The sequence below is a fragment of the Coenobita brevimanus genome, chromosome 46 (genome assembly GCF_032717465.1).
Source record: "Coenobita brevimanus isolate Jiangsu-jjx chromosome 46, ASM3271746v2, whole genome shotgun sequence".
Taxonomy (NCBI): Eukaryota; Metazoa; Arthropoda; class Malacostraca; order Decapoda; family Coenobitidae; genus Coenobita; species Coenobita brevimanus.
This window is the reverse complement of record NC_136999.1, coordinates 10,172,070-10,242,853: the sequence shown is the minus strand read 5'-3', so window position 1 is coordinate 10,242,853 and position 70,784 is coordinate 10,172,070. Positions and strand designations below refer to the sequence as shown.

At 43.5% G+C, this 70,784-nt stretch overlaps 1 protein-coding gene across 1 annotated transcript; it reads left to right on the top strand.

The window, feature by feature from the left end:
* Positions 1-11,365: 11,365 nt before the first annotated feature.
* On the top strand, positions 11,366-64,314 carry p130CAS (Serine_rich_CAS and FAT-like_CAS_C domain-containing protein p130CAS). Its single transcript, XM_080271616.1, has 5 exons — positions 11,366-11,479; positions 41,710-41,853; positions 43,698-43,865; positions 58,951-59,077; positions 61,978-64,314. Exons 1-5 carry the CDS (start codon positions 11,366-11,368, stop codon positions 63,999-64,001), a joined length of 2,577 nt encoding a protein of 858 aa, XP_080127742.1. The 3' UTR covers positions 64,002-64,314.
* Positions 64,315-70,784: the final 6,470 nt, after the last annotated feature.

Sequence of the window (70,784 nt, the reverse complement as noted above, 5' to 3'; positions counted from 1 at the left end):
TTTTTTATTTTTTTTTTTTAATATAAGCCTTTCAACTCTTTGTTTTTTTTTATTTCTTGATTTACCTTTTTTTTTTACCTCAGACGATATCATTGATTATTTTTTTTCCCACTTTAAGCCCTTCAACTCACTGACTTTTTTCTTGACTGACTCTTCTTACCTCCAGACGATTTTCTTGAACTTACGACAGAAGTGTAGTACCGAAGGAGTTAATGAAAAGTATACCCAACGCATCTGTTTCTTAGGCTATTTAGGGAAGTGAACGTGTGTGTGTGTGTGTGTTTGCGTGGTAGCAGGTATATACGTCATCGGATTGAAGGGATTAATAGTTGAGTTATGGAACCGTTTTATAAGTCGTGGCTCCTTCTCGGCGATTTATTATGCTTATTGCCCCTCAGCATCACCACATTCTCACATCACAATATTCTCATCATCACCACATTCTCATCATCACAACATTTTCAACAGCACCACATTCTCAACAGTACAACATTCTCTGCATCACCACATTCTCAACATCACCACATTCTCAACATCACCACATTCTCAACATCACAACATTCTCAACATCACAACATTCTCAACATCTCAACATCACAACATTCTCAACATCGCCACATTCTCAGCATCACAACATTCTTAACATCACAACATTCTTAACATGTCAGCATTCTCAACATAACCATATTCTCAACATCACAACATTATCAGCATCACAGCATTCTCAACATCATCACATTGTCAGCATCACAACATTCTCAGCATCACCACATTCTCAATATCGCCACATTCTCAACATCACCACATTCTCAACATTACATTTTCAACATCACAACATTCTCAACATTGCATTCTCAGCAGCACCACATTCTCAGCATCATCACATTCTCAACATCACCACATTCTCAACATCATATTCTCAACATCACCACATTCTCAGCATCACAGCATACTCAGCATCACAGCATACTGAACATCACCACATTCTCAACATCACAACATACTCATCACCACATTCTCAACATCACAACATTCTCTTGCATGTTTTTTATATTGCTTTAATGTCGTAGGTTGGATCAGCAACATACAAGAGGATTCTGAGAAGTAATGTGCAGAATAAGTCGCTCAAGAAGAGGTGCTACGATATCTGCTTGGCACTTCGACTCATAGGCCATATTCTCGTCGGTTAAGGAAGCTCCCTGACACCTCTTTCGTAGCGATTTATTTTGCTTATAACATCATACTCTTCTGTGTCATTTAAGTCAATCAGGGGCCACCATACTCAGCATAAGTAACATGCAAGTTGATTTTAACCAACCGTATCCAAAAATAAATCGCCAAGGAAGAGGTGTTAGGGAGCTTCCTTAACCGACAAGAATACGAACCATGGAGATTAGTATACTGTAGAGTGGCTGTGGGAGCAAGGAAGTCTTTGTCAGTTAACCAGCCATATCCAAAAATAAATCACGAAGGAAAAGGTGTTAGGGAGCTTCCATAACCAACGAGAATACGAGCCATAGAGCTTGAGATGGAGTGGCTGTGGCTGTGGGGCAGGGAGGCTGTGTCGGGTTGCCACTTAGGCGGGGGAGGGGGTGGGCTAAGTGACACCCCTGTGGTCTGGGGAGGAGTGCTGTGTTTCAGGAACTAATTGAATTAAAACCTTGGCTACACGATGCCCTCCTCAGGCTGATTAAGGTCATGTGACTGTAACAAGAATGAAGTGAAAAAAGATGATGTTTGTAAAGTAGTTAGCTTCTTGAATATAATCGTCAACAGCAGAAAAAGAAGAAAGAAAAACAAAAGAAAGTGAAAGAATGAAAACACCGTCTTGGACTGAAGGGTTTGGGTAGATAATTTCAGAATGTAACAAACGGCAGATTAAGTATTATCATCATCATCATAAACATATAAAGGCATCACTAATATGAGGCGTGGACGCTCCAGAAACAGGAAAAGGAATGTACAAATTAGGAAAACTTACAGGTATCAAGAGAGTGCCTAGTTCAAAGTCCTCTCATTTCACACATTCATCATTCTAGCTTTGAAAGTTCATTCGGTTTTTTTGTAGAGTAAAAAAATATTAAATTTCAAATGGGCCATATATCCACTTCGTCACTGAAGCCTTTGATTTTTTTTTTCCTGTGTACGTAACTCTTCGCTGTGATAGCGTATTTCTTGCCACATTCCTCCCCCCCAAAAAAAAAAAAAAAAAAAAAAATCGTCTTTGGGGAACCTTTTCGGACTGGAGGAGTTTGGTGCAGCCTTCATTAACCCCTTCACTTCTGGAGGTCTGTTTAAAGTTCAGTAAAATTATCATGAGGTAGACAAGAATGAAATATAACACTGCGTCATCAATAAAGGTTAAATGGCGAAAGGAAAGTCAGCCTTTCTAATTTCTTACTGAGGTTTATGGAAGGCCTCTGGATATTAGACTGGATTAGCCTGCATCCCATATTGCAAAGTGCAGGCAGCTTTATTATAGATTGGTCAGACACGTTTCATTTTCGTCGGGTAATCGTGAATTATTGTAAAAAAAAAAAGGGGGGGGGATTTTCAGTGCTCATAATGATTTAAGGATTAAGCACACGGTCTTTTGTCCCATGAGAGAGAGAGAGAGAGAGAGAGAGAGAGTTGAGTATGATGACTTGGGGTGGTCACGAAGGTTGTCTAGCGAGGGAAAGCATAAATGTCAGGAATACAAATTATGGGCCTGGGGTCGATACCACAGTGACCCAGTGTGCACCAGAAGACCAGCACGCGAACAGGGGCGTAGCCAGGCTTAAAGCAAGGGGGGGTTCTACAATGCCCAGTATGCTGAGAGGGTGGGGAGGAGTGGGGGTAAAACAGAAACAGAGAAAGCAAGAACAGAAAAAAAAAAATGTGTGTTTTTGCAGAGACTTTCAAAAGAGATAAAGAAAAATTAATACCTGGATTAATTATTCAAGAAATACTTAATAATTCATTACATTTTTTCGTGTTGAGTGTGGAGGAGGAAAGGGCGGAAGGGGTTCAAGGCGTGGGGGGAACAAGAAAAAAAAAATGTTCCTGCTGAAGTGGAGGCAGTGGTGACGCGGTGGCTTGGTTGATTTGGTATTGACCGTATGTTTTGTTGAGGCAGTGGCTTGGGTTCGAGGATCACCCGTCACTTAGTTGCGTTCGAGGATCACCTGTCACATAGTTAGGTTCGAGGATCACCCGTCACTTAGTTGCGTTCGAGGATCACCCGTCACTTAGTTGCGTTCGAGGATCACCTGTCACATAGTTGGGTTCGAGGATCACCCGTCACTTAGTTGCGTTCGAGGATCACCCGTCACTTAGTTGCGTTCGAGGATCACCTGTCACATAGTTAGGTTCGAGGATCACCTGTCACTTAGTTGCGTTCGAGGATCACCTGTCACATAGTTAGGTTCGAGGATCACCCGTCACTTAGTTGGGTTCGAGGATCACCTGTCACTTAGGTGGGTTCGAGGATCACCTGTCACTTAGGTGGGTTCGAGGATCACCCGTCACTTTGTTGGGTTCGAGGATCACCCGTCACTTACTTGGGTTCGAGGATCAACTGTCACTTAGTTGGGTTCGAGGATCACCCGTCACTTACTTGGGTTCGAGGATCACCCGTCACTTAGTTGGGTTCGAGGATCACCTGTCACTTTGTTGGGTTCGAGGATCACCTGTCACTTAGCATTTTCCAGCAACAATCAAATGACCAAATCTACGAGTATGTTGCATCACTGCCTTACCTTCACCTTCTCTGCCTTGCTTTTAACTGTATCACTAGAGGTAGGATACAGGTAAGTTGGTGTGTGTGTGTGTGTGTGTGTGTGTGTGTGTGTGTGTGTGTGAGAGAGAGAGAGAGAGAGAGAGAGAGAGAGAACCTGGATATTACCGGTACCTCTTTCCTACCACATATTTTTACACAGGGCACGGTACTCCTTTCTTGTACATTGTTCGGGTGTAATATAGAAACAAACTGAGAAGAGAGGTTTTACAAGCCCCCTAAGCCCACGAGATTGTGAGTTAGAGGTAAGAGTCCCCAGGGAATGCAATTTGTAGCTCAAAATCACATAAGACGATCCCACGCTACAGAGGACTTATTCTTCTCTCTCTCTCTCTCTCTCTCTCTCTCTCTCTCTCTCTCACACACACACACACACACACACACACACACACACACACACACACACACACACACACACACACACACACACACACACACACACACAGCATCTTTTTCCCTCTTCCATTGTTTTTTTTTCTTTCAGTTTCATCCCTACTTTTCTTCTTCCCTTCGTCCTTCTCATACGTAGTCTTTTTGTTTCTTCCTTTCACCTTTCTCATTCCTCTTGTCTAAACTTTTTTTTTTAATTATTATTATTTTCCTATCACATTTTTCCTTTTTCCCTTTCTCCTCGTCTTGTCTCTTCGTTTTTCTTACTTTTTTTCTCTTTCATGTTTCTCATTCCCTTTCTCCTCGACTTGTCTTTTTTTTCACTTTTTTTCCTTCACGTTTCCCATCACTCCATGCCCTGTCAGTGAGTTTTTTTTTTTTTCCTTTGTTTCCTGCCTTTCACTTTCTCCCACTTTCTCCTTTCTTCCTTGTTCTGTCTCTTGTATGTAGTAGAAATATTCACTTTCTCCCCCTTCCTCAGTTTCCCCATTTCCCTTGTCCCATTTCTTACTTTTTATGTGTGTGTATGTGTGTGTGTGTGTGTGTGTGTGTGTGTGTGTGAGAGAGAGAGAGAGAGAGAGAGAGAGAGAGAGAGGACGACCTCGAATTCAGTGGAGCTTGACATTCCCAAATATGTTCGTGTTGGGAGTCTGTCTTTTTGCCTGTGATTGTGAACACATGGGAGTTAAGGTTACAGTGATGAGAGAGAGAGAGAGAATATGTTCATGTTGGGTCTCAGTGTTTTTGCTGGTGATTCTGAACATATAAAAAAAAAAATGTGATTTAACGTTACAGTGAAAGAGAGAGAGAGAGAGAGAGAGAGAGAGAGATACAGACCTGAGTTTTTGTAGAGGAGACGCGAGGTCAATAAAGCTTCATCTTGACATTATTGAATAGATTGTGAGACAGGCACTGATAAGATATACATTCGTCCTATTGAACACTCTCACCACGACGACCTGTAAGTTTAGTGTGTTCATGCTAACTCCAGAAGATTTTACTTAATTTAGACGAAGCCTTCCTTACTGATGGTGACAATTTAAGCCGTGTGTGTATTTAGTCTATGTATCAACCCCTGTGCTTCCAAATGTCTCTCCCAAGCTGAACAGAGAGGTCTTGAGATAAAAAAAAAAAATAGTGTTTACTCCAGTTGGGTTGTGGTGTGTTTGGTAGATTTATGTGTGGAAATAGACACGTAAACAAGCAGTCATAGTGTTTGATAGCTTTGTGAGCGGAAAAAAAATATATAAGCAAGCAGTCTTACTGTTTGGTAGCCTTGTCAGTGGGAATAAACATATAAACAAGCAGTCTTAGTGTTTGATAGCTTTGTGAGTGGAAAAAAATGTAAATAAACAGTCTTAGTGTTTGGTAGCTTTGTCAGTGGGAGTAAACATATAAACAAGCAGTCTTAGTGTTTGGCAGCTTTGTCAATGGAAATAAAAATATAAACATTCAGTCCTACATTTAACATAAGTTCAGTAAAGTCATCGCTTTAGTTTGTTTGTGAAGCATTTGGAAGCTGTGGGAGTGAGGATAAATGAAGCCAGTAAGAGAGTCCCTGAAGTCATACTATTTTTAAGTACTTTATTTCCTTTACAAACAGAATATTTTAGCCACTTTTTACACAGTCATACTCTTCGTTTTCTTATCGTTCATCTTCATTTCTTTTCTTTTGCTCCCCACCTCAAAGAAAATTTTTTAAGAGGATCCCCATAGAAGTGTATTGTTTTCCTTTTCTGCCAACCACTCCCGTAATGAAATTTTTGAGTCCATGCAGAATCATAAACAAGCAGTCCTACGCTCAAGGTAAACTCAAGAAAGTATTTGAACACTGCCGTCATTACGGGTGAATTGTAAGTGTTTTCAGAAAGGAGAGGCTTCCCCCCAAATTGGAAAGAGTCTTCTGATAAATAAGAGAATACGTCATTATAAGAATCTAAACAGACCTGAACTGGCGGTGGTAGGTTAACTTAGAGAGAGAGAGAGAGAGAGGGAGGGTAGACAGATTGACACCTGGAGATAGCCATTTAAGAAGGTGATGTGGGCGGGATCATTAATTTTCTCATAAGGGATAATAGCAAATTAATGAGGGTATTAAGGTGATAGGTTCAGTATGAAGACGGGAGACAGGTAAATTGAGAGAGATTAGACGGAAATGGACGGGTGGTGTCAGAGAGAGAGAGAGAGAGAGAGAGAGAGAGAGATTCATTAACTGGATCACTAGAGGTAGGATATAGGTAAGTGGAGAGAGAGAGAGAGAGAGAGAGAGAGAGAGATTCATTAACTGGATCACCGTAGGTAGGATATAGGTAAGTGGAGAAAAAGAGAGAGAGAGAAGGCGGGGGGTAGGAGGCTTAGCTGGTAGACAGATACCGGTAGATTATAAAGAAGATAATATGGGCGTGTCTCAAGTGTTCTCAAAAGGAATAATATTGAATTAATGAAGCAAAGCGACGTGAGACTGACAGAAGATCAGATTGAGGGACGAGATTAAACACAAGACTGGAGGTGTTTTTATCTTGTTCGTGCTCCTGTCAGACGATTTTGTAAACCCCTTCACTCCGATGTCGCAGTTTGTAGTTTGCTCTTGCTATCTCCAGACGATTTTATTCAGCCAAGGATAGACATGAGGAAATGGAGGGTTTAGGATTTTCTTTTTTGTCTTCATTATTACCCAGAGATCCTTCTTGAGTTTAAAGAAATCGTCTGGTGGTAGCAAGAATAGAATAAGAATCACCACGAGTCAAAATTATGAAAGCACCCGAGTCACGGGCTGTACTGGTATATATATTTTTCCTTCTACCTTCAGACGATTTTCATCAGCCGAAACTAGGAGGGACTCTTCAAAAAGCAGTGGTTAGATACAGCCTTCATTAACCCTTGCATCACGAAAAATATCCCCGGAGCTGAATAAAATCGACTAGAGGTAACAAGGCTAAAATTAATCACCTCAAGTACGTTTTATTCCAAAGGTGAATATAATCGTCTGGAGTGGCGGGAGTAAGCCAATAGAATACGTCGCCGGATTGAAGGGGTTTAAAAGACGTCATGGGTCTGAAGGGGGTTAATACATTTCAGGTGTGGGGAGTTGCATGCACCTGACTTCACTTCCAGACTTGCTAGGGGCGTTAGCAGAATAGAGGGAGGAGACCCCTTGTACCGCGCCCTTACGTCACCCTCCCCTCTCCCTTAAACCCTCCTCCCCCTCCCTTCAACCCCCTCCCCCTCCCTACCCCATCAACTCGTTCGTCTGCTATAGCTTGCCCACACCCTGCCCACATACCACTTGCGGGCCACAATTTTGACAAATATAATCCATCTCCTTTCGCCCTTATTCCCACCCTCCTTATCCCCAAAGTCTGTTGAATACTTGGCCTTATCACTCCATTAGACCTTGCTTATCCTCACCTGCACCCCACCTCATTCGTATCGAGTCGTCCATATGCTGGCTTGCTCGCACTCTACCCACATATGACTCATGCTTGGCCTTCGTTTTACACTTATTTCAGACCATCATCCGCCTCTTCCTTATCCCCACCCTTACCCCGGCTCACTCTTAATGACTCGTCCATCTGCTGGCTTGCCCACACCCTTCCCAGATATGACTCACACATGTCCCACACTTAACTAAACTCTACCCATCGTGTTTCCCTCTTGCTTCCGCTTTCCCACGTCTCCCCTTAACTCCATGTCATCCCACGCCCCTCCCACTTCACCCACACACCTGTATCTGCCATAACTTCCCCACACCGTTTCCACACGTCACTAATTGCATTCCCCACACTTTTGACGACTCTCCTTATTCTGTTACCTCCCCCTCTTTCCATCTCAACGCCACACTCCACCCCATCACCCCCACCCTCGTCCACATGCTGAAACTTTCCCGAATCCTCACCCAACATTACCCACACCTGTCCAACTCTTCAATCCAGACTCTGCCCACACTTTCGAACCTGTCTTGCCCCTTGTCTTTCTCCCTCAGCCCCACACTTGTCTTGCTATTGGTATATTCTGCCCACACTCTCGAACCCTTCTTTCCCTTGTCTTTCTCCTTCAGCCCCACACATGCCCTTTTGCTAGGTTTCCCCTCACCCTTGTAAACCCCTTATGCCCTTCCTCTGCCGTGTCTACACCTACACCCACGCTGCCTTGTCATGTATAGCCTACCTTCACCTTTTCCTTCTACACCTACACCCTACCGATGCCTTTCTCCTCCACCCCTTTCACTGCGTATTAATTTAGTGTATTCGTGCTATCTCCAGAGGGTATTAAACTTTTAGAAGGAACTTTCGTACCAGATTAATGAAAGCTGTATCTAATCCCTCTAGTCTGAAAAGTCTGTGGGATTTACCGTACTGATGGGGTGAATGAAAGCTGTTATGTATTATTACCCTTCCACTTCGAAAAAATGAGTTTCCTAATTCAGATATATGGAAGTGGTAACAATAAATCGGTAGAGTCCGCCATCTGATTCTTGATTTTAAATTCCTTCCATACCCAAAGGTTTACTATAGCGCGTTAGATGAGAGGATAAATATGACTCGTAACCAAGGACATTCTTTTGTATGTCGTAACTAAGGCTTGTAAAATTTCACGCAGCCACGACTGAAATATTCGGGTTGTGAGAGTAGTCCAGTTCCGTCGGATGAAAACAAACCAGCCCCTCTTGTAAATCCCTCATGCCTTCCTCTGCCGTGTCTACACTTACACCCGTGCTGCCTTGTCGTGTATACCTTCACCTTTTCCTTCAACACCTACATCTAGTTCTGCACCGTCTTGTACATATACGTCTAACTAGAGGGGCACTCAGTGGAGCACATCTCGCCGACAAGGGCAACTTAATTTCCAAACCACTCATCATAATGGGTTAGGTTTTCTCATCATTGATTAGGGCTTCACAGAAATTAGTTTGCGATCCAGAATCTGTAACACTATCTGGATTGTTCCCAAAAGTTAATCGATTGTTCCCTGGGACATGGTCTATCTACCCACCAAGTTTGGTCCAAATCTCTCTCTTAGTTTTTGAGTAATCCTGCAAACAGACAGGGGTGAAATTATACTGTCCTTTTCGAAGAGAACAAACGGGGTTGAAAACATACCCTCCTTGTCGGAGAGAATATTATATAACGCCTTCTACAGCCACACCGTCTACAACTACACCAACGTCTTCTACTCCTGCACCCACTGCTACACCTTAGCTACTTCTTCCCCGTCTTCAACACCTCTTTCTTCACCTACACCTAGAATACGGCCCTTAAATCCCCCCCCCCTCCCTTACCCATAACGTTTACCAGTCCACGCCCTTCCTGTAACCCTCCCCCCCGTGCCCTTCCCTGACCCTGCCTACACCTACTACACCTACACCCGCATCGTCTTCTACGAAAATTTCTCTCGCTAGTTACCTCGGCTACACCCTTCCGTTACCATGCCCACACCCTGCCTGCCTACACCTTGCCAACACCTGGAACCTTTCTGATAAGCCTTTATGGACTTGTGTGTATGATTGATCGACTGACAGGCTGATTGATTGATTGATTGATTGATTGATTGTGTGTGTGTGTGTGTGTGTGTGTGTGTGTGTGTGTGTGTTAATTTGATTGCCTTTTTTCATTTAGCTTCACTTGTTCACTTACCAGACACGTGACAGCCACGCTAGAGTGAATAATGACGCGAAAAATACGATAATAGTATTTTTATTCACGACAATAATTCACTTCTATGGAGACGAATACTATAAGAATTGGTTAGCATTCTATATCAATACGGCGTGTGAACAGCATCTTGATATCCTGCCGACATCATTCTGTCACTGTGCCCATGTTTCTTTTTTGTCTCTCTTTTTTTTCTTTCTTTCTTTTTACCCACGCTATAATGTTACCCAGCGGTGGTCAGGTGGTTAGGGAAGTTGTCTGCTGCCTGAAAGAACGAGTGCTCAAACCCAGGATGGAGCAGAATGCAATTTGTTCACATGAAATCATTAAAACAGACTATACAGAGCTTCCATAATGCTCACCAGTATGACATAAATACACCCCCTGCTAATACCATCGCGCCAGTTCTGAATGACACAGCCCAAGCATGTATTCAGTATGGACGGTGGGTATTGGCACGAAGGGGGTGACATTCTCTTTCTCTGCCCACATCCATACCTGCCAACCCACACCATTCTGTCATTGTGCCTAGGGTCAACACCTGCTTCCTTATTTGCCTACCAACACACCTGTCACTCACTTCCACGTAAATACCTACACGTTCTTGCAATCTCTGTCTCATACCCTTCCGTCTCTCTCTCTCTCTCTCTCTCCGTTCTTGCAATCTCTGTCTCACCCTTCCGCGTCTCTCTCTCTCTCTCTCTCTCTCTCTCTCTCTCTCTGACTAAAAACGAGTCTTCGGTCTGAAGGGGTAAGATAATAAGAGAAATGCTTTTCTTGAAATGTTTACAGTGGCGACTGAGAAGCGAGGAAGGCGTTAATTTTGTCTAGACGGTGATAATGAGAGAGAGAGAGAGAGAGAGAGAGAGAGAGAGAGAGAGAGAGAGAGAGATGGGAAGGGAAAATGAGTGCGTATGTGTAAAAAAAAAAAAGTAAGTGAATGTATGTGGGGGTTGTATATTTGTGTGTGTGTGTCTGTGTAATCGTGTGCGTGTGTTCTAATGTGTGTGCGTGAGAGAGTGCGTGAGTATGCGAGACGGTGTGGCGTGGGAACGACGTAATACTGCTGTGGTAGCGGAATGGCCTGTCAGTGCCTCCCTGTGCCAGATGTCTGCCTTGTGTCTCTGCTCCTGCTCTTGCTGTCTAACTCATTCACTCACCCACTCACTCACTTACTCACCCACTCACTCACTCACTCACTCACTCACTCACTTTACTTCATACCTTACCTAGCCCAACTTAACCTAACCTAACCTAACGTGTAATACTTCCGTGGTGGAGGGATGGCCGTGAGTGTGCCGCTTTGCCAGATGTCTGCCTTGTGTCTCTGCTCCTGCGCCTGCTGTCTCACGTATTCATCCAGCCTCCTTATGCTATGCCAAGGACGCACCTCTTAGCGATTTACTCTGCATATTACACTTCATTATCATCCTGCATGTTATTTATGAAAACTAGGTCGATATTAAAATGTTATAAATATCATACAAGAGAATATTGTAACATGCAAAATAAATCACTAAGGAAGAAATCTTATGCCATTTACACTATGGCCCCTGCACTCATCCTAGACGGGGAGGTGGTGGCTGAGTGGGTTAGAGAGCCGGGTAAGAGCGGCGGTAGAGGGAGCCGCGCTGTCAACATTGGTGGGTTTGAGTCTCTGGTATTTTCGTCGTGTAGGAGCTGTGGGTGACTCTACACTGAGTGACAAGCCAAATGGTTTCCTAAACACCAGGAAACCATTTACTACGCTGGGTGGTAACCATATAACCAAATTTTGGTGCCTGGTGGTTTACTGGGTAATTATTGCACTCCAATCGGATTGAGCCGGTGAAGGTTTATATCCAAGGGGTGGTTGGGATTGATTGCTCATGTAATGCCACTCAGGGATGAGTGAGGCTGGTCACTCTCATCTTAAATGTCTGGACCAACTGTCTAGCCCCGGGCTCCTACGCTCCTCATGGGGCAGTGTAGGATTGGATGATGGATGGATGGATGGAAGAAGCCTCCTTAGTATTTCCTCAACATCCTCCTAGTTACTTATTTTGCACGCTACATTTTACTATCCTCTTTTAGGTTTTTCATGTCTTACTACTTCATGCCATTTTAGTTTGGGCATACATTGCATAAACGACATAAGATAACGTTACCTATTTTTCTTGCTGTTGTGAAATGAGCCGCTCAGTCAATTCACACATCATTCAACCCCGAAATATTGCCTCCTTATCTCACGAATAACCATCAGGACATTTTTTTTTTTTTCTAGGTTTGCTTCAAATATGCCTGTCAAATAGGGTCGTACCTTTATCATGTGCTTCTCAGTACAAAATTCATCCAACCAGCTGGATCCTCTGTTAGTTCTTAGCCCCAGCAGCCTCCATACCTCGTTGTCAAACGCACTTATTTACGATCTCCATCCCACTTCTTGGTCTCATCCAACCTTCAGACTCACTCACATACCGTGTACCTTTTTCACCATTCTGTCTGCACCCATTCTTTACACTGATGTTTATATATGCCCTTAGTAATGGGTGATTATGAGTGTCCATAATTAATTGATGGACAGCTTTTTAGATGAGGAATGGCTGGTGTGGGAAATAAGTGTGTGATACCTTAATAGCAATTCATGGACCGTGTAAATTCTAATTTAAAAAAAAAGAAAAACACCTCTCCAAACGGCCCTACCTGCCACACTGCACACTGGCTCTCAAAAATTGCACCAAATGCTGTATATAGTGAAATGAAAGAGTGTGGGCAGTGAATGGTGTTGGAGTGAGCCCTTTGTGCGGGTGTGGCTTCAGATCCACCCCGGTATTGGTGTTATATGGAAGCCTCATTTATTTTTTATTTGATTTGATTGATTGAGTGATGGTTTTAAGGTTTGTTTAATTGACCGTGTGGAGAGGACAGAGAATGAGAGACTGACTAGAAGCGTGAATGTAAGTCAGGTGGAGGGGGAGAGCAGGAAGGGGAAGCCAAGGATGAAGGGATGGAGAGGAGATATTTGAGAGAGGGGTGTATGCGTTGGATGGAGGGCAGTCGAATGGCAGAAAACAGGACGTGCAGGCGATTTGTTTGTGACCACCTCATACGAGAGTAAGGTGTCTGGCAGTAGATGGACGAATAGAAAGATAGAATGAGTTTTATAGATAGCTAGATAGGTTGATAGATAGAGAGATAGATAGACAGATAGATAGATGGATATGGCTAGACAGATAGATAGATAGATTATGTAGATAGATAGATTAGATGGATAGATAGATAGAGATGGATAAATAGATAGAGATGGATAGATAGATAGATGTAGATATACTGAGAGTGAGACAGGAGCATTGGACTATTATGCTTTAAAAAAAATGAAGTCTTGCATAGTCAGAACAGTGTGTCAGAGCACGGTGTCAGACGTTTTAAGCTCATTTTAAGGGCGCGATCCTTCCGCCAGGTTAATGTAAAAATGTGTAGGTAACCACAATAAATAAAAATGAAGTGGCAATCGTCCATTACAAATTAGGGCCTAAGATTCTATTGCCATGATTAGAACTGTACCATACTTTCCACATCCCCTTTCCATTTATCACATCTTCCTTTCCTTGCGAGCTGCCATCTATGTTTCCTTCATCTCTTTCGCCACGTATTCCCTGCTTCCTTCATCTCTCACCACGTATTCTCTGCATCCTTCATCTCCTTCACCACGTATTCCCAGCTTTCCTCATCTTGTTCACCACGTATTCACAGCTTTCCTCATCTTTTTCACCACGTATTCCCTGCTTCCTCCATCTCTTTCACCATGTATTCTCTGCTTCCCTCATCTCTCACCACGTATTCCCTGCTTCCCTCATCTCTTTCACCACGTATTCCTTACTCTCCTCATCTCTTTCACCACTTATTCCCAGTTTCCTTCATCTTTTTCACCACGTATTCCCTGCTTCCCCCATCTCTTTCACCATGTATTCCCTGCTTCCCCCATCTCTTTCACCACGTATTCCCTGCTTCCTTCATCTCTTTCACCACATATTCCCTGCTTCCCCCATCTCTTTCACCACGTATTCCCTGCTTCCCTCATCTCTTTCACCACGTATTCCCAGCTTCCTTCATCTTTCACCACGTATTCCCTGCTTCCTTCATCTCTTTCACCATGTATTCTCTGCTTCCCTCATTTCTTTCACCACGTATTCTCTGCTTCCCTCATCTTTTTCACCACGTATTCCCTGCTTCCCTCATCTTTTTCACCACGTATTCTCTGCTTCCCTCATCATTTTCACCACGTATTCCTTGACTGTGTGCACCGTACGTAGAGTCACCAGCGCTCCAGGCTCCTCGATCGCTCTTATACAGCGTGTACACCTCGCCATTATTGATAACTAAACCCCCGCCCCACCCCGCCCCACCTCCCTGATCTCTCACCCTTACCTCCTTCCTCACCCTTACCCCTGTCACCACCTCCCCTATCCCTTCATCTACTCCCTCACCATTTCACCTCTCTCACCTTTACCTTTACCCCTCTCTCTCTCTCTCTCTCTCTCTCTCTCTCTCTCTCTCTCTCTCTCTCTCTCTCTCTCACACACACACACACACACACACACACACACACACACACACACACACACACACACACACACAGTACCATATAAGGGGTGCTGGACAGGCGTGTGTGTGTCGGTGCAGCTGGTCTGGTATGATGGTGGGGGCGGCAATGCTTTTACTTCTCACTGGTCAGACTGTCAAGCACAAGTAGTTTCCGTCTTGTCCCTGTTCACCCAACACTACAATTAGGGACCTGAGTGTAATATTGACTGTTCTTGGGGAAAATCGGGACATCAAAAGCTGAATGTCCGTCCTTATGACCCGTAAAAGGTGTGTGTGTGTGTGTGTGTGTGTGTGTGTGTGTGTGTGTGTGTGTGTGTGTGTGTGTTGTGATATGATGTCTCTCAGGGTCGCTTAGTCGGAGGTGCTGTGATAACACCTTGTACGGGGTGTTGGGAAAATAAACACCTAGAGTTTTTAATACAGAGCGTCGGGAAAAAAACACGTAACTTGGGAAGGACTAGTTCACCAGACATTAGAAATATATTTAGCTCCTCGACTCCACGCATATCCATGACCTTGATTGAATATATTGGTGTGTAAGAGTGAATATCCTGATGCTTGAGGTTGAGTGAGACTTACAGTGAGGTGAAAAGGGTTGAATATCTTGCTGAGTGAGGCTAAATATCTAGCTGAGTAAAACTTAAGATCTAGCTGAGTAAGGCTGAGTGAGAGTGAATATCTTGCTGAGTGAGGCTGAATATCTTGTTGAACGAGATTGAATATTTGCTGAGTGAGGCTGTATATCATCTTGAGTGAGGTTGACTGTTTAGCTGAGTGAGTTTGTCTTGCTGAGGGAGGTTTTGTAAGGTTGAAATATCCTACTGAGCAAGGAGACAGGTGGAGGTGGTAGTGATAGCGATGGTGGAGGTGGTGGTGGTGATGGTGGTGGTGATGGTGGTGGTAGTGATGGTGATACAGCGAGTAAAATACGACATGGTGTCACTCACATCAACCCGTGGGAATGAAAAAACACTTATTCTTCACGCTCATGCCGGGGTTCCACATAATGAGCGAAATTGCGGGTCCCGGCTGGAGAATGACCGCACAAGGCTGCCATCAAGCGAAAACCCGTCATAAACTTGACTCGTGAAATCGATAATGCCAACTTGCTAATATTGAAACTTGGGACGGCTTAGGTTTATCACAGGAACTTCATCAAAATGCTTTTCTGTTGGGCTGCACATCTTTACGTACTGGTGCCATGTATTTACGGTAGGTGGATTATAGGTGTTATGAATTATTTAATTTGTATGTATGCATGGCAGGATTGTATTATATCATATGTATGCATACAGTATATATACCTGTAGATATCACATACGTACATACCACACACGGTATATATATATAGCGTACATATCGGGGTCTCGGTACCATATAAGTGGTGTAAGTATTCTGTGTTCTCTCAGCTCGAGGTCATTTAGTAACTACACGCCTCTGTACTCTCGCCTTTGCCTTCAGCGGATGTCCTTCGTCGCTAAAAACATTATTTTCGTCACATCTAAACATTTGTCCTCATGCGCCACGGTCTCCCATACCGCCTCTCATACAACTTTGACAGCTTCACTCGTCTTATTTGTGAGAGAAGTTCTGAAAGTTGATTGAATGACAGTATGGGATGCGGAAGCAGATGTGGACAAAGTTTATAAGTGACAGAGATGAAGACAACTATGCGGAGTTGAATAGAGAGGTAGAGATTGACTGGGAAATTGTATGTGAGTGAGATGGTGGGGTAGGGGGAGACCGAGGAAGAGGTAGAGGGATAGGGTGGAGAGGTGTATGAATGAAAGTGATGCTGGTAGGAATGTTGCCTGATGGAGGAGGAGAGGGCGGCTTATAGGCTGTATGTTCATGGCCACCCCGTTCAGAAGGAAGGCGTCTTGCTATAGATAGATAGTCAGATAGATAGATAAACAAATAAACAGACAGACAGACAAACAGATAGATAAACGAAGGACAACCGCTTAACGCAGGAGTAGAGATATATACCGGGTATTACTCACAAACCTTGGCTTGCATTTACAAACAACCCTATGATCTTTTGTCTGTCGTAACTCCGGCTTGTTTACGTAGGAAGGACAAGGAGAGTGCAAAATCTTCCCTTGTCTCCTGTTCCCTTTGCCAAAACCTATATTAGTTACGAGAGGAAAATGCTCTAAAGTTATTCTGTCATCCAGGGAAGTCAAGGAAGACACAGAATCTAACTTTGTCTCATAGTCTTCTTGCCAAAACCGATCTTAGTTACGAGAGGAAAATGATTGTAAGGTATTATCCCCATGGCGGGCCAGTTAGTGCTTGATAGCCCGATTTCCTGAGCCTCCCGGACCCCCTATTGAGAAACGAGTACCGTATGTGTGGTGCAACAGGCGCCGGGAGGGGGGGAGGAAGTGGTTGAGATGCAGGCAGGTAGGCAGTGAGAGGGCAGGTAGACAGGTAGGTAGAATGAATGTTGGGTAGGCAGACAGGGTGATGGGAAGGAGGAAGGAAGACAAGGTGACGGGGAGGAGGATGGCAGACAGGGTGAGGGGAAGGAGGAAGGCAGACAGAGTGAAGAAAAGACAGGCAGGTAGAAGAGGGGAAGGAAGGGTAGGGGGAGGAGGAGGCAGGCAGGCAGATAGGCAGGACGAGGGAGAGGCAGGGTGATGGGTAGGAAGTCAAGCAGGTCGGGTGAAGGGTAGGCAGACATGGTGAGAAGGCAGACAGGTAGGTAGGTAGGTAGACCACCAGCCGAATACCGCACATACTTGATTCCCTCCCCCATACCTGCTTCTGCCCTCCTTAACGTCCCTCACCCTTCACCCCCTCTCTCCCTTACTTCTCTCTCTCTTGTACCCTTGCCTTCCCTATTCTATCCTTCACCCCATCCTCCTCTATCCCTTCTCTCTTCCTTATCCTCTACCTCACCCCATCATCCACTCTCTTCTGTACCCCTCCCTTCCGTCGTCTCTCCTTCACCACTTCACCTACCAGCTGCCCTCACCCTTCCCTCCGATCTCCCTTAGCTTCCTTCCCACATCAGTCTTCTTCATGTCTCTACCTTATCCCTCCCTCACTCCTTCGTTACCTTCCCTCCTTCCTCACTCCTTCACCTCCATCCTTCCCTCTCTCTCTGTCTCTCCCTCTCTCTTTCTTATTTCATGTTCACTGCTTTCTTGCTTCCTGCCATCACTTCTCTCTTACTTTTCTCATCCCGTTCTTTCCTTCTTCCTTTTCCTGTGCAGTCCTTTTCTAAAATTCCTGTAATTCTTCCACTTCTGTAACGCGATATTAAGTCCCTCTGTTGATATTAATGGTTGGCCATCTGGAAAGGCACGTAAGGTGTGTGTGGTCTGCAAGTTTATGTATCTCTGTGTAACTCCTCTGTATTTCTGTAACTCCTCCCATTGTTACCCCACCCTCCTCTCTCTCCTAGTGAGGTAGACTTCCCTTATATGGTATGTGTAGCCAAATTCACTATTCTCTCTCTCTCTCTCTCTCTCTCTCTCTCTCTCTCAACATCCTCTTTTGTTTTTCCTTCTCTTCCTCTCCACCACGACCCACTCTACCAATGGCATTTCCTTCACCCGCCCACACCCCTCCCCCCTCTCCCTCCCCCTCCCCCCATTCTCACCTCTACCTGCATCTAGGACCCCTCCCTCTCCCTCCCCCTCCTCTTTTCCCCCCAACCTCTCCCCCCCTTCTCCCCATTCCCCTTGTCTCCCTTCTTCTCCCCCCTCCCACTCACCTCTACCTGCGTCTAGGACCTAACCCCTCTTCTCCCCTCTTCAGTCTAAAGTCCTTCTGTCCCCATTAATGCTCGTGTGGCCAATAGGTGGTAATCTGGGGCTTCTTTCTCCTCTCCCCTCCCTCCCCTCACTCTTATCTCTGCCTGCAACAAGGACCTCCCCATCTCCTCCCCCTCTCCCCTTCCATCGTCTCCGTCTCAACTCCTTCCTGCCTCCCTCCTCCCCCCACCCTTTTTCATTCCTTCCTCTCAACCCCCATACACTTAAAGGCCGTATTCCTAGGGAGGGGGGAGGCAGGAGACTCAAGTACCTCTTCCTTAGCGATTTATTATTTCATGTTACAACTTTAATATATTTTGCACGTCACAAAAGTCTTATTAATATCGACTCAGGTTGCAGTATCACCATCATCATTGTCATCATCATCATCATCATCATCATCATCATCATTTTCCTCATCATCATCATCATTTTCCTCATCATCATCATTTTCCTCCTCCTCCTTCTCCTCCTCCTCCTTCTCATCATCATCATCATCATCATCATCATCATCTCGACCTTTATTCCCACCTACCCCAAATTTGAGAGTAGATTAAAAAAAATAAAAAGAACAAAAACTCTTCTATTCTCTCTCCCAGCCAGGATAGACCTCCCACCCTAGCGATTGGCAGTCCACTCCTCAGCTGTTGGGCTTCATACAGGAATATTTTAACGTGTCTGGTGCATTTATCAAGAAAATAAATAATGATGCTTTGGCCTTTGGAGTGGGACCAGGATTCCGGGAGCCAGAATGATATGTTAATGATTGTGTGACCCATTTAACTAATCATGGTGTTGATATTTCTCCATCTTTATCATTTTTTTTTCCTGGATCCTACCTCACTCCATCCTAAGGTGGGAAAATAGTTCACGATGATGATGATGATGTGTGGTGTGATGATGATGATGATGATGATGATGTGTGGTGTGATGATGATGATGATGATGATGATGTGTGATGATGATGATGATGATGATGATGTGTGGTGATGATGAAGATGTTGATGATGATGTGTGATGATGATTGTGATGATGATGATGATGTGTAATGATGATGATAATGATGATCATGATGTGCAGAGATAAACTGGTAAGGTCGAGGTGCTATAGGGAGTCTGCCAAGTCCACGGGGTCAAGTCCTTCACCGCCCACACCTCCAGACTCAGTCACTTGTTACTGACCTTCCCCCGCCGACCAACGCCCGCACTGGATGTCCTACTAAGAACTCTCGCACACTCACTCCCGCCCACACCACTTGTAGCCCTCCCCTTCCCCCTCCCCCTCCCCCTCCCCCCTCTTCCCCCTTCCCCCTTTCCCCATACACCCACCGCCGCTCATACTGCCTCTTACCTGCACCTGTTCACCGCCTGTCTCTCCACCTCACCTGGTTTCCACTACTCTTCGTATTCCCTTCTCCATAACGCTTACCTTAGTTCATGTATCTACTCTCTCTCTCTCTCTCTCTCTCTCTCTCTCTCTCTCTCTGTTCACTCACCCCCCCCCCATACTTGCTTCCACTCATATATCCACCTTTTCACATACCACCTGCTATCCACAAACATGCTACCCACACACCGCCCGTACTGTCTCTTATCTGCACCATTCTTTCGCCTTCATTTCCCTACCATCTGCTTGCCACAATACAACCCCCATCCACAGCACTTATTTCCACCCATATATCCACGTCGTCCCCAGTACCAACTGCTTTGCACAATTCTACCTATATCCATCTATGTACTCCCTTCGCTTCATACCACCCCTTCCACAACTTTGCCTGCTCCCACACCTCCCACACAACTGCCCCCACCCACACTTCCTCAGTATCCATCTCCCCTTTCGTACAACCTGTTTTCTACAACATTGCCTCCACCCACACTTTCGCCCACTCATATATCCCTCCCCTATTTATGCCACCTGCTTTCTAGAACACTTACATCCACCCATGTATCCACCTATATCCATGCCACTTGCTTTCCATAACACTGTCCCGACCTACAATTGCTTCCACTTATGTATCTATCTTTCGCCATGCCACCTGCTTTCCACGACACTTACTGCCACCCATGTATTCTCCTTCCTTTGTACCATCTGCTCTCCGCAACACTCACTTCCTCCCATGTATCCACCGTCCTCCAGGCCATCTGCTTCCTACAGCCTGTTTTATAGTGGTGATGCTGTGATGTATGGGAGAGCAGAACAGCAGGATATATCACGGAATCTGGCCAGAAATACCTCTCCACCTCCATATATCACACACGTACCTGTAATTACTATTATGCTACGAGGAGAGATCTTGTCGGCTAGAACGGGGATTAGGGGGATGGGGACGCAGATTTTCATTATACTGTACTTGCATTCCACAGTATTACACCTAATCATACATAATTCCACTCATTTATTTCCAGTACCAGCGACACTACCATATAAACACACTTGATCAGCTCACAGTGCACACTATCACCTAACCCCACCCCCACACGTTCTCTCTCTCTCTCTCTCTCTCTCTCTCTCTCTCTCTCTCTCCCACACCCAGAAACACACTTCCACCCACACACAACCAACCAATCCAGTTCCTAATAATGTCGCTTGCATTATTTTCCAGTCCAACAAGATTCGTAATTGGTCACTAGCCGGCCACCACGCTCTCCATCATCATCATCATCATCATCGTCGTCGTCGTCACCACCACCACCACCACCACCACACTAGCTTCCCACTACACCAAACAAACCCCACCGTCAGCCACCCACCACTCCGCCCACTCATTACCCGAACACCCTAATTATAGTGTTCACGCCCATGCTAGTTTGACCAATTGCAACCTACCGAGCAAGCAAGCGCAGTTATAACCCCGGTAATAACTAGGCTTCGGGTGGAGTAGTGTGGCATTATACCTTCTCGCTGAGTCGTTTTTATTAGGTTGGTTCCAAGCTTCTCTCTCGTCCTACTTTATTTTTTGGTCATTTCAGCAGTGTGCGCTGTTTTTTTTTTTTCTTTCCAGGATGATCATACTTGCTCTGTTTAAACCCTGCCCTAGTTTAACCAATGATAGACGCATTTAAACCCTGTCTAAGCCTGACCTAACACAGCCTCTAACATAAGCTCAGCCAATCCAGTCCAGACGTCTTAGCCTAACCAAACCCTAATAGCCGAATCTGACCTGACCTAACCTAACCTAACCTAGAAGCTCATAGAAAAGAAAAAAAAATGCCCAGCTCGATCCCGTCACAATCAGGTATAATGTGTGGACCAAATATAACTTGTTTCCTTGACAGGTTCAATATTCTCCCTTGTCGGCATTGTTCAGGAGTGTTGAAGAAATCCGATTGCAAAAAACAGGAAAAAAAATATAGCTGGGAAAGTTGCGTCCCCCTCCCCCAGCCCACACTGCTCCTCCTCCTCTTCCTTCTTCTCCTTCTCCTGGCCCACAAGATCTCTCCTCCTCCTCCTCCTCGTAGTCGTAGTAATTGCGTGTGTGAGTGATATATGGAGGGGGCGAGGTATTTTTAGCTACCTTCTGTGATGTACCTTGATGTTCTGCCTTCCCACACCGCAGCATAGCCACCAGCACATCATACACCTGTTCCTTCTGGTTTTTTGTTTTGTATTCATATTCATCATCAGTACACTACTATCTCTCTCTCTTTCTCTCTCTCTTTCTCTCTCTCTCTCTCTCTCTCTCTCTCTCTCACACACACACACACACACACACACACACACACACACACACACACACAGATCGTTCCACTTTTACTTCCTCTTAACATTATCACATCATTATCTCCACATCAACATTCTCCATTCCTTTACTTTCACCACCACAGCCAACGTGGGCATAATTATCACATTTCCCTCTTTTTTTTTTCCCCCTACTCGTTTACGCTACTCCCTTTGCTCATTTACTGTACATTAATTCCACAACAACATCTCTTCTCTCCATTCCCGCTTTCACCATTAACACCACCACAAACACCACCTTACCACCACAGCCTACGCACGGCACATGTTTCAGTCCCTGCATTTCCCCTCCTCATTTCTTCTGCTCCCTCTTTCACCACAGACATCATATCATATTCCCTTTCTACACCATTCATTATATTCCTTCTTTCATCTTCATCACCATCAACTACAACCACATCTCACCACCACAACCTCGTTTCAGCATAAATCATAGTCTCGCTTATTCTCCCCCCCCCCCTCTTAGTTCCGCTTCCACCTTTGTTCCTCCACCTTCATTGCTTCCAGCGTAGTACTCGTCTTCTCCTTTCTCGTTCACCATCAGTATCACCATCACCACCACACTTTGCATTTTAAATATTTCTACTTTCTCCCTCTCAGTTGTGTGTTTACCCCTTCCTCCACAGTTACTATATCACATACCTTCACTACCGGTATTTCATTCATCTCTTCCATCACAGTTTTCACTATCATCACCACCGCAACAACCTACATTTAGCGTTGGTAATGAAAATCTCGCTTCTTCCCCTCTCAGACCCACCCATGCTGTACCTCTGCTCCGTCGACCATCACCATCATCACATCTCACCACTGCATCACTCATCCTGTCCATCGTAACCATCACAGCCACAGCAGCCTACATAAATCAGTGTCATAACTTTTGCCTCCCCTCTCTTTTCTGCCTCTGTTTCCGATTGTTCTTTTATCACCATCACATCATCATAATCACGCAGTCCACAGCAGCGTTTAGTATTCTGAGTCTGGTATCGAAACACCTCTTCCTTACTGATTTGTTTTGCACGTTATACCTCTGTTTTCCCTAAGTATGCAGTTGATACAAACGCTGGGTGTATAAAAACGATGGAAGTAGCATAGAAGAGAAAGTTCGGATGTAATACTCAAAATAAACTACCAAGGAAGAGGTGGTTGGGAGACTCTTACTTCACATAATACCTTACGGGCCTTGTCGTAGATACCTCATTCATATTTTATCCCATAAGAAGCAACTTCGACAGGACAAGTAGCTTTTTTTTTTTTCCTTTCTATTCCTACCCCCTCCCACATACACAGCAACTTATCTTCATCGCGGGCTCATTACCGTTCTGCTTTCTCTCCCTTTCAGTCCTCTGTCCCGTTCACTTCTCTCTCCTCACAATTCTCTCTCCCTTTCACTTCTCTCTGCCTCGCAATTTTCTCTCCCTTTCACTTCTCTCTGCCTTTCAGTTCTCCCTCCCTTTTTAAATTCAGCCCCTTATGCTCTGGGCTTTCAAGAATAGTGTGGTTTATCTGAAAATAATAACTCAGGTCATTATACCGAAGCCTCAGAAGTGGATGAGAGCTATTGACCGGGACTGTACACGAAGCACACTGTACCGCAAAATTAAAGTCACCGGTTCGATTCTTTATTCTCGCTATTTTCAGACGCGTTTATTCAGGTAGGAGACATTTTCTGAGCTGGAGGAGTCTGATTTAACCTTCATTAACCCCGTCACTACTAGAGGTCTGTCCTGAGTTTGGCGAAATGTGCAAGGAATGTCGAAAATGAAAATACGTCGCCATATTGAAGAGGTTAAGTAACAGAGAGAGAGAGAGAGAGAGAGAGAGAGGGGTGGGGGAGGGGAGGCAGGGCTGGGTGAGAGGCACATCCTGTCTGTCCCGTGGCGTCTGTCCCGCGTGTTGTGTGCAGTACTGTGGGGAGTGACGGGAGCCAGACAGGGGACTGCGGCGGTACTTACGGTTGAGTAATGTCCGTGGCGCCGTGTGATGGCAGGGTGGCGGCAACACACATACACGTACACACGGATACACACACACACACACACACACACACACACACACACACACACACACACTTATTCTGTGTACTGTTACCCTCTTGTTTACGACACACTCAGACCCAGTCCATGTCATGCCCTTTGCACTGTTGTCCTCCCCATCTTCGTCATGTGGTCCACCTCATTTTCCCTCCTACTCCTCATGTTCCCTCCTACTCCTCATGTTCCCTCCTACTCCTCATTTTCCCTCCTACTCCTCATGTTCCCTCCTACTCCTCATGTTCCCTCCTACTCCTCATGTTCCCTCCTACTCCTCATTTTCCCTCCTACTCCTCATGTTCCCTCCTACTCCTCATTTTCCCTCCTACTCCTCATGTTCCCTCCTCCTGCTCCTCATGTTCCTTCCTGTTCCTCATGTTCCCTCCTACTCCTCATGTTCCCTCCTCCTGCTCCTCATGTTCCTTCCTGTTCCTCATGCTCCCTCCTACTCCTCATGTTCCCTCCTCCTACTCCTCATGTTCCTTCCTGTTCCTCATGTTCCCTCCTACTCCTCATGTTCCTACTCGTCATGTTCCCTCCTTCCTTCTCATGTCCCCCTGATTTCAAGGTTTAGTTTAATATGTTGTCTCTCTCTGCAAGCTTGAAAATTAATACAACTAGAAAAAAAAATTGCTATGTAAGCTAAAAAAAAAAAAAAAAATCTCTCTGCATCAGCTTAAAAAATCGTAATGACAAGTCTCCATCACAAGCCTGAAAAAAAAATCAAAATCAAAATAAGTCTCTCTTTTGGGTCTGCTTTAGATATTAACACAAAGTCTGTATGTGGAGTTAATTCATCCTTTTGAACAGTGTGTGGTGCAGTGAAACCAAGACGCAGGGCCCTCTCTCCACAAACCTGATAAAACCAAATCAAGTCCCTCTTTACAAGCATGACCCCCCCAAGAAAAATAAAATAAAATAAAAACCCTCACCAGTAAAAAAACAAAAGAAAGGCCAAGTAAGTTCCTCAGCACTAATAAAAAAAAAAAAAATATCCACCCAATTTCCCCTCTCTACACAACCTTGAAAAAACGCATGAAAACAAGTCACTCTGCGCGTCACAACACCTCTCACCGTCACTGGGCAGGAGACATTTACTAGTTGTCCCCTGTGCTGGCGGCCTAGCTCACAGGGAGGAGAGATGATGGTGCAGATGCAAAGGTGAAAAAGAAGGAAAAGGATGATGACGAAACAAGAGGAGGAAAAAGAAGATGGGGTGGAGCTGTTAGAAGAGAGAGAGAGAGAGAGAGAGAGAGATGGTGCGAATGCAAAGGAAGAAGGGAAGAGATGGTGAAAAAGAAGGGAAGATGATGACGAAACAAGAGGAGGAAAAGAAGGAGAAGGGGGTGGAGCTGTTAGGAGAGAGAGAGAGAGAGAGAAGGTGAAGGAAAGAGAAGATAGGATGATGAAGAAGAAAATGAAGAGAGATAGGAGGTGGGGTGAAACTGTTAAATGGCGAAGACGAAGAAGAATGAGAAGAAGAAGAAAAGATCCGATGCAACTGTCACAGAAGAAAAACGACTATAAGAAAAACGACCATTTCTCCAGGTCTCTCTCAGGGCGCCTCAGGATGAAAGAGACACTGGCTACTTGTTCCCTTTGGAGGCGGCCCAGCTCACAGGGAGAGAGAGAGATAAGGGGGCCGCTTTTGTCACTGATAACTCCAACCTCAAGGGCTGCTGTAGGGGTGAGGGGTGAAGAGGAGAGAGAGAGAGAAGAGGTAGGGTGAGGCTGGATGAGGGGTGAGGAGAGAGAAAGTAAGAGAGAAGAGGAGGGGTGAGGCAGGGTGAAGAGTGAGGAGAGAGAAGGTGAGAGGGAAGAGGATGGGTGAGGCTGGGTGAAGGGTGGGGAGAAAGAAAAAGAGAAGAGGAAGGATGAGATTGGGTGAGGGGTGAGGAGCGAGAAAGTGAGAGAAGAGGGGGGTGAAGGATGAGGAGAGAGAAGAGGGTAGGAGGGGAGAAGAGGGGAGGAAGGGCAAAAGTGAAGGGTGGCACTGGGGTGAGAGGGAAGAAGAGGGAAGATTGAATGAAGCGGTTAGAAACTTTGAGAAGAGGAAGATGAAGAGAAGAGGAGGGGGACTTAGAGTAGCTGAAAATACTTGAGTAGAGAAAGAAAAAGAGTGGAGAGGAAGGGAGACTAAGAGGAAAAGAGAGAAGAATGGGAGAGAGGAGATGAGTAGCAACTGTGAGAGGAGAAGAATAAAGAAAAATACATTAGAGGGGACAGGATAAGAATAAAGGAGAGATGGCAAGCAAACGTGAGAAATGAAGGAAGACAAGAGGTGAGGAGGAGATAGAGGAGGAGATGGGAGGAGAGGTGTGGAGAGAACGGAAAAGAGAGGAGAGAGAACTATGAAGAGAGATGACAGTGAAAAGGGAAAAAGGAGGAATGTGGCTGCATAAGTGAAAGGGAGGGGATGAAAGTTGATGGCAGGTGAAAGGAGTTAATGAATGGAAAGGCGCAGGATTACAGGCATGAATAAAAGAGGAAAAATGTAAAGGAATATATGTGTAATTATTTCTCTCTCTCTCTCTCTCTCTCTCTCAAGCAGCTGACTCATATCCCTAATAATATGTCTTGTGTTTTGACATGAGCATCGCAAAAATCTTTGAACTGAATCATTCCTTTGGCTGCCGAGAGAGAGAGAGAGAGAGGGAGAGAGAGAGAGAGAGAGAGAGTAACCCATGTTATGTGCATCTCTATACATACCGCTTTCTTTTATTTTGCCCCCATTTTTTTTTTTTTTTTTTTTTTTTTTTTTCCTACTTCTGATTTTCTCACACATTAATTTACCCTGTTCAGCCATTAAAAAAAAAAAAAATTACAAATCAGTTGGCCCACTGAAGTACTTTATTTCAATACCGCTGTACATGTACTCTTCTGGTCAGCTCTGAAACTGCTTTCTTTAATCTGTACTTCCTTCTTTCTTTGACCTCCAGTCTTTTAAATGCAGTGTGTTCAGGCGTCTCGAAAGGAACGAAGCGTGATGTATGCTCCTTTTTTTTTTTTTTTTTTTTTTTTTTTTTTGACAACTTTCTGTAAGCCTTCAGACTGTGGTTCTGTCATTTTGTATAAGAATTAATATTATTTAACTTACTACATACAAGAATAAATATTAACTTACAACATACATACATACAAGTTCAGGGATTGAGCCTGAGAGAGTTGGAGAAAGGAGAGGATATGAGTGGAGGGAGATAGTGTGGGAAGAGGGTGCTTGAGGACGAGTGCTGGAAGGAGAGGATAGGAGACCAACCACATTTCCAGGAATCATTAGCCTAAACACACACAGAGATAACCACGATAGTTTAGTGAGTATGGAGAGAGAAGCAGTGAGCGAGTTAGTGATCTAGTCGGGGAGAGGAAGTTGGGTGAAGGTGAGAGTGAGAGGGAAGGAGAAAAAAGAAGAGAGGAAAGAGGAAGGGCGGGGAAAGGACTGAGAGTGTTTTGGGAAAGAAAGGAAATGAATGGAAAGAGTGAGGGGAGAGGAAATGAGAGAGTGAGAGAAGAGAGTGCTTGAGGACGAGTGCTGGAAAGAGAGGAAAAGAGACAACCACACACTTCCAGGAACCATTAGCCAGAGAAGCACACAGAGAACCACAATAGGGAGAATATTTTTAAAAGGGTACGAAAAAAACAGTGTCCATGTATTCCTTTTGTGATACATAAGAGGGGCAAATTTTTCTTGAAACATCATTTGTCCTTCCAATCATGTCGTGAAAGTGATTATAGAACCAGCCTTAAGCTCTTTTCACATGATGTTGATAATGATGCTGGTGGTGATGGTGATGTTGGTGGTGATGATGATGGTGGTGGTGGTGTATTACTTTCATGCCAAGAAAATCAGCTAATAGGGAGAGGAGGAAAACGATAAATCACCCTCTCCTTTATGCTCGCCCCACTAAATTAGGAAATATAAACACGAGGGAGAGAGAGAGAGAGAGAGAGTTCAGAAGAATGGTGGGTTGTTGGGCGTGGTTAGGAACATCACACACTGGTTGTAAGACTGAGATCCCACGTAGGCAACACACCACCACCACCATCTCCACCACCACCATCTCCACCACCACCACTACGATCTCCACCACCACCACCATCTCCACCATCTCCACCACCACCTCCACCACCACCACCTCCACCACCACCACCACCACCATCACCACCACCACCACCTCTATCCCTGACCAGTTGATCTCTAAAGGACCTGAACACCTCAAACGGAAACCTGTAGAAGTTTACCAGAAGACGAAGCAAAAACAAAACAAAAACAAGAAATGGAGACGTAAAAAGGGAGCCATCACGGATCCTATGCCTGAGACCCAAGACCGGAACGTATTACCGAATATGGATGACGGGAGATCTTCAGATAAATACAAAAGGCGAAGAACAAGCATGTGGATGATGAGACTGTGTTTATATTGTGGCGTTTGTGTTGTTGGCTGTGTAAGTGGACGGTATCTGTGTGTGTGTGTGTGTGTGTGTGTGTGTGTGTGTGTGTGTGTGTGTGTGTGTGTGTGTGTGTGTGCGCGCGTGGGCGGTATCAGTGTCTGTGCATATACCAACTTGGAGGAGTCTTGGAGGTTTTATTACACTCATCCTTACTATTATGTTAGCTGAAGATAAACACTGACTGCAGCGTGATGGGAGGGCAAGTGTGTGTGTGTGTGTGTGTGTGTGTGTGTGTGTGTGTGTGTGTGTGTGTGTGTGTGTCTGTCTGTCTGTCTGTGTTTTAATTCTAGGGTAGTGTATATTCCATGCTTCCTAGGACAGTAAATGAATATATGGGCAGTGATCACAATATGTTTTCTCGTGTACAGTTCTTTTTGTCCCCAGGTTCAGCTAATTAACATCCCATATTAAATAATAGGTTAACTTTGTATAGTATTTATATCAGAGTATAGGGTGAGTGAGAGCACGGCCACACCAACCAGAAACAAAGTTATTAATCCCTCTTAACACGATGGCATATTTTGCATAGATTTTTATTTATTTATTTATTTATTTATTTTTTTTATCTGCCGATTTTATTCAGGAGAAGGACAGTGGCGGATCCAGCCCAGCCTAATTTGGTGGGTGGTGGGGGCAGATTATTTAAAACGGGGGCACCCATAAAACCTTTTTTCTTGTTTGTTTGTTTTTCACGGTACATTTTGTCTATAAAACGACTTAGGTGTACCTGACTACAAATGTGTAATAACATGAAAATAATTAGGAAATTTGAAAACTTTGCGTAATCACAAGATTATGTATTACATTGGAAATTAATTAGTTTTGTTGAATAATTTATAGTCCGGTATCAACCGAATAAGCAAATATACGCATGAAACCCAGTTCCCACCCCATACCAAGACACTTAGGAAAGATCGAAACTTAATGTACCGGTAAGTTAAGTAATACGATAGTTGAAGGAGTCAAAGGGATTATTTCTCATCATATGCAGCCATCGACTCAACGATTTTAGATAAAAATATGAGCTTTTTCTTAGCGAAACTAAATTTTATATTCATATTTTTAAAGTTGCCTGTTATGTATCGTATATTCACATTAACTGTTTTTTTTTTTTTTTCCTAGAGTCACAGACATAGTATCGAGGCCTCAAAACTGCTTCTTTCGAGGAAGTAAGAATGAAGTGTGGAGTGAGAAATAAAAGAATTGATTTAAGGAGTATGAGATGAAAGGAAACAGAGTAAGCGTGGAAAGAGTGTGAGAGAGAAAGTGAGCGAGGAGTGAGACGGGAGAGGGCCGAGGAGTGAGCTAGTGAGTGTGTGTGGCGCCATGGGACGTGAGGAACAAGGGGCATCACACACAAGACTCTGCTAACTACTCCACCATGAGACACCTCGGCGCCTCCCTTCCTGCCCTGCACCACCCCAACCCTGCCTTCTCACCACCTCCCTGCAGCCATCCCTCACCCTGCCTTCTCACCAACTCCCTGCTGCCATCCCTCACTCTGCCTCCCTCCTTCATGCCCTGCCTCACCCGTGTCTCCCACCTTGCTGCCATGTCTCACCCCTGCCTCCCTCCCTCCTGCCCTCTCACCCTTGTCTTCTTCCCTCTTCCCTTGCCACACTCAAGCCTCCCTTCTTGTTGCCCTGCCTCACTTCTGCTCCCTCCTTGCTACCTTGTGTCATCCCTGCTTTTGTGCCTGTTCCCTGCCTCCCTTCTTGCTGTTCTTCGTCTCCCTTGCCTTACTTCTGCCTTGCCTCACTTCTGCCTTGCCTCCCTCTCTCTCCCCCTCTCTTCTCCCTCCTTCCCTTTTGCTCTCTGCTGCCTTGTCATCCTCCCTGTTACTCTTTCTGATCTGCATCTCTCTCTCTATCCCTCTGTTCAGCCACCCTCCATCTCGCCCTGCCCTGCCATTCCCTCCCTGTCTTGTGCCCAGTCTCTCATACCTAGTTATACTGGTTCATTCACACCCAGCTCCCCTTCCCTGCTGCCGTGCCATCCCATAGGTACCCCTGTTTCTCTAGTACCCTGCATTCCTCTGCTTCTCCCATGCCCAGGCCACCCTGTCTCACTCATGCCTTGCCTCCCCTGGCTTAAACCCTGTCTCCTCTACGTATCCCATACACAGCTTTCCCTGCCTTAACTAACACTGCCTCCATTACCTATTCCATGCCCATTGCCCAGTCCTTTGTACTACACTCAGACTCTACCTGTTCCATTCCTAGCGCACTTTTTCATTCAGACTCTGCCTCTCCTTGCCAAACCCACAGTTAGCTTCCTTGTAATTTTCCTACCTCTACACCTATCCTGTGCCTAGCCTGCCCTTCCTGTATCACTTAATATGCTTTCTCTGCCCTTCCTATCCATTGCCTAGTCCCCCTCACCTCACTTATGTCCAGTCTACCCCTAGCCCTTTCCTGCCTCCCTGGATCATCCCTGCCTCTCTCATATCCTTCCTCCCTACTCCTCCCCTACGCTAGCCCACCCTAACCCTGCCTCACCCTTGCTAAGACACTCTTGCCTCAGTAATTCATATCCCTTCTCCCTGCCTCCCTTAACTCACTTCCGCTTAAGCTTACCCACACCCTGACTCACTATTATCCTACCTCACTCACACTGCCTCACTTCAACCCTAACTCACCATCACCCCTCCTGACTCTCATCTTAGTTCACTCACACCCTGCCTCACATCTATCCTAGCTTACCCTCACCCTGCCTCACCCTTGCCTAAACACTCCATCCTCAGTATCACCCTGAAGGCTAGTGTCAACAAGCAGCATCTTGTCTCTCGTCTCGTGTTAAACTTAAGTGTCGCCTCCAGAGATTTGTTAATTTGTCCTCTCTTACTTTTTATTAGTCCTTGCTTCTTTATTCTTATCTGTTAATTTGTTATCTGTGTTATGAGTCCCTGCTTCTTTACTCTTATCTGTTATCTGTATTAGTGTTATTAGTCCCTCTTTCTTCCTTCTTATTGGTTGGTTGGTTTTTACTGTTGTTACCTCCGCCAAGGAGGTTATGTTTTCACCCCTGTCCGTTCCGTTTGTTTGTTTGTTGGTTGGTTTGTGAGCAAGATTCCACAAAAACTACTGGACGGAGAATTTCTACGAAACTTGGTAGAAGAATGGGCCTTGGCCCAGAATAGACTTCATTAAATTTTGATATGGATCTGTATAAAGGCGCGGATCCAGGATTTTTTATTTTCACTTTCTTTAACATTGCGAGATGGGGTGTTTTTCGACATTTTCGTAAATTTTTCAGTGAGTATTGCATGGATCTTGATGGGAAAAAAAAAAAATCAGGCATATTTAGGATGTTGGTATCTGTGAATGTGTAGTTTGGCGCGGATCCATATAAAATTCCGGATCTAGCGGATTTAAATATTCTTTTATAGAGGGGTAGTCTTTTTCCAAATTGGATTAGACTTGATTGAATTAAAAGGAATTGCATGTTGGGCCTTGGCGGAGGTATGCGCTCTGCTGAGTGCCATTATAGTTAATTCTTCTTTCTTCCCTCTGATCTGTTCATATGTCCTCTTTACTACTTTTATTACTTCCTGCTCCCCCTCTCTTATGGTAATTTGTTCTCTTTACTGCCTTTATTATTCCCTGCTTGTCACTCTTACCTGTAAATTTATTCAATTATTGCTTTTGTTAGTCATTCCATCTTTCCTCTTACTCGCTTATTTCTCTTTACCACTTTTAATACCACTTGCTTCTTCCCACTTATTTGTTAATTTATTCTCTTTATTAATTTTATTTGTCTTTACCACTTTTATTCCTACTTGCCTCTTCGCTCTTGTCACTTCATTTGTCCGTACTACTTTTATTACTCCCTGCTTCTCCCTCTTATCGGTAAATTAGTTCTCTTTATTTTATTAGTCATTGCTTTCTTTCTCATAACTTCCTTATTCCGAGGACGTCCTTTATTATAATCTGGCTATCTTCAGACGATTTTATTCAGCTTTGGTGGGGCTTTTCAGACGGGAGGGGTTGAGTATATGTAGGCTTCGTTTACCTTTTCACAACAAGGTCTCGTATCAGCTGAATAAAATCGTGTGGTGACAGCGAGAGAGAGAGAGAGAGAGAGAGAGAGAGAGAGAGAGAGAGAGAGAGAGGTCATGAAGGAGTTAAAACATCTTATATCGTGTACAGAGAGAGAGAGAGAGAGAGAGAGAGAGAGAGAGAGTGAGAGGGAGGGAGGGAGGGAGGGAGGGGGAGGGTCATGAATGGAAGAGTTAAAACATCTTACGTCGTGTACAACTAAGTGTGGCCTCAGGAGATTCACAAATTTGTCCCCTACCTTCTGTCACTCCCTGCCTCCTCCCTCTTGCTTTGCTGCCTCAAAAAGGTAGTTGTAGTACCAGTGTTTTTTTGAGTTTGAATAATGGCGTACCGTTGTTGAATTCGTATTTGCTGTCTGGGTGTTGATAATATGATAATGCTGGTAACGCCTTTGGTAGTGTGATGTCTTTGTTATTTTATTCTCACTACTTCCTTGCTACCCTGCCTCACTCCTGCTCCCTCCCTGCTGCCGTGCCTCTCCCCTGCCTCCCTGCTTGCTGTTCTTTGTCTCCCTTGCCTCCCTCCTTGCTGTTCTTTGTCTCCCTTGCCTCCCTCCTTTTCCCCTGCCTCTGTCTCACTCCCTTTCTTCCTTCCTCCTTCCCTTTTGTTTTGCTGTCCTGACACCTGGCCATTCGATGCAGGAGACGTCGCTTAGTGAAGGGGATAGCAACGATCTCATTATAGTATTCCTTAAAGTACACCTGTTAGTAAATTTGTGCTCTAAGTGTGTCTCGTGGCTTTAATCCATTAGTGCCCAGGGTTAATATGTGGGGAGTTTTGCTGGAAGGTTACTTGGCGCACCGCTCTTCGCTTATCGGCTCAAAATTGTGATGCCCATTGGTCCGTATCCTGGGGTTCCCGCCTTAATTAATTTTTGAAAATACCTGATTCCACCATTTTTAAAGGACCCTGTACGCCAGTGGGTTAAGAAAGTGAATGCAGAGTAACCCTTCAGTACTGGGCGTCCTTTCCTAAGACTAATATAATCATTTTTGGTATCAAGAATAAATGAGAATGACGTCTTGGGCTGAAGTTGGCACAAAATAAGAATGTGTATAAAACTGACAGGAAGTATAAAAATGATATGCTGTATGGGATAAATAACTGTATGCAAAAAGATAGGTGTGTAGCCCAGGAAACCATTTACTACGTTAATTAGAAGCTGTATAGCCAAATGGACGCCTGGTGGTCCTGTGGGTTACTGCGCAACACCCTAATGTGGCCCATAGGGGTTTATATCCAAGGGATGGTTGGGGTTTATTGCTGCTATAATACCACTAAGGTACTCTTGCCTTAAATGTCTAGCCCCGGGCCCCTACGCTCCTGATGGGACAGTGGAGGATTGGATGATAGATAGGTAGGTTGATAGAGAGATAGATTGGTAGATAGACAGATAAATAGATAGATGGTTAGATAGAGTGTTAAGTCATTCAGCTGCACGTCCCTCCCTCCCCCTGACCGCAACACCCCCACCTCGTCCATCTTCTCGTAGCGGTGTGTCCTGCCCAGAGACCCGGCGCCTTAGTGGCTTTCACGCTTCATCACGGTTTTTACGCGGATCCATCAGCCCTGGGGGGGACGGGGGAGGGTGGGTGGGTTGGGGAGAGAGAGAGAGAAGGGGGAAGGGGGAGGGCAAGGAGATGAAAGGTAGGGAGGAAGAGGGGGGAGAGGGAGGGAGGGAGGAAGATAGGAGAGGAATTGTCGTTAGAGAGAGGAGGGGAGGAAGAGGGGTAGAAGTAGAAATAATGTGGAAGGGGGGAGCAAGCAAGGGGAGAAGGAGGAGGGGAAGGGGGAAATAGGGGCAGGTATGAAGTGGAGGGGCAAAGAGCTCGGGAGGAAGAATGGCGAAGATAGAGAGAGGATGAAGAGGGAGAGGGAGGAGGGGAAAGGAAGCGAGAGGGAGGGAGGAAGGGAAGCGAGAGGGAGGGAGGAAGGGAAGAGAAAGGGAGGGAGGAAGGGGAGAGGGACGGAGAAATGGGGTAACAATAACACTTAACTCCATAAAAATCAGGATCATACTTAAATAAACTGTTTTCCGTTTTATCCACTTCTTGACCAAACATCACTTCTCGGCATTAACTAGCCTATTAGAGAGAGAGAGAGAGAGAGAGAGAGAGAGAGAGAGAGAGAGATGGTAGGAGAGAGATGGCGTGTGGCAGGCTTAGATAGATGGGTGATAAGGCAGTGTTGGCAGATGTAGGTGCTGGTGAGGGGTGGAGACTGGTGATGATAAGTTGGCAGAATATACTAGATGATAAGTTGGCAATATGGAAAATGAAATAAATAATGGTCTTTGAGTAGAGGGCGTCATTGGAAAAAAGAATATGAGAAAGTAGAAGATTGAGTAGATGAGCATTACAATATGGTAGGTAAAATCAGTGCTGTTGTTAAGTTGACGGTATCACTGGGAGAAATATGAGACATCTGAAGACCGAGCAGGTGGGCAAAACAGAAAATGAAAACTGGTAACCTAAGTGAAGGGTATGTTAATGATAGGTTTGGAGAAAATATGACAGATTTGAAGACTGAGTACATGGGCTTACTGAAATGAAGTAAATATTAGCGTTTTAGGAGAGGTTGTGCTGATGGAAGTTGGTAATGATACGTTGAGAGAAGTATTAGAGATTATGATGATTGAGTAACTGTCGGGGCAGTGGCATAAATGATGTAAATGTTAACCTTTTGGCAGTGGGTGTGTTGAATGAGGAAGTTGCAAGTTTAGGTGGGGGAAAGACGAAAGCTGTAGAGGGATGGAGGTTGATGATAAAGATGGAGAGGAATATTCTTTATAGTGGTGACCGGCTTTGTTCAGTGACAGTACGGTGGTAGTAGTTGTTGTAGCCTCACGTTTATCTGAAATGTGAACCCGGTCGAGAAGTTCCCCCCATCCTGCAGTCCATCCTCCTCTTTTCGGGGGATGGGGAAGCAAATGAGGGATGTTCATATAACCGGGCATTGTAGCCGCCCAGTTATATCAGAACCACCACAGGAAGGCGTCTCAGCAATACGGTAAATGGAATAAATGTTGGTCTTTAAGCAGAAGGTGAGTTGATAGAGGTAGTTGCAGGTTCAAGTGAGGGCGGGGTGAAGGATGGTGCCGTTTAACACTGGAGGGAAGAGGTAAGATAAGAATAATGAAGGCTTGTGTCAGGTATGGTTTATGATGTAAATACCCACCACCACCACAAGAGATACCCGTGGTGGTGGTGGGGAGAGATTGTAATATAGAGGGGTGGTGTAGAGACTGAGACTTAGGGTTGATGGAGGTGTTGATGTGGTGTTAGTTTGCTCGCCGTGATGACTATTTTCTCTTTTGTTCCCGTTACTTCTTGACGAATTAACCCAAGTTTGGAGATACTTCACGAGTCGTCATTAACCTAATGGCTGTGAGAAATCTGTGTCTTTAGGTGTGATGAAAAAGACGTCCACTCTTTGAAGGGGATACGGGATTGGTAGATATGAGGGCAGGTGTTGTGAACTCATGATTCTTGTCATGGAGATATAAAACATATTGATTTCCTTGTAGTGCTATGAACCAGCCAGCCAAGACTTGACGTGTAAGGGAGATAGTGATGATCTGGGTGAGGACAGTAAGTGAATAACCTACCACAGGCGCAAAGTCATAAGTTACTGAGATGAGCACCGCGGCTAATTACCACATGGCTTCAGTCCCCACCTTTACCCCCTGCCTTTACAGTAATTCAACAGACGGAGGAAGCACTGCAAGTTGCCCGGTATCGGCTTACTGTTGCATAATCTCCATTGGCATTCAGTAAAGAGTTTGGGGAGCAGGATGTGAGAGGATGTAGCAATGTCACTTAAGAAGGGTGTGGGAGGCTGGTGACTTCGTAGGGCATGGTGGGTAAGGGGAGAAGGGAAAAGTTGTGGTCACAGGCTCTACCAAGAAAACTGTGACGGTGGCGCCGACTCTACGGTTAATGTGTGGTTGTGTCTGTGCTCCATAGTGAAGGGTTCTCAGAAGTCGTGTACTGTTTAAAAAAAAAAAAAAAAGTGTTGTAGGTATTCTTTTGTGTTTTGCATTCTGGAACACATGATGAGAAGTTTTGGAAGCTTTATAATATGTTCTCTATATTTCAGAACCACATATTTTGTCACTCATTAAGTAAAATACTAACTGAATTTTTGTTTCATCGTCGTCGTCGTCGTCATCATCATCATCATCATCATCGTCATCGTCATCATCGTCATAATCCCTTTTTTTTTTTTTTTTCCATCAAAGAATAGGGTTAAGAATTTTTGGTTACTCCCAGATTTTAAACACGCCAACCTTGTGGAGCTCCTGTCTTATCAAGGCTATGATTAACAGTGTTCTTTGGCTGGACTATAATTCTGTCGGGTGAACAGGTAGGCGGGTGGGTGTATACAAGATGCCAGATTGGGTAGAGCACCAATTAATATATAATCGACGAAAAAATTGAACCACTGAGCGATTTGATGGGTGAGTGAAGGATAGGAACGAGCGGGTGTGTATGTGGTTGTGACGTATGTGGTTGAAGGATAATCGAACTGAACCACTGAGCGATTTGATTGAAGGATAGGAACGAGCGGGTGTGTATGTGGTTGTGGCGGATGTGGTAGAAGAATAAACTGACTCACTGAGCGATTTGGCGGGTGTGAGTGAAGGATATGAACGACTGAGCGGGTGGGTATGTAAACGATGCCAGGCTAGGTACCGGGTATGTGATCGAGGGATAATTTGATTCTCTGAGCGATTTGACGGGTGGGTGAAGGATATTAACAAATGGGCGGGTGGGTGTAGAATTAATGCAAGATTTGGGTGTACGTAAATATAGTCAACGGATAAATTGATTCACTGATCGATTTGACTGGTGAGTGAAGGATGGAGAACGTAGGAGGAGAGAATGGGGAAGCGTATTATTTAGTGATGGACGGATAAAGTTGAGGGACTGAATGGGTAGTCACTTGATTGACGGGTTGACGAGAACTAAATGGATAATAGGGCAGATGCAGAAGAGCCAAAACAGTAAAAGAACAGCATTATATGAGTGACTGGTGGGAGTGTGCGAGTGAATGGGAATCCAGAGAGCGAGAGAACGGCTGCATGGACGCCAAAATATTAAGTGAATATAGAGTGAGCATAGAGACAAAGGATCAAGTGAGCATAGAGACAAAACATTAGGTGAGCGTGTAGACAAAAGATCAGGTGAGCGTGGAGACAAAAGATCAGGTGAGCGTAGAGACAAGATCAAGTGAGCGTAAAGTGAGCATAGAGACAAAAGGTCAGGTGAGCGTAGGGATAATGACTCTGTGCTTGAACAAAGATATGAAGACCTTGAGTCGCAGTCGACGCTAATTGAAATGCTTAAAAGAAAAAATCCACATTTATGGGACATCTCGTTTGTGAGAGCAGTGGGTGTAAAAATTATTGGGAAAATGTCAAGTAGCCAGACGATGCTTCAGAATCGTTCTCAGATGCCGATAATATGTGTGATATATTATAATCCAATACTCGTGGCCTAATCGTCATCTCTCTATCTTGAATTCTAGGTTGTAACAATAGATTGAAACTAGAATATGAAGTTAGTTACGAAGAAGTGCTCTGGAAAGGTTGTAAAGCCTTAGCTGCTAATGGACGAAAATCTGGCCCGAAGTTAAGGTAAAAAGAGAATTTAAAACTACCCATCCCAACGTCAGGCTTACTGATATCATCCCATGCCACGGCTTAGACTTGAGGATAAATACTGAAATCCATTGGTGGAGCTCGCCGATCGAACAAATGTGAAATGCCGCAGAAAGTATATGACCGGGGGTAACGGTTGGCTGGAAAAAATACTAAGAAGCTGTCTCGTGGATGAATATGACCAGCTGTTGAAAGAGGGATGAAACGGATGAGTGGCGCCCAAGGTAGGTGGGTGGGTAGACGAGGCAAGAGTGGGTGGGGAAGGATGTAGGTGGGGAAGGATTGCGACGGGAGGGAATAGGTAGGTTGGGTAAAGGAAGGATAGGAGGTGGTGGGGAGGGTGTAGGTGAAGAGGTAAACGAAGGATTTGAGGATGCTGAGGGGTGGAGGGAGCAGATAGGTGGGGGTATTCAGGGATGTTAGGGTGAAGGAGTATGTAGGTGGAAGGAAAACGAGCAGATGACAGGGGGAGAGAGCAAGGGGGTAAACGAAGGATGACAAGGGGAAAGGGTAGGTAGATGGGGGATATATGAGGGATGGCAGGAATGGGGGAGAGAGAAGATAGGAAGAGGGAAGTAAATGAAATGTGGCAGAAGGGGGAGTAGGTAGGTAGGGGGTAGTAAACGAAATGTGACAGAGTGGGGGAGGGAGTAAGTAGCAAAGGGTGGCAGGGAGGGAGGGTAGGGGGGGTAAACGAAGGATAGGATGGAGGTGGGGGAAGGGAGTAGGTAGGTGGGGGGTGAACGAAGGATGTGAAGGAGAGGCAAGGGGGGGGATGGTGCAAGTGAGGGAGAGGGTAGGGAGAGGGTATAGGTGAGACCCAGGCGCCACCTCGTCCCCCAGCCACTTCATCTATGTCAGTAGCGGCGCCCACCACAGCGGCGCGCTCTCTGCCTCACTCCCCGTCCCCATCCACTCATTGTGTTGATCTTGTGCGCCCTGTCCTCCTCATCACATACAGCTCATCGCCTCTCTCGCCGCGCTAAATGGTGAGCCCCGTGGCGTTGAGAATAGTGATGAAGGTGAGATGATGATGGCCAGCACGTCCGTCTGACCTTGTAACCGTTCAGTGTCTGGAATACGTACACATGTGACTGTGAAGGAGTGACGTTTGTTGGGGCAGCTAACGGTGTGTGTGTGTGTGTGTGTGTGTGTGTGTGTGTGTGTGTGTGTGTGTGTGTGTGTGTGTGTGAACAGTTTGCCACATTGAAAAGGAAGGATTTATGTGCGTTTGCTATACCGTGTAACTACACTCTCACTTAACAGAGACTATTGTCATGGTGGTGTGTTACTTATGTGCCATCAGTGTTAATTCGGCGTCACTTTAGTGGGACTATAGTGTTACTTCGATGTTAAGCCAGTGTTATTTTAGTGCGACGAGTGTTGCATCGGCGTTCAAAGTGTGGCCTCAGTGATATTTGGTGTTACTCCAGTGGCACGAGTGTTACCGGACTTCAGAGGGATGTGTTATACTGTACAGTACTTCGGTGTTAATAGCGTTACTTTGGTGTTACTTGACGGCCGAGGAGTGTTACTTCTGCGTTAATAGTGTTACTTTGGTGATACTTCAATGGATTGAGTGTTACTTTGGTGTTAATGATGTTACTTTGACATTAATTTATTGGGACAAGTGTTATTTCGGAGTTAATGGTGTTACTGTGAGTTTTACTTCACTGAGACGAGTGTTACTTTGATGTTACAACAGTTTTATTTTTAGTATTACTTCAGTTGGATGAGTGACGAGTGTTACTTCAGTGTTAATGCGGTTCATTTGGTGTTACTTCAGTGGAACTAGCTTTGTTGTGTCTTCAGTGATACTTCGATGTTACTGTTATTCTGGAAATGTAACACTTAACATTCATATATGTACATATCCTGTATTTCCTCTTGCGTTACATAAAGAAAATTGCAAGTCAACGGTACAGATAGGTAAGAGACTACTGTACCTTTAGGCTGTTTGTTTTCCTCTCCCTAGGCCAATACTCTCTCTCTCTCTCTCTCTCTCTCTCTCTCTCTCTCTCTCTCTCTCTCTCATAATTCTTAAACTTCAGTAATTAGACAGTTAGTCTGTATTTAAAGCCAGGCCACCTGGCAAGGGCCATGAATTATGTGCAGTCAGTTAATTTGTGTAAGTTTATAAGTTTGTATGGATGATTCTCTCTCTCTCTCTCTCTCTCTCTATATATATATATATATATATATATATATATATATATATATATATATATATATATATATATATAGAAAGAGAGAAAGCTGTATACTATATATACATATGTAGCTTTATAGATATATATAACAAGGGATGAGGCTATGGCACACCTAATGTCTGACTTGGCTCGTATCTCTGGCTAGAGTAAAAATAATCTTGTCGTTTTTAATGCATCAGAGACTCAGGTTTTACACCTATCAACCCAACAAAATCTTCCACGGAAGTATCCAGTAATGTTTAATAATATCCAGCTCAAACCTGCATCATCCTTGAACCTGCCTGGGGTTTCATTCACTCGGGACTTAATTTGGAAAGATCATATTGCATCTCTTGTAAAATCTGCTTCCAAGAGATTAGGTGTGCTAAGCCGACTCCGTACCTTCTTTACCCCTGCCTAGTTGTTGACTTAATGCACGGGTTTTATTCGCCCCTGTGTAGAGTACAACTGTCATATGTGGGGAGGCTCCCCACATACAGCTCTTCTCAATAGGGTGGAGTCAAAAGCTTTTCGTCTCATTAACTCTCCTCCTCTTTCTGGCTCCCTTCAACCTCTGTCTCATTGCTGCACTGTTTCATCTTTATCTCGTCTTTCGCTGCTTCAGTGACCATTACTCCTTTGAAGTGTCTGTTTGCATCCCTCCTCTACGACGGGCGCGTAGCACCCGTCTAGCAACAAACTCTCATCCCTTTTTTGTCCAGCTCTCTAATGCAAGAGTTAACCGTTACTCCCAGTCCTTCATTTATGCAACAGGTCAACTCTGGAACTGTCTCCCTGTGTCTGTATTTCCTACTTCCTATGATCTCCAGTCTTTCAAACGCAGTATGTCCAGGCATCTCGAAATGAACGGATCTTGAACATGGCTCTCTTTTGTATTGATTGTTTGTTTGTTTTTCTTGGAAGGAACGGTTTTCAGGCTCCTGGCCTTTGGTTCCTTCTTCATTGCATAAAAAAATAGCTATTTACTGTATGTATATATATATATATATATATATATATATATATATATATATATATATATTGCCAGACGCCATAATCCCGTAAGGGATGGCCACTGACTCTGAGTTATTTGTTTTACGGGGAGGGGCACTGACCCTCCACCAACCCACTTGTTGACATGTAGGGAGCACGTATGGTTTGGTTATATGGTTACCACTCAGCACTGTAAATGGTTTCTTGGCTTACAGGAAACCATATATATATATATATATATATATATATATATATATATATATATATATATATATATATATATATATATATATATATATATAAAATGTTTGTATGTATGTATGTATGTAAAAATGCCTGTCTGTCCATCTGTCAATCTATCAATATTGTATCTGAGTATCTATCTACCACATCAAACTCACCAAGCCTCATTGTCCACAGAACTGCATTGCCCGGGCCATGTATGACAACGTGGCTGAGTCTCCTGATGAGCTAGCCTTCAAAAGGAACGATGTCCTCACAGTGCTGGAACAAAACACAGCCGGGCTGGAGGGCTGGTGGCTGTGTTCCCTTCGTGGTCGTCAGGTACAGTAACTTAATGCTGTGGTGCTGGAGAGGGTTGCATTCATGTGGTGTCACCAATAAAACTGGGAGGTGGAGCTGCCCACTTATACAGACTTCCCTTATCTCCCTTCCTATGAGGATGGTGGACTGCAGGAGAAGGGTAAGTTAAGCCTGCAGTCCACTGGGTTCACATTCAGATGAGCCTGAGGTTCCAACTTATCAGCTGTTGCTAATTAAATCCATTTGGCATCCAGTCTTTCTCTTCCCCATCAGGAGCATAGGGGCCTGGGGCAAGGCTACTCAGTCTTGATATTTAAGGCAAAGGTGACCAACTTCACTCACGTCCAACTATCTCAGTGGCACCATGAGGGCAGTAAACCCCAACTACCCCTCGATTATAACCTGTAATGGGCCTCAGTTGGAGTGCTGTGACCCACTAGACAACCAGGCGTCTTTTGGTTATAGAGTTACTGCTTAATGTAGTAGGCTATATGGTTTCCTGGATTATAAGAGACCATTTGGTTTGCCACAGTGGAGAGTCACCTTAATGTTGCATTACACTGAGTGAGAGATTTTGTGACAGAAGTCCTACTTGTTTTAGTAATTCTTCTGCCAGACAGTGTTATTTGGCTGTAGAGAGTAGCATCATGTCATTTAAAAGTTAACACCCTCAGGCTCTTACAACTCCCATTCAGCTGAATAGAACTTGAATCACATTAGCAGGAATAGAGTTCCGTACTAGAGTTGTCTCAGTTTTGAGTGGGATAATACTCTCATTGTCAAGAAAGAGAGAGAGAGAGAGAGAGAGAGAGAGAGAGAGAGAGAGAGAGAGAGAGGCTTTTGATTCCATTCTGAAAAGAGTTGTGCATGTAGAATTCCCACTGTACACCATACAGGGGCAGATAATGTCCCTCTGTGGAATTTACCCTTTCACATTAATGATTTTATTTATATATATATATATATATATATATTAGCAATCCTAAACATAAATGGATTGTGGAGTGTTGGAGGAGCAAAGGCTGGAATGGCAGAATGCTAAAATACTGAGTGACCAAAGTAATGGGGCCATGTTGTACTATTTTCCTTTGGTGGCATTGATTAAACTGGGTGATAAAGCTGTCTCCAGTTACACAACTGTCCCTCAACTACCTCCCTCAGTTCCCCTGAAAAGGGGATGGTGCACTGCAGGAGGAGGGCAGTTTCAGTTTGCAGTCCACAAGGTTCACATTTCAAGTGAACATTGGGCAACAATTACTACTACCAGTATTGCTGATTTTCCCATTTCCCCCAGTTTATATTAGTTGCAACCCAAAACTTCTCTGGGAGTGAACCCAGCAGACTGCAGGATGAAGTTGCCCTCCTGCAGCCGACCTTCATCCTTTAGAGGATAGGGAAGGGAATGAGGGATGTTTGTATAACTAGATAGTGGAACCACCTGGTTGTACAAGTGCCTCCACATAAAGGCATCCCTCTCCAGCACTGTCCCTCCCACTAGTTTACAACACCAGTTATGTGGAAGATGATGTATTTTAGCATTCATATTGAATACATGTTCGGGCTATCACAGTCAGAATTTGTGTAGTGTAGAGTATACTGTACTCATTTCACTTTAGCTTGGCCAGAAGTTGCCATCTTCCTATTGAATGTTGATTTGTAACAACAGACCATCACTAGAATATGATGCTAGTCTCTGAGAAGTGCTGTGGAGAGGATGTAGAGCTGAATGTATTGTCTTTTTCTTCAGCTACGCAGTGTGAAATACAGTGCAGAAGGATGATAATCGGAGTCAAGTTAGTGTTACAGAACTATATTGAGGATATGAATAAAAAGGGCACATAATATCTAACTCATTTGTCTTGCAGGGTATATGCCCCGGAAACCGTCTGCGGATCATGCCTGGCGTATATGACACCGGGTCTGGTATGACAACACTGTCCACACTCTCCTCCCCTGCCTCCAACCCCACCACACCATCACGCCCATCTGCCACAAGTCCTGCTGCCAGAACACAGGCACCTCGCTCAAACAAGGTATTCTGTGTTGGGATGATTATTAACCTCTTTACCATGATGACATTGTTTGTATTATATTTTTGCTGTCACTTCAGACTAACCAGCATTACTCAGCATAAGAGAGACTTTTCGAACCACAGTTGTTAGATATAGCCATGCATAACCCCTTCAGTACTTGGAGGCACTTCATGGGTTGAGTAACATCATCAGATAGCAGTAGTAATAAAATGGAAATATTGTAGCTTCCCAGTTTATCAAACCTTGATCAACCTGACATCAGATTTAGTGGACACTACAAGGGCCACCGGACTTCCCTCAGCTACAGTAAACTCTCAGTTATCAAGCGTAATTCAGCCAGGCCCTACACAGGATATTGCAAAACGCCAGATAATGCATAGTATCCCCCATCGGCTCAGTATTCAGCACTGAGCCAGATATTGCATTATTATCCGTCTCAACTTTCTATTCATAAAACTTTCCCATAAGTAAAAGATGAAAATTAAGCATGAAATATGTATAGTTGTGAGTAAAAGATGGAAGAAGAGCATAAGACAGTATGGATCATTTGGGTCAAGGATTGTGTGGGTAAAGTTGAAAGTTGGAATACAAATCGTTCGTTTTCGTTCGTTTTTAAAGGCTCCAACATGCTTGCATGTGTCGGCCTTGGTCACCTAATGGCGGCTCTCCATGCTGCACGATCCATTGCAGCCTCCCTGTTCAGTCCCTTAACCCTAAGGTCACACTTAATGACCTCGTCCCATGTCTTTCTCGGTCTACCCCTCATAACCCCACCCCCAATATTAACACTTCTCACCTTCCTCACCCAGCTATCATCCCCCATCCTCTCCACATGTCCAAACCACCTCAATCTACCTCTCCTCATCACAACACCAATACACTCCAGTCCCATCCTACCTCACAACTCTTCCATTGTAAACCCAGCCCCTCCAGGCCTTGGACGCAGGAACGCACTGCACATCCACCTAATCATTGTCATTTCTGTACGTCTGAGCCGGCGAATGTCTTCCTCCTTCACTGCCCAGGTCTCACTGCCATACAGCATTACACTCCTAACACACGCTGCATACAAAGACCCCTTAGCACGTAGGGAGAGCCCCCTCAATGTCAGGAGAGGCAAGAGCTCCCTGAACTTCTTCCAACCACTTCTCACCCTAGCCACAGAGCTAGCTCCAGCCCCACCTCCAGCACACAACATGTCTCCTAAATAACAAAACTCTTCCACACACTCAAGAGATTCACCAGCAAGTTCAATTCTTTCACGTCTGACGATCTCCACCTGCTCACCTCGGCACGCCGTACACATAAAATCAGCATTATCTCGCAGTCTACCTCTGATACCACTACATCTCTTATGCACCCATTTATCACACACACCGCACAAGATGGAATTACTTCTCACGCCCTTGTGGCAAACTGCACATGGCCACTCTCCCTCGTCTTTGACAGTACCGCCACCAACCCTAGATATCATCACTTTTGTTTTATCTGCATTTACCCTTAAACCCTTTTGCCCCATACCATCTCTCCACTTCCTAAACCTTTCCTCCGCCTCCCTTTCATTCTCTGCAATCAACACCAAATCATCAGCATACAACAACTCCCACGGAGTCCGTTTCTAAAGTCACGTGAAAGGGCTTCAAGTACCATGATAAACAACATGGGACTCAAGACTGACCCCTGATGCACACCAACATTCACGGAAAACTCATCACTCAAATCTCCATTCACTCTCACCTGGGTGTGAGTACCCACATACATGGCCATAACCACCCTAACCAGCCACTCCTCCAAGCCAAGCTTTCTCATTGCCCACTTCACCACCTCTCTAGGGACTCTGTCAAAGGCCTTTTCCAAATCAACAAAAACAAAATAAAGATCCCTTCTCCTACCAATATATTTTTCCTGAAGCTGTCGAACAATGAATATGGCATCAGTGGTCCCCCTACCTGGCATAAACCCAAACTGCATCTCATCAATATTCACTCTTTCTCTAATCATACCTTCTAAAACTCTCTCCATTACCTTCATTATCTGATCTAAAAGCTTTATACCTCTATAATTCCCTCTTTTCCAGGGCATCACCCTTCCCTTTATACACATTTACAATTACACTCTTCAGCCAATCATCTGGGACAACACACTCATAAATAATCCTATTTATCAGGTCAGTGACTAAACTCACCCCTATATCGCCTGAGGCCTTCAACATTTCGGCAGTCAACCCAGACACACCTGCTGCCTTCCCCACCCTCATCCTGCCTATTGCCTCACTCACAGTAGCAGTATCAATCAAAGGCCAAGGGCCAGACACTGGATCTGCTGGCTCCAAACCTTCCCCTGTCCCAGTCAAACTCCTCATTCAACAACCGGTTATAATGCTCTCTCCATGCATCTTTAATATCCTCACTGTTCACCACTACCCTTCCTTCATCATTCTTCACACACTGCTCACCTATGATATCCCGATTATCCTCTTCACCTGACCTGCCACCCTAAATATATTTTTCCTTTCCCCATGATTTAGGTTATCAAGTAATTGTCTCTGTGACTCAGACTTTGCCCTGTATACCTCTCTCCTAGCCCTACGCTTGGCAGCCAAATATTCCTCTTTTGCTACCACCCTTCTTCCATTCCCGGAAAAGCCTTCTTTCTCCTTAATTGCAGCTTCTACACCCTCATCCCACCACCAAGTTACTTTATGTCTTGGTGGTCCTCTTGTCCAGCCGCATGTTACATCAGTAACTCTCAAGAAATTGTTCTTGAGGGCTCTGTACTGTTCATTAACGCCTCTGTCTACAGCTCCCTGTTCAGCCACCACTCTCCTCAACTTGCTATAGAAGGCATCCCTTACTACTTGGTTTTTCAGCTTCCATATTTTCCTCCTAGGTACATAAGTCCTCTTTTTCATCATTTGTTCTTTAAGCACCATATCACAAATCAATAGTTTGTGCTGCTGCACACACTCCTCACTTCCTATAACTTTAACATCCCTCACTAACCTCCTATCGGCCCTCCTAACCAGAAAATAATCTATCTGACTGCTATTTCCCCCAGACTCATACGTAATTAACCTACTGTCTCTTTTCCTAAAATATGTGTTGCACACAATCATGTCCGTTGCCTCCCCAAACTCGAGTATCCTTTCCCCTTCTGCATTCCTTAGACCATATGCACATCCCCCATGCACTCCTTCATAACCTTGGGCTGCTTCACCTACATGACCATTTAAGTCCCCTCCCAAAATCACTATCTCATCATCCCGCATACCACCCACTACACGTATTAAATCATCCCAAAATCTATCTTTCTCTGATTCATCCAATCCTGCCTGTGGAGCATATGCCGATATAATCACAGCTATCTTTCTTCCCAACAGAATTTTCACAACCAAATGTGGGCGATTGTGTGTGTCTATGCGCCAACACAAGATCGTGCTAGAAGAGTGAGAGAAGAGTTCTGGACAAATGTGGAAGTGTGCATGGAAAAGTTTGGAAGGAATGAGAGAGTGTTTTTGATTGGTGATATGAATGGTAAAGTTGGTAATGTGAAGGTGGATGGAATAGTTGGTGAGTGGGGTGTGCCTGCAGAGATAGATGAGAATGGCAGTGCGTTAGTGGACATTTGTGCTGGGAGGGGGTTGGTGATAGCCAATACCCTCTTCAGGCATAAAATGATCCACAGGTATACATGGCGAGTGATGATAAGGGTGGGTGGTGAACTGAATGAAAGGAAGGCAATGATTGATTATGTGTGTGTGGATGAAAGGATGCGAAGATGTGTAAAGGATGCAAGAGTGTATAGAGGTTGGGGGAGTGGACTTTCTGACCACTACTTGGTGGTGGCCAGAATTAGGATGCAAGTGAGATGGAGGAATAGAAGAAGGGGAAGACGAGAGGAAGGAGTAGTTGCAAGGAGAGTGGAAAGGTTACAAGAGGATGAGAAAAAGGCAGAGTATAAGAGAGAAGTGGAGGAACGATTGGGCAAATATGAATTGGAGCAGATGGGAGACGTGGAAGGTGTGTGTAAGATATTTACAGAAGAAATATGTGCAGCATGTGATGTGGTGTGTGGAAGGAAGAGAAGACGGAGGTGGGTGCAAGGAACAGTGTGGTGGACTGAAGAGGTGAGACAGGCTGTGGCACAAAAGAAGAAAGCATACAATGAATGGATGAGCAATAGGGGCGTGGAAGAAGTTGAGTGGCGGAAGAGAGAGTTATATGTGGAAAGGAAGAGAGAGGTGAAAAGATTAGTAAGAGAGAGTAAGAAGAGAGTGATTGAGGAATTTGGAAGGAATTTGAGTGTAAAGTGGAGGGACTGTAAGAAGATGTTCTGGAGAGAAGTGAAAAGAGTAAGACAGGGTGAAAGTGAAGTTAGCAGGGGAGTGAAAGATAAAAATGGTAGATTACGAGTGGAGAAGGGAGAAAAAGTGAGCAGATGGAGAGAACACTTTAAGGAATTGTTGAACGTAGAGGATGGAAGTAATGTGAGTATAAGTGGCTGGGGAATGGCTGGGAGAAGGAGGGAGGTGAGAAGACAGGAAGAAATCAGTAGGATAGAAGTTGTGGAAGCAATGAAGAAAGTTAAATCGGGGAAAGCCCCAGGAATTGATGGAGTGTGTGGTGAAATGCTGAAGCATGGAGGAGAGATAGTAGTAGAATGGATGTGGAAGATGTGCAGATTGGCCTGGGAGGAAGGTAAAGTCCCTGAGGATTGGAAGTCAGGTATAATTATTCCCTTGTACAAAGGAAAAGGGGAAAAAGAAGTGTGTGGTAATCATAGGGGCATTTGTCTTCTTTGTATAATAGGAAAAGTGTATGGTAGGATACTTATAGACAGAGTTAGAGAAAGAACAGAGAAATTAGTTGGAGAAGAACAGGGAGGCTTTAGGAAGGGAAGAGGTTGTGTAGATCAGATATTCATTCTTAGATCTTTAGTGGAAAAGTTTCTAGAGAAGGGAAAGAAGTTGTATGTGGCTTTCATGGATTTGCAGAAAGCATATGACAGGGTGGATAGACAAGGATTGTGGAAAGTGTTAAGAATATATGGAGTAGATGGGAAGTTGTTGAATGCTGTGAAGAGTATGTACGATGGTGCGAAGGCTGCAGTGCGTGTGGATGGTGAACTAAGTGAATTTTTCTCTTTGAAAGTTGGTTTGAAACAGGGATGTGTCATGTCTCCATGGTTGTTCAATCTGTACATGGATGGGGTAATAAAAGAGGTACAAGGTAGAGTAGTGGATGTTGGAGTGGCCCTGGTGAGAGAGGATAGTGTTTGGAAACTCCCTGTACTGTTGTTTGCAGATGATACTGTGTTGTTGAGGGAAGACGAAGGGGAGCTGCAAGGCTTGGTGGATGAGTTTGAGAGAGTGTGTAAGAAACGGAACCTAAAGGTGAATGTAGGGAAGAGTAAAGTGATGGTCTTTGAGAGAGGTGAAGTTAATGAATGTACAGCGAGGTTAGATGGTGAGGAATTGGAAAATGTGAGTACGTTTAAGTATTTAGGTAGTGTGATGAGTAAGGATGGAGGTTTGGAGGGTGACGTGCTTGAAAGGGTACAGCAGGGAAGAAAGGTTGCTGGTTCTTTGAAAGCAGTGATAAGAAACAGGGAAGTGAGCATGGAAGTGAAAAAGTTACTACATGACAGTATTGTGATACCAACTCTAACGTACGGAAGTAAAGCTTGGACATTGTTGGAAGGACACAAGAGTGAGAGCAGTGGAAATGAATTATTTAAGAGGAGCCTGTGGAGTCACGTGGAGAGACAGGCTGACGAATGAGGATATAAAGGAGCATTGTGGTGTGGATGTGGATGTGATAGGAAGCGTTATGAGGAACACACTGAGGTGGTTTGGCCATGTGGAGAGGATGGAGGGTGAAAGACTGACGATGAGAGTGTATGTGAGTGAGGTGGAGGGGGGAAGAGGGAGGGGGAGGCCAAGGATGAGATGGAGGGATGGGGTGGAGAGGTATATGAGAGAGGGGGGTGTGAGTTGGGAGCAGGGCAGTGAAATGGCGGGGGACAGGGCGACGTGGAGGCGGTTTGTTTGTGGCCACCCCAAACAGGATTGAGGCGTCTGGCAATAGATAGATAGATAGACAATAATGATAAAATATAGTAATAGGCATTGGTTGGCTACTGTTTACAAGCCAGTTGATACACCTTGTTGCAGGATATTACATAGAACTGCCGGCTACGTCATGTTTCAGTGCCGGATATTCCACAATTTTGCCGGATGTTGCATTAATAGAGCCAAGCCAGCAGTGCTGGATATTGCAGTGACGGGTAATTGAGAGTTTGCTGTACAATGAACAATGTCCGTTAAATGGGGCGCAGTGGGTTGCAATTCACGTGTTTCATGCCCATTTTTTCCAGCTTGTCCTGAAATTGCCCTCTTTCCTGAAATTGCCCTCTCCCCATCATGATCGCTGAGTTGCAGTAACTGACTGTTGTAATACTGTACTAGTCATGAAGTGTTATGACAAGGATGTGAAATTGCAAAGAGGCAAAGTTTTGGACCAAGTTTGTGTAAAATTGGTATAGTTTTTTCACTTTTAGTATTAGAATATGCTTTTGTGCTAATTTATTTTCAAACATGTGCTTGAAATCCCACCTCAAGTGGGGGCTGTCAGATATAATGGATTATTGGCTTTATTGGATCAGGCTTCCCCCCAATTAGTCTGTTATAGCAAGGGTCTGCTGTAACTGACTCAGACTGAACAAATTAAAGGTTAAGTATGGAGATAAATTTGTTCATGAAGTCATATTGTACTGGCATCACTTCGGCATATATAACATTCCCAGTACCTTCATCTGCCTGAATATTGGGATATTTTTTGAGCTGTAGCATCAAAAACAGGAATAAAAAAATCAAAACAACACTTAGAGCTATCTTAACATCATGCATCTGAAAGAGATCCTATTATTGGCATCCAAAATAGAAGTTCTGTGAAAAAAATTTCCTTGATTAGATAATGGAGATTGTTCCTATCTGTGAAAAAAATTTCCTTGATTAGATAATGGAGATTGTTCCTAACCCTTTCAGTTCAAGTCTCACTCCTAAATTTAATAAAAGTATGTCACCAACCTAACATACCTAGACTGAGCTTCATAGTCACAAGCTCTCCATTGACTTTGCACAAATGACCTCAACACCCCATGTAAAAGTGATTTAATTATTTGAGGATTGTTTTGCATGAGAGACCAGGTAAATGGAAACTGTGTGCACAAACTCTCGGTAATAGGAAAGTTGACTGTACTTCATTTATGCTCATTATAACACTCTAAGCACTTGCAGATGTGTTGGGCTACTTTTATGACCTCTGATTCTACCCCCCCCCCCTGGGGATAGGGTTTTTTTTTCAAGAATACTCCCCCAGTATCCCTGCTTGTCGTAAAAGGCGACTAAAAGGGTTGGCGGAGGGTTAGTGCCCCTCCCCGGAAAACAACTAACTAAAAAAACAAACAAAAGAAGCCTCGGACAAGGACTGACCAAATGATGACGACCCAGGACCGGACAAAGAACTTGGTAATGGGTACATGGAATGTAAGAGGAGCGAATGATGAGGTGAAAGAGAGAGAGATTGTCCAGGTGCTTGAGGGTGCGAAAGTGGATGTATGTGGAATAACTGAAACCAAATGGAGAGGAGAAAGTGTGAGAGAATGGGAGTATGAATGGGGTATATGTGCAGGAGTAGGTGAGAATGAGAGGGCAAAGGAAGGAGTATGTATAGTTGTGAGTAAAAGATGGAAGAAGAGCATAAGACAGTATGGATCAGTTGGGTCAAGCATAAGACAGTATGGATCAGTTGGGTCAAGGATTGTGTGGGTAAAGTTGAAAGTTGGAATACAAATGTGGGCGATTGTGTGTGTGTATGCGCCAACGCAAGATCGTGCTAGAAGAGTGAGAGAAGAGTTCTGGACAAATGTAGAAGTGTTCATGGAAAAGTTTGGAAGGAATGAGAGTGTGTTTTTGATTGGTGATATGAATGGTAAAGTTGGGAATGTGAAGGTGGATGGAATAGTTGGTGAGTGGGGTGTGCCTGCTGAGATAGATGAGAATGGCAGTGCGTTAGTGGACATTTGTGCTGGGAGGGGGTTGGTGATAGCCAATACCGTCTTCAGGCATAAAATGATCCACAGGTATACATGGCAAGTGATGAGAAGGGTGGGTGGTGAACTGAATGAAAGGAAGGCAATGATTGATTATGTGTGTGTGGATGAAAGGATGCGAAGATGTGTAATGGATGCAAGAGCTTATAGAGGTTGGGGGAGTGGACTTTCTGACCACTACTTGGTGGTTGTCAGAATTAGGATTCAAGTAAGATGGAGGAACAGAAGAAGGGGAAGACGAGAGGAAGGAGTAGTTGCAAGGAGAATGGAAAGGTTACAAGAGGATGAGAAAAAGGCAGAGTATAAGAGAGAAGTGGAGGAACGATTGGGCAAATATGAATTGAAGCAGATGGGAGACGTGGAAGGTATGTGTAGGATATTTACAGAAGAAATATGTGCAGCATGTGATGTGGTGTGTGGAAGGAAGAGAAGACAGAGGGGGATGCAAGGAACAGCTTGGTGGACTGAAGAGGTGAGACAGGCTGTGGCACAAAAGAAGAAAGCATACAATGAATGGATGAGAAATAGGGGCGTGGAAGAAGTTGAGAGGCGGAAGAGAGAGTTATATGTAGAAAGAAAGAGAGAGGTGAAAAGATTAGTAAGGGAGAGTAAGAAGAGAGTGGATGAGGAATTTGGAAGGAATTTGAGTGTAAAGTGGAGGGACTGTAAGAAAATGTTCTGGAAAGAGGTGAAAAGAGTAAGACAGGGTGGAAGTGAAGTTAGCAGGGGAGTGAAAGATAAAAATGGTAGATTACTAGTGGAGAAGAGAGAAAAAGTGAGCAGATGGAGAGAACACTTTAAGGAATTGTTGAACATAGAGGATGGAAGTAATGCGAGTATAAGTGGCTGGGGAATGGCTGGGAGAAGGAGGGAGGTGAGAAAACAGGAAGAAATCAGTAGGATAGAAGTTGTGGAAGCAATGAAGAAAGTTAAATTGGGGAAGGCCCCAGGTATTGATGGAGTGTGTGGTGAAATGCTGAAGCATGGGGGAGAGATAGTAGTAGAATGGATGTGGAAGATGTGCAGATTGGCCTGGGAGGAAGGTAGAGTCCCGGAGGATTGGAAGTCAGGTATAAGTATTCCCTTGTACAAAGGAAAAGAGGAAAAAGAAGTGTGTGGTAATCATAGGGGCATTTGTCTTCTTAGTATAATAGGAAAAGTGTATGGTAGGATACTTATTGACAGAGTTAGAGAAAGAACAGAGAAATTAGTTGGGGAAGAACAGGGAGGCTTTAGGAAGGGAAGGGGTTGTGTAGATCAGATATTCATTCTTAGATCTTTAGTGGAAAAGTTTCTAGAGAAGGGAAAGAAGTTGTATGCGGCTTTCATGGATTTGGAGAAAGCATATGACAAGGTGGATAGACAAGGATTGTGGAAAGTGTTAAGAATATATGGAGTAGATGGGAAGTTGTTGAATGCTGTAAAGAGTATGAACGATGGTGTGAAGGCTGCAGTGCGTGTGGATGGTGAACTTAGTGAATTTTTCTCTTTGAAAGTTGGGTTGAAACAGGGATGTGTCATGTCTCCATGGTTGTTCAATCTGTACATGGATGGGGTAATAAAAGAGTTACAAGGTAAGGTAGTGGATGTTGGAGTGGCCCTGGTGAGAGAGGATAGTGTTTGGAAACTCCCTGTACTGTTGTTTGCAGATGATACTGTGTTGTTGAGTGAAGACAAAGGGGAGCTGCAAGGCTTGGTGGATGAGTTTGGGAGAGTGTGTAAGAAACGGAATCTAAAGGTGAATGTAGGGAAGAGTAAAGTGATGATCTTTGAGAGAGGTGAAGTCAGTGAATGTACAGCGAGGTTGGATGGTGAGGAATTGGAAAATGTGAGTACGTTTAAGTACTTGGGTAATGTGATGAGTAAGGATGGAGGTTTGGAGGGTGAAGTGCTTGAAAGGGTACAGCAGGGAAGAAAGGTTGCTGGTTCTTTGAAAGCAGTGAAAAGAAACAGGGAAGTGAGCATGGAAGTGAAAAAGTTACTACATGACAGTATTGTGATACCAATTCTAACGTATGGAAGTGAAGCATGGACGTTGTTGGAAGGACACAAGTCAAGAGTGAGAGCAGTGGAAATGATTTATTTAAGAGGAGCCTGTGGAGTCACATGGAGAGACAGGCTGACGAATGAGGATATAAAGGAGCGTTGTGGTGTGGATGTGGATGTGATAGGAAGCGTTATGAGGAACACACTGAGGTGGTTTGGCCAAGTGGAGAGGATGGAGGGTGAAAGACTGACAAAGAGAGTGTATGTGAGTGAGGTGGAGGGGGGAAGAGGGAGGGGGAGGCCGAGGATGAGATGGAGGGATGGGGTGGAGCGATATATGAGAGAGGGGTGTGTGAGTTGGGAGCAGGGCAGTGAAATGGCGAGGGACAGGGCGACTTGGAGGCGATTTGTTTGTGGCCACCCCAAACGGGATTGAGGCGTCTGGCAATAGATAGATAGATAGATTCTTGACTCTTAAGATCAATTTTGTTTTCATTATCCTAGTTCTGTTTATCAGTTTATAGCCAGATGTTTTAATACCAGAAGGGGAAGCCACAAAAAACTCACCTTCATGTCAGCTTGTCGTCTGTCATCAGACTACCCTTGCTTCAACTCTCACCCTCCCTTTCTATTAAACCTCCCCACCCCATTCCTCCAACTTATTCTTGATCTCCTCCTCCTCCTTGCCATCTCCACAGTCTTGTAGTCAGTCTCTCATGCCCCATTAACTGTATTACAATACATTATTACTGGTTACTATACATGTAGTAGGCGTAATGTGGCACACAAATCATGGAGAAAAGATAATGATAATTATGATGATAATATTGTGGTAGATGAGGGCATTAACCATCCACTCACTCGATGTAGTGCTGCTCTCAGATGTCTGCCCTTTCCTCTTCTCCATCCTTCTTTCCCTCCATGCTCTTCTCTGTTTTTTTCCTTCATTCTCTCCTTGTCCTTCTGCCTATCGGTAACTTTACACTCCCTCTTCAGTCTTTCTTTCCTTCATTCTTTCCTCTTCCTTCTGCCTGTGGGTGATTTTACACTGAATGACAAGCCAAATGGTTTCCTGTACACCAGGAAACCTTTTACTATGCTGGGTGGTAACCATATAACCAAATTTTGGCACCTGGTGGTTTAGTGGGCAATTACGGCGCCCCAATCTGATTGAGCCGGTGAAGATGTATATCCAAGGGATGGTTGGGGTTTATTGCTCACGTAATGCCATTCAGGGATGAGTGAGGCTGGTCACTCTCATCTTAAATGCCAGGACCAACTTGCTTAGCCACGGGCTCCTACGCTCCTCATGGGGCAACGTTGGATTAGATGATGACAATGATAAAAATGTAAGAACTCATGACAGTGACTCAAGAGTCATAGCACTGCTTTACATTGAGCAGTTTCTTATCCAAATATACAGTGACCCCAGCTTTTTTTTTTTTTCTTTCTTCTTCCATGAAACATGTTTACACAGTCGTAAAAGTCTCTACCTCAAGTCAATTCACACAATCCTGCCCACAATTTGCACATCTGTACATCTCGATGACATGTTATTCATGATTTTGCCATGTAAAAGGGTATTTTTTGAGCTTTAAAGTGACCAAGGAGTGAAATATGTGAAAAGTGTGTATCAGCTGATGCTTGGTAATCACCACCACACCAAAACAAAACATAAGTATCCTAAATATGGTCTGTACATTTCTGTAGTAAACAACAGTTAATAGTTTTTTAGCTCTATAATGCAGCAGTTGCATGAGATGTGTGAAAATTGAGTGAAATGTGGTGGGGACATTTTTCATGAGAGCCCAGAAGGGGACTGTGGGAAAATTTTTGCATTTTCTTAGATCCATTAGCTAAATAAACATTGGTTCTTATGGAATATTTCACATGATCCTCTCTGCATTTTTGAAAAATGATAACATAAGCTATGCAAAATGATGGTGTCAAATATATAGGAAAACATAGGCAGTGTCTTGCTGTTGCAACCTTCCATCTGACCAAGCACATACCCCCCAGCTCCCTGCACAGCTAACCAAGCACATAATGACCCCCCCCCCCCCCCGGTATAACACAGAGGCATTAAAACATTAAAATTTCAGTAATTTATCTACGGTAATAATGAAGTTATGAGCAGATTTGATGAAATTATGGCTCTTGCCTTTTTCATTTAGGCTGCCATTTTTCATGATTACGTAATAGATACAGTCATGAAACTTCATACATAATTAGTTATTCATAGAATCATGTATCATGTATGGTACAGTTTCTGCTTCCCAGGTGTAATAGTTGCAAAGTTTTGATAGAAAAATCTATCTGTCTATCTATCTATCTGTTGCCAGACGCCTCAATCCCGTTTGGGGTGGCCACAAACAAATCGCCTCCACGTCGCCCTGTCCCCCGCCATTTCATTGCCCTCACAACTCACACCCCCCTCTCGTATATACCTCTCCACCCCATCCCTCAATCTCATCCTCGGCCTCTCCCTCCCTCTTCCCCCCTCCACCTCACTCACATACACTTCCTTCGTCAGTCTCTCACCCTCCATCCTCTCCACATGGCCAAACCACCTCAGTATGTTCCTCATAACGCTTCCTATCACATCCACATCCACACCGCAACGCTCCTTTATATCCTCATTCGTCAGCCTGTCTCTCCATGTGACTCCACAGGCTCCTCTTAAATAACTCATTTCCACTGCTCTCACTCTTGACTTTGTCCTTCCAACAACGTCCAAGCTTCACTTCCATACGTTAGAGTTGGTATCACAATACTGTCATGTAGTAACTTTTTCACTTCCATGCTCACTTCCCTGTTTCTTATCACTGCTTTCAAAGAACCAGCAACCTTTCTTCCCTGCTGTACCCTTTCATGCACTTCACCCTCCAAACCTCCATCCTTACTCATCACATTACCCAAGTACTTAAACGTACTCACATTTTCCAATTCCTCACCATCCAACCTCGCTGTTCATTCACTGACTTCACCTCTCTCAAAGACCATCACTTTACTCTTCCCTACATTCACCTGTAGATTCCGTTTCTTACACACTCTCCCAAACTCATCCACCAAGCCTTGCAGCTCCCCTTCGTCTTCACTCAACAACACAGTATCATCTGCAAACAACAGTACAGGGAGTTTCCAAACACTATCCCCTCTCACCAGGGCCACTCCAACATAGAAAAATGCGTTTAAATAATCAGTTTTATGCATTTTGCAGCTTCATAACATTATATAATCTCCTTACATTCTAACTACCAAAAGGCACCAGGAAGCATATTAACACATATTCCTGGAGAGTTTGAAGCCTGTAGGCTACCTGTACTAGTTTCTGAGTCATAGCCTGGAAATGGAAAATTAGTTTTTAAACTTTTTCATTATTTTCAAAAAACTACTTAAGACACAGCATTCTGTCTATCAAAATGCACCAGTTGATTATAAGACTCATAACTATGTGAAATTTCATGACTGTGTTGTGAATACTTTCTAAGTTCTGCCTTCCGCTTCCTTGCATAGGGATGCATTGAAATCTCTGGGGGAAAAAGATTATATTTTTTTCTTACTAAAAAAAATTTAAAAAAAATCTTTGTAAGACACAGCTTTTAACCTATCAAAAGGCACTAGTTCATTATAAGACACAAAATTGTGTGAAAGTTCATAACTCTTTAGTTAATACTTTCTGAGATTTGCCCAGGAAATTAAATCTCAATGCCACCTTGAAGGGAGAAACCTGTACTGTACATTGGTTACCAGATTTTGACAACAAGGGATAACTTTTACCTGGTTGTGGTGTAGTGGAATGCTGCCTGGCTAACACCTGAGATTTCCGGCATATTGTCAATATGTTAGATGAAATTTGAAATGGCCACCTGTTCTTGTTGATCCCAGTGATAACAGTACCCTCCTGTGACTTTGTTAGGTGGAGGGTAAAAATGTATACAGGTATATCCTATGGTACAAAAATTCTGCATGAGTCTAAATGTGTTGTAAACTTAAGTTACAGTACAGGTATTTATACTGTATATTCTTTGTGATTCAGATATTTTTTATGAGTATTTTATTAGTTACAGTGGAAATTAACAATGAAGTGAATTGCATTATAGGTGTATCTGATGTTAGTACAGTGCACCCACACACTATGCGAGTTTATGGACGGCAGAAACCTTCACATTCTACGAGTTTGCATTGTGTGAACCAAAGAGCTTATGGGGAAAATGGTATATGATGGACAGCCCACCCAGGGCTTGGTCTTTGGGTCCCCTTCCAGCCTACTCTACTCTGCCAATACTTTGTCTGATAGTACTTCTAGTTGGACCAATATATAAAACAACAAATAGAACACCATGTATGTTTATTTAAGTGACTTCTGGGCTTATTAAGAAGGGAGGGGGGTGGGTATCCGAGGCTCAGGGCATCTACTCTTGCCCCTTGGGGCGAGGCACCCCGTTGTCACCCTCACTGTCACTGCTGAGGTCTCCTGGAGGTGCCATAAAGCCTTCAAAGTCAACAGCTGAGATCATGATGAACAGGTGGGTACTGTTGTGATGCTAAAATGGACCACAGGATGCGAGGTACAACATGTGTTCTTGTGGCAATATGGAAGAGAAGTGTCTGTTTACCCAGGAGAGACGATAGATGGTACAGTATGTAGATAGATGGCCAGCTGCCTGCAATTTTGAATCTGGCTCATTGCCAACCACCTGCCTTTGTGTGACTGACTTGCATTGTCCAACCCGACATTCGTAGTAATGGCAGGAAGTCCATTTTTGCCTTGGAATCATACTGCCAATTCACACATTGGGAAGTTTGATTCGCAGATTTCACATTCGATAAAAATAAGCATTTTCTGGGTTGACCTTGCATGGTAGATGATTGGCACTGTATGAGTTCGCATTGTGTGGGGGTACACTGTATGCAATTATTTGCAGTCCTGTTGAATACTGTACAGTACTATCAGAATTTTCTTAATGTAATTTTGTTGTTCCAGGTGGTGACACCACGACGAGTAGGAGATGTGTACACTTATGACACTCCCCGTACTCTCACGCACAACCAGCAGGCAGCACAGTTTGACTACGATATCCCTCCTACCAAGCATGCCCCTCATGACAGTGGTAGGATTCTGTTACTTGCCCAAATAATGAAGTACTCAAATGCTTGTAGATCGTTCAGTATTGTATACAGATTTGTACTGATTTCAGCATTAACTGCTAATGCTTCCTAGGCTACAGAAGTGTTTCATTTTTTAAGTCAAATTTTCTGATAACCCTTCGGAGTGTTGCGATAGTCAGTGAACACAGAAAAAAGATACTGTAAAAATACAGTTTTATATTAAAGACAGTATGGATCAGTTGGGTCAAAGATTGTGTGGGTAAAGTTGAAAGTTGGAATACAAATGTGGGCGATTGTGTGTGTGTATGCGCCAATGCAAGATCGTGCTAGAAGAGTGAGAGAAGAGTTCTGGACAAATGTGGAAGCGTGCATGGAAAAGTTTGGAAGGAATGAGAGAGTGTTTTTGATTGGTGATATGAATGGTAAAGTTGGGAATGTGAAGGTGGATGGAATAGTTGGTGAGTGGGGTGTGCCTGCTGCGATAGATGAGAATGGCAGTGCGTTAGTGGACATTTGTGCTGGGAGGGGGTTGGTGATAGCCAAAGAAGTTGTATGCGGCTTTCATGGATTTGGAGAAAGCATATGACAAGGTGGATAGACAAGGATTGTGGAAAGTATTAAGAATATATGGAGTAGATGGGAAGTTGTTGAATGCTGTGAAGAGTATGTACGATGGTGCGAAGGCTGCAGTGCGTGTGGATGGTGAACTAAGTGAATTTTTCTCTTTGAAAGTTGGGTTGAAACAGGGATGTGTCATGTCTCCATGGTTGTTCAATCTGTACATGGATGGGGTAATAAAAGAGGTACAAGGTAGGGTAGTGGATGTTGGAGTGGCCCTGGTGAGAGAGGATAGTGTTTGGAAACTCCCTGTACTGTTGTTTGCAGATGATACTGTGTTGTTGAGTGAAGACGAAGGGGAGCTGCAAGGCTTGGTGGATGAGTTTGGAAGAGTGTGTAAGAAACGGAATCTACAGGTGAATGTAGGGAAGAGTAAAGTGATGGTCTTTGAGAGAGGTGAAGTCAGTGAATGTACAGCGAGGTTGGATGGTGAGGAACAGTGAATGTACAGTGAGGTTGGATGGTGAGGAATTGGAAAATGTGAGTACATTTAAGTACTTGGGTAGTGTGATGAGTAAGGATGGAGGTTTGAAGGGTGAAGTGCATGAAATGGTACAGCAGGGAAGAAAGGTTGCTGGTTCTTTGAAAGCAGTGATAAGAAACAGGGAAGTGAGCATGGAAGTGAAAAAGTTACTACATGACAGTATTGTGATGCCAACTCTAACGTATGGAAGTGAAGCTTGGACGTTGTTGGAAGGACACACGTCAAGAGTGAGAGCAGTGGAAATGATTTATTTAAGAGGAGCCTGTGGAGTCACATGGAGAGACAGGCTGATGAATGAGGATATAAAGTAGCGTTGTGGTGTGGATGTAGATGTGATAGGAAGCGTTATGAGGAACACACTGAGGTGGTTTGACCATGTGGAGAGGATGGAGGGTGAAAGACTGACGAAGAGAGTGTATGTGAGTGAGGTGGAGGGGGGAAGAGGGAGGGGGAGGCCAAGGATGAGATGGAGGGATGGGTTGGAGAGGTATATGAGAGAGGAGGGTGTGAGTTGGGAGCAGGGCAGTGAAATGGCGGGGGACAGGACGACTTGGAGACGATCTGTTTGTGGCCACCCCAAACGGGATTGAGGCGTCTGGCAATAGATAGATAGAAAGGCTTTGCTTATGGGGTGTAGCCAAGAATTCTGAACACCATCAATTCACTTATGTAGTGCTGCTTTCAGGTGTCTGCCCTTTCCTCTCTTCCATCCTTCTTTCCTTCCATCCTCTTCTTTCTTTCCTTCATTCTTTCCTCATCCTTCTGCCTTTGTGTGACTTTACACTCCCTCTTCTGTCTTTCTTTCCTTCATTCTTTCCTTGTCCTTCTGCCTGTGAGTGACTCTACATTGAGGGACAAGCCAAATGGTTTCCTGTACACCAGGAAACCATTTACTATGCTGGGTGGTAACCATATAACCAAATTTTGGCCCCTGGTGGTTTGATGGGTAATTAAGGTGCTCCAATCAGATTGAGCTGGTGAAGGTTTTTATCCAGGGGTGGTTGAGGTTTATTGCTCACGTAATGCCACTCAAGGATGAGTGAAGCTGGTCGCATTCATCTTAAATGTCAGGACCAACTTGCCTAGCCCCGGGCTCCTATGCTCCTCATGTGGCAGTGTAGGACTGGATGATGGATGGATATATATATATATATATATATATATATATATATATATATATATATATATATATACATATATATATATATATATATATATATATATATATATATATATACATATATATATATGTATATATATACAGTATATATATATATATATACAGTATATATATATATATATATATATATATATATATATATGTATAGTCTGCTTGACTAGCAGTGGCTGAGTGGTCAGCGTCACTGGCTGTGAAGCAACCGACCTGTTAGCACCAGGGTTCAGATCCAGGTGCCAGCAGCTGGTAGCACTCATCTCAGGTGTCCATCCACCCTTTATGATTGGTGGGTTACATGAGTATTTAGGGTAACACCTTAGGGAAGTAACTGTGGTAACCTGGATGATGCATTGACCTTGAATCCCATGGTACAGTATTATGTGAAAAACCTGCCACAAGTTCAAGACCTAAGTTACAGAGATGAGCACCATGGCTAAGTGCCTGAGGTGTCTTTCTCCTTTACCCTACGTACCTTACTGTTCTTGGTACTATTGTTATTCCAGATTTTGCATTTGCTTTTTTTTTTTTTTTTTTTTTTTTTTTTTTTTTTTGAGAGAGAGAGAGAGAGAGAGAGATATGGGATTAGAAGGATGATGTATTCAGGTGGCTGTTTTACCTTCCAGGTGGAGCACGTTTATCCCGAAGCAGCAGCCTTCGCTATGACTCCCCACGACCCCATGTACGCTCCTCACTTGATCAGTATGACATTCCACGCTCCCAGTATGATTCACCAAAGGTACGGCCATTGTATGACTCTCCAAAGTCTCAGCAACATTATGACTCACCAAGGTCTCATCAGGACAGTCACCGTATGGGCTCTGGACCACGTAGCCTTATCAAAGGTGTTCGTGGAGGTGCCCCACCCACTATGCAACCTGCAAGTGACAGTAACCAAGAATATGATGTGCCAAGGCCTACCAATAGCAACCAGGAAGCTCACTTTGACCTGCACCCAAGCGATCGTTCTAGTGGTGTGTCTGTCATGTCTTGCGATTCTTCTCAACTATCCACCTCTTCCTCTGCCTCATCCCTGGCTGCCTCTGAATCACCTTCTCTGTCATCACTGGGTGGTTCTTCTAATCGCTCCAGCTTGGAGTCACATGATGTCTATGATATTCCACCTGAGCCACGCAAAGTAGGAGGATCTCAGCGGCCCAAGTTACCTCCACGGGAGTCAAAAGATTCTCGAGATGCATATGATGTCCCACGTTCTATCATGGCAGTTGGGGGTGAAACATATGATACGCCACCCTCAAGAACACCTCGTTCTCTCGCCATGCGTGTTGGAGGTGAGGGAGTGTATGATGTGCCACCACAGGTTTGCAGGGATGTTCGTCAGCCAGACTGCACTGATTCAGCACCAAATCGCCTCTCCTCAGGATCAGACTCATCTGGTGGGGAAGTAGAGCTTAATTTTGGGAAAGAGTTGCACTTGGAATATGATTCTGCTCTAGATACTCTAACAAAGCTCCAACAAGAAGTATATGGAGCAATAGAAAAGCTGACTATTGTGCATCAAAATGTCACTTGGAGAGGACGTGAAACTGTAGAAGAGCGTGAGGAGGATCTAAAGATTGTTGTGTTCAGGTTAAACAAGTCGGTACATGAGCTTCTTGATTTTGGCAGAGGCTCAGCTGCCACAGCTGCTCGACATGGTGAAAGAGGAGTTGCCAGACGATTGCAGCATCTAACAGAGCCTGTAGCCAAGTCATTGTCTGTCATTGAAGATTGCCTTTCTAGGTTGCAGGGTGGTGCATGGAGACAAGCATTAACTTGTGGCACTACTCCAGAAAATCTTAACTTTTTAGCTGTTACTACACGCTCATTGGTAGAAGATGTTCGCATTCTTGCTTCCACTATCCACGCAAAAGCTTCGTACATATTTAAAAAGTCTCCTGCTTTTGATGTAACGGCGAGCTCCAGACAGCAAACTACTGATGATGATGAGAAAACCCCTGTTCAAGAACGTCCTTTGCCAGATCTTCCTCAGAAATCTCTTGAAAATATGTATGAAAATGATGCAAGAACCTGGTTAGAAGATTATGATTATGTGAACCTGGAAACTCGTGAAAGCATGGAGCGAGAACATGAGGACATTAAGAAAGAGTTACCAGCAGAACTTAGAAAATCATTTGATAACTTGGTAAAACAGTCACAGCTGATTGTGGACAGCGATCATGAAAAGGCACTTCGTAAATTTGATTCCACCAGTACTGTAACAGAGAAAAGAAGTGGAAATGTTTTAGATCCAAATGATAGGCAGGTTATCAATTTTTATGGTAATCAAGCAGAGGTACATCTGCAACACCTGAATACAGCCATTGATGCTTTCCTGCTCACCATAGAAAACAATCAGCCTCCAAAAGTTTTCATTGCTCATTCTAAATTTGTAATTTTAAATGCTCATAAACTGGTGTACATTGGGGACACCGTTCACCGCAATGTCGTCAATGCAGATGTGCGGACACGGGTGTTGAATTGCTCTAATGCCCTGTGTGATGCCATGAAGAACACAGTCTCGGCAGCCAAAACAGCTGCACTTCAGTTTCCCTCTGTGGTAGCAGTTCAAGCAATGGTTGATGCATTTGTCTCTGTCTCCCACTTAGCCAATAACCTTAAGCAAGCAGTCTCAGTAAACAATGTGTGATGACAGCAGTGAGTCCAGTACTTTTGTAACAAAGCTCAGAATTGGCTACGCCAAGTCATATCCATAATTGTAGAGATCGTATAGCATTAGAAACCAGACAGTTTGGCCAGTTTGGTCGTAAATTCACCTGGTTTGCTTCATCTTGTGCTGTATACATGAGTTATTTAAGCTGGAGTAGAAACTGAAGAAATTATTGTAGCTTCTGCAAACAATAGCTGTCATATGAGCACTGTTAGATTGTGCAGGCTGGAATTTGACAATGTAGAACCAAAAATTATAATTTTCAGTCTGTTATACAGTACTGAGTGGTCTCACAAAGAAACATAAATATATATAAAAAGAAAAAAATGCTAGGCAATCCATCACATGAGTCATTGGAAATATGGATATGCCAGCCAGTCCTTTCATTGGTGCTATTCTTGATTATAAAAGAGGAGCTTCTATCAGCCAATGGCTATTTCTCACTTTTTTTAAAATAATATATTTTTTTTATCCTGAACATTTCATTATTATCTTTATCATCAGCTACAAGTACGTAGTAAAGACACTGATGTTAAATAGATCCTTATCATGGATACAATTAAAATTGTTTTAATTTAATTTAAGTTTAATTTTGTTAAAGTTTATTACACAAGACATTCTGGTAACTGTATATATATCATATCCAGGTTTTATTTATTTTATCAATATTGCTTAATAACATATATAATTTCTAAGTTTTTATGTGTGTGTCCAGTACATTGATTGGGTTATTGTTATTGGATAGAATGGCTGCAACTGGAAGTCATTTTTAATGGTTATTTTTTCACTTCTGAAATACTTTACGAGGTACTCTCAGTAATTTTTAGTATTATTACTGTGAACATCATTATGAATTGTCTCTTATATGCATTCCTCTTCCAGAATCCCCTGACAGTAAGTACAGTAGTATGTTGTATTATAGCATGGGTTGGGGAACTTTTTTTAGGTTATTACCCTAAGATTTATTTGAGTAAAATGAAATTACCTCCAGACTTCAAAGTAAACAAAAACAAGCCAATTTGCTCCTCAAATTGTTGCATATGGTACCATATATGGTATATAGTAGTATAGAGAATATAGTATATTGCAAATGGTTTTACATCTTGTTCACTAAAACGCGTCATTTATGTGAAAAATCAGTAATATACTGCACACATTACCTCTCATACCGCACGCATTACTACTAAAATTTTTAGATTTATCTCTTTTGGGGTAATTTACCCCTGTTCCCTGACCCTTGTGTTATAGGTGCCATACTGTTAAAAATCTGTATTTTCTAATTATACTAGGGCCTCTGAGTATGAAAGTGAGATACAGTGCAGCCCCTGAATTGGAAAGATGGTGATGGGAGTTTATAGCGTATGAAAAAAAACAATACTATGAGCAGGATCCCTGAACCTCTCCTTCCTGACCCATTTCCTCCCTTCTCAAGCAAGTCTCAAGAACCCCACCGTGTGATATTATTAAAAGTGAATATAAATAAAAGGAGCATGTGTAGAGATGGTATTTGCTCATATGTTGGTGCTGGGAGTACATCTTTTGATTTTTAAAAATCTGTGACTGATGATGAATAATATACAGCATAGTTAAACTTATATCCACATTTTAATCTTCATTAGCAAGGTGTCAATGGGAACTGTCAATAAATGGAGTAATAAAATGCCTCAAGTTTATTCAGCGCAAAGAAGTGTTGACTACCTTGTGAATGGTAGCCTTAATTACCAGTGCTCACTTGTTGGGTGTAAATACGGTCAGCCAATTGCTTCTTTATGGTAAGCAGTGTTGTTAGTATCATTTGGTCCTGTAACTTTACATCGTCTTTATCATCATCATCTACTTTCTCCACCTACATACAGGAGCACCATCTCTGGGTCATAGGAAGTGATAGAAACAAGCAAACTAGGTCACAACAAATAAGCAAAAGCATGGGATGATGTAAACAGAATTTTTGATCTTTTCCTTGAGTGAGCTAACAGTCCATTGATCATGCTGGAGCAACTCCTAACCAAGTCCATGGCCACAGAATGTGTATACGAGTCACTTGTCTCGAACCCAAAAATACAGAGGTCCAGGTGTAAAGTGTTGTTGTATGTTCATCTTCGTTAAGTGCTAGTACAGTACTGTATAAGTTATTTGGTGAAAGTCTAAGGTTCCACTCATATACTGTAACACAGTATTGTAGTTTATCCTGTAGAAAATATAACAATTATTGGAATACAGTAATAAGGTTTAAAAATTGCAGAAATACATAATTTTGAAGTTACTGGTAATTTAAACAGAATCTCATAAATTTTTACAAGTAAACCAAGGCAAATGAGACCTAACCTAAATGTGAAAACATTTCTTGATTCTAACCTTGGTATCAATAGGGTAATTATTTTTGGAGAATGTGCATGTCATAAATGAATTTCAATCCTGTGTCATAAACTTTTCAACATTATGAATGGGACCTCTTCTAGATAATTTACTTTCTTCCTTTGATGCAAATTGGTCAATAGGTTCATGTAACTGCATCTAAATGTCTTTGTTTTTGAGACAGTTGGTGCAGGGGGTAACGAGTCAGCATTTTCATGTCATGTTTTAAAATAATATAATTCAAGCACTACTGCATTGATGTTTCTGACACATTCTTACATGTGAAGGGATTTCACAAAATTATGTTCAGAAAGCAATGTTTTCCACACACGATAGCCAGATTGAAATAACTTCATACTGTGTCATCTTCTGTTTCCAGGTGGTTTTACTTTATTATATTGTAGTAGAACCTACACCGTTAGACTGTCTGTCAAACAAATTATGGCATACTGTGTTTGATTTCTGTATCAAGTTGTGTTCAAGTTTCTCTCTCTCTCTCTCTCTCTCTCATCATTGATAAAGAGAATTTTGTATTTATATACAGTATGTACCAGTTTATAATCAGAAAGGGAAAATACTGAAAAAAGGTCAAAGTACTATATAATTCATAAAATTTCAATTAGATCAGAATTATTTTCAATTTACAGTACTTGTCAGACATTGTATGAAATACATTTGAGTGTTGTTTGGATGCCTTGTGATTATTGTAGAGTGAAGGGATGAAGTGGATAATGCATGTTTTTCTATTGTTACTTGAGTCATATCCTGTGTAAGTGTTCCTGTAGTTTTTCTCTGTGTTCTACTAAGTGCACATCTCATTACTGTGTTTATGTGACACTGTAGAGTGCAATGTATATCTATGCATTTAATGATCAAGGGACTGTGTTACATGTATTTATACTGTTGTGCTTCTTACAGTAGTTAGTATCCAATTTTTGCTTTTTCTGTTGGTATGCTGTTTAAATTTCAAAAATTCATATACTGTACTTGTTGTACCTTTTGAACATCTAAAAATTTTTTAGTCATGCTTCCTTTGGTTTATATTGTAATATTTAATTTAAAAAAACAATTTGAGAGATACACACTGTGTTCTGTGTTACTTGATGAATGATACACAGCTGTACTGTCTTAAATCCAACTCTTCCAGTTTTATGAAAATAACCAGTAATGACTTCCATGGTTTACAGTCAAAATGGTGGAATTCTAAATTCCTAGGCTGTGATTTTAGTGCATAAGTGTATATGATTTTACAGTAGTGATTATTTGTAAATAGTTGTGAAGTAAAATGACAATGTATATATTGTATAAGAGTAAACATGTTGATAAAACACACATGTTAGAGGAGAGTGAAATGTACATTGTAGGTTTCTGCTACAACCCTCTGGCCTCTCATTGTGGCCTTCCCTCCCTTCCCCATTATTTTATTACTGAAATCAAAAGAAAAGTGCTATGCTTGAAATTATCCTCCTGCTAATCAGCATAAGCTTAGGCAATGTTCATTAGGAGTGTACTGTATTGTCTTTATTGGATGATACCAGAAGACTCACTTTGTAATTATATTTGTAGATATAATTGTTAAGGGACTGGTACCAGTAGTGTTCCTGAGTGCAGAATACTGGGGATGTCCAAGGGCTGTACTCTTGTTGACTAAGGAGGTATTCTAGCACTTGTTGACTAAGGAGGTATTCTAGCACTTCTTCCATACTACTTTGTATCGGCATTTGGCATGCCGGTATTCTCTTGTATGTCCTGTTGCCCTCCGAAACCATTGCCTTTCAGTATCCATAAAACATGAATGCGTACAGTAGAAATACCCACCGATGTCAGGCTTGTGCTGACTGGCCATTACAGTACAGTACATACATACATTATATGGTACTTCTGTCAACTATTTCGGTGTTCAGAGGGTGTGAATTATATGCGGGAAAGCATAATGGAGTAATATGCAAAATAATTTGCTTGGAAAAGTTCTTTGGGAGCCTCTTTAAGCAACAAGAGTATGGGGCCAAGTCACCCAAATGTTTTATATTATTGCCTGTCCACTGCCGCTTCCAACTGCCATCAATCAGATTCAATTTGTGCAACATTCACAAATTGCAATGAATCACACTGGTGTTTTTGGAGCAGAAATGCTCTTTGCAACTTCTTCAGTATGACAATGTATGCTTTATTTTTTTCTTGGTATCTCCAGTTGATTTGATGAAGCTTGTGAGAGACTTAGAACCTGAGGAGGTAGATATAACCAATAACCCTTTCAGTACAAGAGATCTTTCTTATGGTGAATAAAATCATACGGAGACGGGAAGAACGAGGTAAAGTGTACGTAGTTGGATTGAATGAGTTAAATCTCAGTGTATTGTGTGTCATCCATTAATATCCCCAGCATAACCCACTCTGCATGAAACACGGACATGCTATGTATTATCAAAGTATGTATTGTATAAATGAAGTATTGTGCAAGAGAATGGACACACACATTGCATCAGAAACCCATATTACCTCTTATGGAACATCTGTCAACCTTGTGATCTGTGTATTCCTTATGTAGAGGAGTATTGTGTAGATAGTGCTGGTACGCTGTCTCAGAAGACTTTTTCATATACGGTATAATGATAGCAGTTTTGATACAGTACATATGCTTAATAATCTTGTTGACTGCTGCAGCTCGAGGACATCATTTATATTTGACTCTTGCCTTCAGGCATTTTTCTTCAGATTTGGAGAGACTTTTTAAATTATGGGTTAGATAGCTATAGTGTGTCCTTCATTAACCCCTTCAGTACATGAGGCTGTACTTCGTCGAAGAAGATTATCTGAAGGGGAAAAAAAAAAAAAAAACATTCAAGGGGTAAAAAATAAAGAAACCTAAGACCTTGATTTGTGTTGGATTCCAGTTCATCAGAGACACGAGACCAGCATGAAGTATAAAACCTGTCCAATTTGAATCCCTGTGCATACTGTGTGGTCATGTGATTACCTCCTGTGTTTTTGTACCTATATTTGATATGTAATGTACTTTATCAGGCCAACAACATAACCAGGTTAATAAAATAATTGTATGTCTATAATTGATCTTGATTAACCTGGTGGTAGATGGTGGCAACCATCATCCACTCACTTGATGTAGTGCTGCCTGCTTCTTCCTTCACCCTTATCATTAATTTTCTGTGTCTGTCCCCTTCTCTTCCTATTTCTTCCATCTTTCCTGTCTCTTTTTCTTACTCTTCTTTCCATTTCAGGTGGCTTTACATTGAGTGACAAGCCAGATGGTTTCCTGTAAGCCAGAAAACCATTTACAACACTGGGTGGTAACCATATAACCAACACATACATGTTCCCTGCCTGTAACAAGTGGGTTTTTGGAGGGTTGGTGCCCCTCTCCATAAAACAGCTAACTCAAAGTCAGATGGCCACCCCTTATGGGATTATGGTGTCTGCCTATAGATAGATTCATAAATAGGTTTACCTTTGTATGCATTTGGGGCGTTCACCAGCCACTCACTCGATGTAGTGCTGCTCTCGGATGTCTGCCCTTTCCTCTCCTCCATCTGTCTTTCCTTCCATCCTCTTCTGTCTTTCTTTCCTTCATGCTTTCCTTGTCCTTCTGCCTACAGGTGACTTTACACTCCCTCTTCTGTCTTTCTTTCCTTCATTCTTTCCTCTTCCTTTTGCCTGTGGGTGACTCTACACTGAGTGACAAGGCAAATGGTTTCCTATACACCAGGAAACCATTTACTATGCTGGGTGGTAACCATATAAGGAAATTTTGGCGCCTGATGGTTTAGTGGGTAATTATTGCGCTCCAGTGGGATTGAGCCGGTGAAGGTTTATATTCAAGGGTTGGTTGGGGTTGATTGCTCATGTAATGCCACTCAGGGATGAGTGAGGCTGGTCACTCATCTTAAATATCGGGACCAATTGCCTAGCCCAAGGCTCCTACGCTCCTCATGGGGCAATGTAGGATTGGATGATGGATTGGCAAAGTAAGCCTAGCTTTTCACATCTACTTTTCACTTTCCTCTGCTGGTCAGTGTGCAGTAGGTGACAGATGCTTGGTATGTTTCACAACTCACAGATTATCCCTGACACAACATAGTGTACAGTGAAAGTTTTCTAGAGAATCGTTGTCATTTTGTGGCACTGAAGTATGTTGGGTGTTTAGTTACTGCCTCATATCTACCGTGTTCTATGTGTAGCACACATTTATTTTTTATTTATTGTTTTATCTTTCCAACAATAAGCAACGTTGGGTCTGGTTAGTACTTGGATGGGTGACCGCCTGGGAACACCAGATGCTGTTGGCATCCCTACGTGTCAAGTGGGGTTGGTGGAGGATTAGTGCCCCTCCCTGTAAAACAATTAACTCTAAGCCCTTGGCCACCCCTTGTGGGATACATGGCGTCTGGC

Excerpts from the sequence above, each read along its gene's own strand:
- p130CAS (XM_080271616.1), top strand. The coding sequence starts at position 11,366 with ATGGCCCCTGCACTCATCCTAGACGGGGAGGTGGTGGCTGAGTGGGTT. Across the intron at positions 11,480-41,709 it reads TTGGTGGGTTTGAGTCTCTG|AACTGCATTGCCCGGGCCAT; the intron begins GTATTTTCGTCG and ends CATTGTCCACAG. Across the intron at positions 59,078-61,977 it reads GCATGCCCCTCATGACAGTG|GTGGAGCACGTTTATCCCGA; the intron begins GTAGGATTCTGT and ends TTTACCTTCCAG.